Below are 72,089 nucleotides of genomic sequence, written 5' to 3'. Positions count from 1 at the left end.
TCCACCGACTTTGCTATTTGTTCGCAACGCTGGCTATGATGCATCTGACATTCACAGTTTTGTGAACGGTTAATCGGCTTCCAATACGGTGCTGACATCCGCCATCGCTTCCAACAGCATACGGCCGCAGCTAGCTGCCACGAAGATATATATTGTTTTTCGCCTCATTAAGCTCTGGCGGTTCCTAAATCCCATCCACGCTTGCCCGTGCTCGCTCGTTTGAGGAACTTCAACCCTTACGGCAATCGTTCTCCTGGGCTTTCTCAACCCAGGTATAACCTACGGCTGATAGGAACCTGCCTTGAGCTCCCTTTTTCCAATTACGATTATTCTCTCCGATTGTGGTATGACACACGGCACTGCGATACAGACAATATGCGATTAATTCTAATTAATTAACTCACTCCAATGACAATGACCTTCATTTTCAATGACTCCGATTGCCGAATTCTAAACATGGCACATTTGCAAACGGGGTGATCGCATTTTTTTTTTCCCACAACGACAAAAGCTTCCAAACGTTAAATCGCACCATGCAATCCACATTTTATTTTTTAAGTGCATCTCATTAGCCCGTACTTCACGATTCCCATGCAGCGCAGCGTGCGCGCACATCGGGCCGCAATCACACAAAGCAGACTCGCCTCTCTGGAGGCAAAGGGCTTGGCTGAGCAATTGCGCACACCGCATTAGCATATCGGACTTAGCATATCTGACCGCCCGAGCACATGAAACGCAGGTGAAGCAAGTGCGGGGCGGCGTCTTATCATTTTTTTTGTTTATAGCACAAAAGGCGTATGTGGAGCAGCGCATTCGCTTCATTTCCTGCCGCCTACAATTTTGTTTCTTTTCTTTTCTTGCTTGGCGGGATCCTCGTTTTAATTGCCCGACTCGGGGTTGGCGGCTCTGACCCGTAATCTCTGTTGTCAGCTGCCTGTGAAGTATTTTGTGGAGCAAGACAGGGACGCCATGTTTACGTGGAGACAATGAACAAACCGAGTGTGTTCATATTGCTGTCACGGGAACACAAAGGCGACACGCGGGCTGGATGTTTTTCAAAGTCTTCGGTGTTTTTTTTTTTTTTTGTATCACAATTGAAGATTTAATACCCTCATGTGGGAAGCCGCGTATGACCTCATGTTTAGCATATAAAAGCAGTAGAAAAAAAAAGGTGGTTGTATCTGGCAGCTGGAATGAGTGATGTGCAAGTTATGTGCGGCGTGAGCGATGGGCCAACAATGTGATTAGCATTTCACTGATTGAGTCTGTGGTTTATTGCATTTCATTTCACCGGAATCAAAGCATGTCTCCGCTGCATTCTGATACTCCGAGGTTATTGTGTCGACTCCGCGAGGCCACCTTTTTTTTTCCTTTTCTTTAATTCCTCACCACTATTTTCCATTCCTCCCTTGTTCCCCGTCTGCCTTTCTCTCATCTCCCGGCTCGCCGACACGCAAATAACATTTAATAGCGTGGACATTGTGCTCTGTCACGCGGGCCAACTGCATTAATTTCAGCTCATTTACGGCCTCTTCTCCTGCAAAATAAACCGCCGGCGTTGTTCGTACTGATTACCTCCAAACGAGGAGGCGATGCGTGTCACAGCCGAGCCGGTCTCCACTCCGCCGATATGAAAGAAATGTCAATGCATGCTTATGAGGGGCGGGATCAAGGACTAGCGTCACAAAAGATATACTTCAAATCCAAACTACATGTTTTTTTCGTTTAACGTGGACCAGACGATCAACCAAAAGATCCTGCGGCGTTCTCCTCGTTCACGACAGCTCAAGCGTTGAATCAACTCGCTCTTTGCGCGATCGGTTTTTAACAACTTGAAATCACCAATAAGATACAGTACCTGACATAAAAATATAACAGCGTTCAAAACAAACTACTGAAGACATTGGAAAAAAAAAATGTTCTCTCCAATTAATTTTGTCTGCAAGATACTTTGCGGACACGCAAAATGAAAGCAACATGCATCACAATAGCACCTTGGCAGGAAGATACATCGTGATCATCACTATTGAGTGTTTACGCCCCAATCTGCTTTTTATCAGCGTCACATTTCTTTTTAAACCGATTAAAATTGATCGATGTTGTTCAATACTAAAAAAGTGCTTCAAATGAAGTCCAAGCACATCACGATGATTTATGACGGTGTGCCGCCTCATTTATTTTAAATGGGGAGTAGCTTTTAGCGTACTCATGCTAGTTTGAGCTAAACATAAACTTTTGTTTTCGCTGATTTTGTTGGTGTTAAAAGCAGGATAGCTGCTCGGTACACAACAAATATGGCTGCTTACGACTTTTGACGTAAAGTTTCGCACCGTAGTGGAAAAATAGCCGCTCACGTTAGCTCCCAGTCACAAGCCAGTTGACAGCTTTCCCCTGTGAACAGTAAACATTCTAAATATCAACGCAGATACGAGTACTGCTGATTTAATCACCCAAACAAATATGTCATGACATCTTTTCATGCGAAAGGACATATTTACAAAAGCCACAGTGTCCCTGGGTCTTGTTCACCGCGGACAAAGCAATTAGCTTTGAGAGCGCGCGCCTTGAAGCGCCGCACGAGGGCCAATGGCGGCATTCATCAACGTGTGATGGCTCTCAGTGTGGCGTGGCCGGCCCATTAGCCTCAAACATTAGCATCAAAACATTAGCTAACGTATCAAAGCCTTGGGGGAGTTTGGTCACTTTGCACCCCGACGCGATTGTTCTGCCTCTGGCGGGTCCGCAACTGGTTGCTAATCAGCCGAAGTTCCCCAGCCCAAAAGCAGGCCCACTCTTGGACTGAATTCGTTTTACAAACAGATGAGAACCCAGCGTTTTTTGGTGTTAAATAAAATAGATAAACGAAATCAAATGACACATACGAGTAGGGTGTATTTTCACAATTGTGAACATTATCTAACTCAGAATTTATTTTTTTTTGTTCATCATTCCACAAAGCTATAGGAACACGTTTTAATACCATGAAAGTCAAGCTAACGCTAGCATGTTTAATTTAACACTATTTTTTTTCTTTTTCCCCTCAGTGCAAGCACAAAGTTGGTTTCGAAGGGAATCTATTTTGTGAGCAAAGATTCCCCCCGGCCCCAACATATCGAAACAGACACAATACGTAATTGTCGCTAAGCACTCGTTTTTGTTATTATCCTTCAGTACACTTCAGTCTTCACAATTACTTGCTTTACGTGTTCCTTCCCGCTACTTTCTCCTGTTTCACGCAAGTTTTGGTACTTGTTGTTGACTCGGTGTCTGTCAAATCACTTGCTGAATAATGAGCATCATGACATGACGTCTGAGACGCACCGCCACCTTGTGCCCACGCTAATTTACCAGCTAATGCGTTACCTCACTCGCAGCTCCTTGACAGCTGCCATTAGGCCATTTTATATCCATTCCATATCCTAATATACCACAGCTACATATTTAATGCCGAGTCCTTGAATGTAGCCTGTTTGCATTCGAGTTAATGTACACAGCCCGGCGGTATCATATTAACATAAAATATCGTGTATTACATCTCATGTAGCGTGCTAGAAAATAGTACCATCCGCTTGGTTACAGTGTGTACAGCCTACGGCAAATGTAGCGCACTTGAATAACAGTTAATGTTCTATACAGCTTTAATGTTAGGTGCTTTTCTTTCCATTTGCCAATCTGACGTCTGTTTTCACGACTGACCTTAATAGCCCCTCCCCACAAGCCCACTTCCTCATTTCCCAACTCCCCCACCGCCGACTCCCCAAACAGCCCGAGGGCTCGGCCGTACCTTGAACTTCTCGCACTTCGAGCCACAGTCAGACCACAAAGTCTGCTACCAAAGTCGGCATTTTCTTTCATTTCTTCCACGGCGATCCGCCCACAGCCGACCGTCACTCATGAGCTACGAGCCGCGGTTTCGACCCAGTGCCGGACGACAAGCTGACACTTGTAGGACAAGAAGCAGTTCCCATACGCAGTTCCGCAATTCTTAAAATGACACAACTCACTACGAAATTGTTTTGTGAGACCTCATAAAGCACGTGAGCGTCAACAGAATCAGACTTTGTCTCTCTTGGCAGATGCCACAGCATATCGAGGCCCGACGACAGCTTGACTGTACGAGCCAGAGGCCTCAACGGAGTACACGTTATCCGTCGTTAAAACGCCTGATTACGTTCTGGGGCCAGGGGGGGCAGCAAAGGGCTAATGAGGCGCCGCGGTTTTTTAGCACGGGCACGTACTGTACTGGAAATACCTCACAGGGCGGCCACCTGCTTCCTGCACATCCGCGCCGTGAGATCTTCCCTCTCGGGTAAAGTCCACAAAAGATTGAACCCAAGTTGTCGGAAAAGGCATGTTGAACACTGCTGACCGCTTCCCTGCGCCGTCTCGGACATCATATCAACACTCTGCAAGCTTTGTGTTGCGATTATTGCGTCATTGTTTCATCATTCCATTCCAGAAAGATTGTGGCCCGGCGCGACCTGGCACGCGGCGAATGTCGCTCATTCGTCGGCGGCGGAAGGCGCGCAACCGCTCTCCGTTTCATTTTACTCACAAGATCATTTCGCAGATTCTTCACCGGCGCTCAGGGTGAAAATACGATTATTGCCGCGTGATTAAAACGTGCTGCGGAATACCAAATCAAATATTGGATTTGGGTGGCCAAAAAATAGACGGCTGGAATGTCAATACGGTTAGCGTCCTGGGGGGGCAGTTGGCGACGTGTGGGCTTACTTTGCCGGCCGCATACAAATTCAAGCTAACGCTAAAAATAATAAATCCTTTTATCACTTTTGTTATTTTGCTCAACGGCAATCTGTTGGTGTCATGCAGATTTATTTGCGTCTTAGAGGTGGATCAAGTCCATAAAGAGCGTCGGAAGTGGGTTTACGAAGCGTCTTTAACGTCTTTATTTGTTCCATGAATGCTTGCGATGAATGCAGTCTCACACACACGCACTTTGGGTGCTGATATTTTGTTGTTGTTTTTTTTTTGCCTCCCCTTTCCAAATCCCGTTCCGCCTCCATTAGTCGCGCGGTGTGTGTGAGAGGAGCAGAGAGGGAGTCGGGCGCCCCCCCCCCCCTCCAAAATGAGCAGCACTCCGAGTCGCTAATGAAGTCGTCGCATTCGGGGATCTGTTTATCATCTGGAGAAATTTCACAGAAGGCCCCAAAGTCACAGGCGTTATACTTGGCGTTGCGTGTTGTTTATCTGAGTGGTGGCTGCTATCACTTCCTCCGCGATACGTGCCATTTGCCTCTACCAAGGAGTTGACTTTTTTTTTTTTTATTCATGATTTATTCTAGGATCACATTTCGTGATCCAAGAATAAGCATCGTCCATAACTATGAATTTGCCGAGTCCAATTTTGGATTATTTGGCCTTGGCAGAGGTCGGTGCCGAGAAGAGTGATATTGTGTTTACTGCCACCGTCAATGTACTGTCTTCGTTTCCGTGAGTCGTATAGAATGAAAGCGAATCGAATTGTAATCGGAGTGAATCGTTATCAGAATCGGAGTGAATGCGATCATATTTGAGTGAATCCCATCTTGTCGCACTTGGATTGAATCAAAACGTAACTGGACTGAATAGTGTACTGTATCTCACAGGTGTCAAACTCCAGGCCCGGGGGCCAGATTTGGCCCGCCACATCATTTTCGCCGGCCCGCGAAAGCAGATCAAACATGTCAAGTTCCATGATCCTTTCTAAAATGTCAATCAAAAATTTTTATTCTCACATGTAATAAATAAGAGAGATATTCAAAGCATTTCGTGTTACCAAAACTCTCGTGATGGTAACTTAGGAGTTGAATCAACAGTTATTCTTTACTTCTTGATCTGGTTTCAGTCATAACGGTAACTAAAATGTGGCCCGCGTCAAAAATGAGATGGTGAATTTCCTCTTGTTGGCGAGCCGCTCTTTTCGCTGTCCGATCGGCAATATTTGGAGGACTTTTCGCGAGTCAAAGTTGACACCGAAATAGAACTGGTTGGGCCTCTGAAGCGCGACGCCTCCCGTTAAGCCTTCGCGCGAACAAACGCAGCTGTCCCGAAATGGCAACTGGCCAGGCGCGAGTTGCTCTCGGATATTCATCTGGAGCCGTCTGGACAGTTTGCCGGAGGATCGTTTTTGTTTCCCGGTGGAAAAAGGTGCATACGAGGCCATACGAGGTTTTGAGTTGCTATGTCTGAAGCATCGCCGCCGCCGCCACTTGCGGGAATTGGCCAGTGAGCCGCCTCATAAAACTTTGCGCACGCGTGTGTGTTTGTTTGTGGATTCGCCAAATAAGATCACCTCGGAGACGCGGGCGTAAGCGCCGCCGCTATTAGCTTTGAGCAACGCCGGCTCGGCGTTTCAATATGTCAGCCAAACGGTAGCTTGGCGGTGGCGTCTGGGGAGGCGGATTTTCATCATGATGTTGATCGCAACAGGAAATGATCTCATCCGCTTCTCCGCGGAGGAATCTCTCCGACGCTAATAAACATTTGTTTTTTTGTTTTTTGCACCGCTGCTAAACGAAGCATTTTAAAGCCTTGCAAAGACGCGGCGCTCCCCCCGCCCCCAAAAGTATTCAGTCATCCCTTGACGCATGAGTTTAATTTTGTGGGTTTGTATTTGAGAAAAACAATAGCACTGACTCAGATAAAGAAACCCGATAAAAGAGCATGTCCAATTGAAATGAAATCTGCTGGTTTTATAAACTGGAGTAACATAGCATTCGTGCAGTAAATGGGCGTGGCCAAGCAAGAGATGTCGGGATCTGAAGCAATGTAGTCTTTTTTAAATTTTTTTCTTTTTTAACAAAGGCATCTTTTACATCATCAAAATATTCTTTTAAGAACGTTACTTTTTTAAATCAAATATGTCTTTCGTCATTAAAGTTTAACTTATCATAATAACGACTACATGTTGGAAGAATATGACCCGCCCCCTCCGACAAAATATCTTTGTTCTTACGCCGATTAAAACATTTCTCTTTCTACCAACGATATTTCACCAAAACATTTTACATAAGATCCTCAAACTCAGCTAACTTCGCATACCTTGAGACGTTTGTTTACTTTGTTCTCCAACGGAAAACAAACACGGACAGCGGAAGCCGAAGTCATGTCTTCCCTGGAGACTTCCTGTCTCGGAATAATGCAGCTGACTCATGACACCCCCCCACCAGGGAGCCGCATAATATATACATAATCAGCTGGGGATGGGGAGGGGGCGGCAGCCCCCCCCCCCGCCCCGCCTTACCATAGCTAGCGGGCGGATGTTGCTGTCACTCGTCCAGTATGTCAACAACGTCAGAAAACAAGCCTCCGGGGGTGTGTGTGTGGGGGGGGGGGGGGGGATAACTGATCATTTACCGTGAAAAATAAAGCTCAACCGTCTTCATACAAAGTTTCATCGGCGGCTGACTAAGGTTAATTAGCGCGATCCAGATGCAAGACGATGCAAAATATAATTGTCGTCCTCCAGTCATTATCTTCCCATGCTCAAAAATCAGACGATTCCATCTGTCACGTTTTTTTTTTTTCAAGATTGAAGCGATTCATTTCGGAGTCAACGAGACAATTAACGATGAATTCTCGTGTCAAGTGCTCGGCTGCTCGCCGCTGGCACAAACAATCGCGACGGCTAGACGCTGATGAAGCAAGACATCGGTGCGAGCGCTTTACCATCGCAACACACGCCGATAATAGAGACGCGCAAAAGGAGATTGTCGATTTCATCGGACGCAAAATGAATCACGCAACCGTAACTCGGGCTTGACGCCTTACTTGGAAACCCCCTGAATTTGACTTCATACGGCATTTTATAAACCTAGCCTTGTCTGAAACAGCTTGGAATCCAAATTTCAAAATTCCGAGCTTCAAACTATTCCAAGCTTGAAAGCCTGAGTCAAAGCTCTTCTCATGTCTTGAAACCCTACCTTCAAACTCTTAACCTGAAACCCTAATCGAGGCTTGTCACTCGTATTTGCTACCCGAACTCCAATCGGAAACTCGAACCCTGACTGAAAAGCCTTCATTTGACACCCTAACATTGGCTTCAAACCAAATTTCAGACCCCGTCTCGGAAACACTGCCTAGCTTGAAACCTGACTTTGAAAATCAAACACTTGTTTGAAACCCTAACTTTGGCTTGAAACGTGGATCCGGAGCCCTGTTGGAAACCATCCTTACCTCTATCCTGAAATCTGGATTTGAAGCCCTAACCCTCGCTTGAAATTCCAATTTGAAACCCTAACCTAGCTTGACGCCTTACACTGAAGCCCCAAAATTCATTTATGACGATCTGCGTCATTTGAAACCTTAACCCTGGCGCGAAAAGCTTTCTTTTTGTCACCGTCAAACAATTTACGCTGGCTGAAGGAATCCACAACGGAAATCAGACATCCGCGGTCCTATCCCAGGACTGTTTCTATGGTTACCGCAATCAGCTTTGATGACCGCACGCGTTCTCGAAACACGAAGAAGAACCGCCGGCGCCAAGACGTAAACGACATCGGCGGAGGAACAGACGAGCTCGCCGAGGTCTCGGGAGTCGCCGCGTTGCCATCCATCATCGGGACGCTCCCCGTTGTGAGGTTTCGCGGGGGGGGGGGGGGGGGGGTTCGTTTACCGCCCGCGCGTTTGAATATCAGCCCGCTCGTCTCCGGCGAGACGCGTCCCGGTTCGCCGGTGACAGGTTCGGCGCGCGGGTGCCAGGTGTGCTCGTTTTTGTTGCGGGAATAATTGAGAATTAAGAATATAATGAGGCCTTTGGGGAGACGCTGACAAGACCGAAAGACTTTGATGGGGCTTTTGCCGTCACGTCAGACGCGAACAAGAAACGTTTCTCTTCAGCAACTGTGCCCAAAATACAGCAGAGGACCTTTTTTTTTTTTTAGCAGCTCAATAACGATATATACGGTAAACCCAACTCCAAATCCTCCGCCGAACTTTCACCCTACTGATCCCCAACGCTGCTTTAGCTTGTTTGCTAAATTTTTTTTTCCAGATTTCCATTTTTCTGCAGCTGTCATAGGAAAACATTTGCTGTTGAGGAATGTGGAAAAAAAATGAGACAAAAAAGAAAAAGCCTCCGAAAAGATCCCATCAGAGCAACAGAAAAGGACTCGAACTTTTGACCCGTTTACTTTCTCGCTCGCAAGATGGCCGACGTATTTTTTTTAGAAGGCGCTCATGCGAATAAAAAAAAAAAAAAAAAAAGAAAAAGAAAAAGCTCGTCCGCATGTTTTGGAGCTAAACCACAAGTGGCAGTTTGTCCAAACAGCCAAGGCCACAAGACTGGCTGTGCGACAATAAACAACATCGGTCGAGCTGCTCACGCCTGCGGACACACTTGAAACCAGGCTTCAAAGCTTAATTTGAAAGCCCAACCTCGGCTTAACTTTGGCTTCAAATCGGAACGTCAAACTTTATTTGGTAGTTTGATACCTGACCTTGAAGCACTAACCTAAGGTTGAAAACTCAAATTAGAAACAGTAGCTCTTGAAATGACAAATCTGATTTGAAACCGTAACCCTGACTTGAGACCAAAAATGGGAAACCCGAACATTGCCTTGAAACCCTAATTTGAAATATCAACCCTGGCTTGAAACCCTAATTGTTTTTTTTAACCCTTTCATGCACCCTGGAACCTGTTCACATGATACGCTGTCCACTGTAGTAACCACTGATTGGAACCGCTAACCATAGCTTGAACCCCCGATTTAAAAATCATAGCGCCGGCTTGAAATAATCGTTTCAAACCCCAACCCTGACTTGAAACCATAACTGTTACTTTGCGACCATTGAAACAACAGATCAAACGTGACAAATAAAAATGGAAAATAAATACGAACGTGATGCTGACAAGTCCCCGTCTCACACGCACACCCCCCCAAAAAAAAGTTTTGCAGCAGTAAACAAAACTCCCAAACCTTCCAAAGTCGTCTAATGACTGCTTCGAGCTTGCATTTGAAAGGCTTTTTCTGCGTCTTTGATGTGTTTATTTCCAAATCATGTTCATGCGCTCAGGAGTCATGAACATTTATAAGATGCTGCACCGGAGCTGCGTGCCAAGCCCCCGACCTCAAACACACACACACAAAAACTCGACGTGGTTTCCCTTGGCCTAATATACAAAATTCGCGCTTACACTGAGGCTTCTGACTCCGACGGTATATCGCCACCTGCATGTCAAGCCACACTCCGATCCTTTGCGGGTGATTGACTCAATCCCCCCTTAATGTTCTGATGCCCCCCCCCCAAAAAAAATACTTTCTTCAGGCTAAATCAGCTTGACGGAAGTGGATGTGATCACACCTCTCCACTGTTCTGATTCAAAATGGCTACCCCACTGACTTTTTGGGTGGTTCTAACTACTTCCGCCACTAGGTGCGCTGCACTGCACTGTAATACAATACTTCTGCCACTAGGGGCACTGCACTGTAATACAATACTTCCACCACTAGGGGCATTGCACTGCACTGAAAAACAATCGCGGGAGGCAGAATGCAGCTTGACCATTCTGGGGCGGGCGGGGGGGGGGGGGCAGAGGACCACATATTTCCAACCAGATGTAGGACAAAATGTTTTTTTTTTAAAATAAAGACAAAGTAGGTGCTCTTAAAAATTACCATTCAAGGATGGCACAAAACTGTTGGTGGGGGCGGGAACGAAGCGCAAGAACTCATTTTGTACTTTTTGCTTTTTTACTAGATTTGCGGGGATGAAATCTTTATTTCAGGAGTGATGCGTTAATCCGCGTAAACCTCTGGCGGTGAGGGCCGCTTATCTCCCGCTTGGTTTCTCCACACACTTGGCACCCGAGCGGGGAAACTCGACAAGTGCTTTTTAATTAATTAGCGCTGGAGTTCATTTCTCAGCTAAAAAAAAAAGGAAAAAAAATGTGGTGTGTGTGCCTGTTTGCTTAATTAGCATTTACAAGCAACTATTTGCCCACAGATGAGCTTTTTTTCCACTCAAGGCTTGGAAACACACTCACACACACAAAGAAAGTCGTTTATCTCCTCCATAAATTGTGCGAGGAGAACAATGGCTTGTGTCAACAGGAAGTGATGTCGTCAGCGCCGTTTCTCGCCGGGGTCACGCCGGTGCCGTCACATCAAATAGAGCCTTAATTGCATTAAAATGGTGCGGGTAAATCACGTGGTGTGAAGGGAGTGAAGCGGATTTTTAATTTTTTTTGGTATTGACTTTTCTTTCCCCCGCAGGGAGAAAATGAAGGATTTCAGCCATTTTGTTTCCCATGGCAACTACGGCCAAGATTGATTTTCGCATAGGGAAAAACAAACTCATTTGATGATTAAATTTTGCTGAAAACGCAAACCTGCTCACACAAATGTAAAGCGACATCAGAAAGGGCCACTTGTCAGCGTCTACCTCGTTTTTTTTTTTTAAGTTGGAGAATTTTGTTTCGAGGACCCGCCTTAAAGTCGATCAACAACTGAGTATAACTACAGTGTGTCCCTCTGAATGTCATTGATGAGACTTTTTTGTTTGTTTGTTTCAATCGCAAACTGATATTTCTCGAGGGAAGAAAAGTTTCAATGTTCTGAGAAAAAAAAAAGTTGTGTTCTTTACAAGAAGAAAGATATATTTTTCCGGGGTAGGAAGTCGTAATCGTGCATGATGAAAGTCGTATTTTAGATCAAGTCCTAATATGCCATTAAAGTCAAAGTTTATGGAGGGAGGAAAGTCATATTTTAAATGTACTCTCACGGTATCTCACTTTTATTCTGTAAAAGATAGTTTTATTATCTCAGAAAAACAAAAAAAAACGTTATTTTATGCAGGCATTTCAGAATGATGCATGACAATCGTACCAGAGATTTTAATTAGCCCAGAGCGAAAAATTGGGATTCATATGTATGTTGAATTGCCTTTTTCCCCCTCACCACCACAAAGATCTCAAATTTGAAAGGACCCTCAGAGAAGGCACAATCACAGCGTTGTTTGGAAAAGAAAAAAAAAGTCAGGAGACCAAAACCAGGACGTGGGAAGCGAAAAGAAAGACGCCGGATTTAAAATATTCATCGCATGCTCGGTTCTCTTTTCTCCAGACTGTAGTCAGCTTTTGTAAGGCAAAGAAATTCAACTTTTGGCCAAATATCAACCTCGTCTCTCGACGCAATCAAACAAAAAGTCCAAACAATTTGAGGTTCTTCCACAGTCAACGTACAAAGCCGGTTGGTGGAAACGTAAACAGACTTCAACATACGACCTGGACATTATCCAATTCGACGTTCATTTGCGGCGTCAAAGTTTAACTTGTCTGCTTTCCTATTCCAACAAGGACATGAAAAACACTTCACATTTGAGACCTGACCAATTTAGGGTGCTTCATATACCGAACATGCAGTAAATTTAATTTCAGATAAGGAAGATGCTCGGATTTTAATTATTCTGCTCTACAAAACAATTATTTTCCAAACCAAGTATGTGAGCGCTACATCATAACCATTTACATAAAACAGCATAACAATGACATAAAAAATAAATCCATTCAATTTCACATAAATCCAACCAAAGTGCTTGTTGCAACTAAAACGCGTTTGGCGTGTACTGAACCGAATAAGCAGCAACAGCAACGACATCAACTGTAACCTCGCGGAGGTGTTATTTTAAGATTAGTTGTCACAGGCAACATCAAAAACAATCGTGCAGCAGACGTATATTTTTGACATCAAATAACCAGCAGTTTCAAGAACAAATCGAGTTTTGACTCACTTCAGGTTCGTGCTCGTCTGCAGCTGTCTGGAAAGCCGACGACATCCCGTCTTTTCCCGCAAAACATTTCCTTTCCTCCTCCACGTCTTCGTAACAAGAGTGTGGCCGAACGTCGTTATTCCACTTTTCTCCCAAAGACATCGGTCGCTTTCTCCGTTGTTGAATTTGTCGAACGCAGTGAAGATGCATCTTGTGAATCCGAATGCTCCCGCTTGACCGTATTGATTGACGTCGCCCAGAAACCGGAAACGGAAATACACGGTAAATCATCATCGTCATAATTATAAAAGTACGAGAAAGAGACTAAACTAACGTTTTCGGCATGTGTCGTTTTGGTCAACGAAAATTAAGAGCTTTTTTTGCATAGTTTTTATTATCGAAACATTTAGTCTGATAACGTGACCAGCATTTTCATGGGCGCTCGTCACGTTTTACCTCAGGTGATAAAAGGTTCATTGACCAAAAATATTTCGTTGGCTAAAGCCGCCCTGGACAGTTTAAAACACAAACAAAGCTAAATATTGGTTAATGTCAGAAAACTAGGACTGATGGTCAAAATTCACACCTGTTCTCATCCCCAACGCCAACCTCCAAAACTCCCGGCGGCCATTGCGCCCATGCCTTGAACAAATGCTATGCTAACAAACGCTAACCATCGGTCTTCGGGAATTGGACCTGCCAAGGCTCCAGTTAACTTTTCCAGGATCAAGAAGCAAATGTCAAGAGTATAAAAGCTGAAGCAACATAACACTCTGAGAAACAAGACTTGGAATCTAGAAAAAAAAATTCTGTCCTACAGAGTTTGAGATAAACACAGTCATGCAAATCTTTCTCAACTGGGACTTCCACCAACAATCATAGTCTTAAACGCTTTCATTAGGCCTCCGAAGTGGCTCACTATGAGGATCATTTGCTCGCCAGCTTCCGTCAGACACCAACTTTACGCTTTGCCTCCTCTACTGCCCCACGGAGCATCGTCGCCTCCATCCGTTGCAATATTCCCGTCGTAAACCCACACATGCTGTAAAAAAGGCCTCCTTAATTAACTTCAACGCCGTGGACAATACAGGAGAACTTGTCCAGCTGACAGTCCGTGTCGACGGGTGTTTAAAAGGCCGCGTGGATTAAAAAGAACAGAAGCCGACCTGATGGGATCCAGTAGAGACGGTGTAGGAAGAAGCCAAGCGTGCACTTTCTCACGTAATATCCACCCACATGGATATTGCATCTTTATTGAGCAATAAAAAATATACACAAGGAAAATATCCCTTTCATTTTTCCCCATAGCGTTGTTCGTTCTTCTGAAAATCTCATCCTTGTAGTAGTTCCACACCAAGGAGCCAGGATCAAAAAAACCAAACAAATTCTCAGTTCAGAGGGTAAAAACCATTGGACAATGGATCTTCATTTTGTCAGCAAAGATTCCAAAAGATTTTCACTCTGGTTTGGTCTGAGAAGGGGCAATGTGGCACACTTAAGTCTTCATATTCATTTCTGCCTCGGCGTAGAGTTCTGCCAGTCTCTGGAACTGAGGCCCCCAGTCGTCCAGGTAGTGGTAGTCTTTCTCCGACTGCGCTCCCGTCCCCGGAGAGTCCAAAGGACTGATGGAGCCCGTTGGCGAACCCTGGCCCTCGTAGGCGTAGGTCTGCAGCGAGTCGTACGGAGGCCCACTGGTGTCCATGTTGGCCTCGACCAGTCTCTGCTTGATGAACTCGTGCACGTCCACCTCGTCCAGTTGCAGCGAGGGGCTTCGGTGACCGCGGGGTCCACCGCCGCACAGGTGCCGGGCCTCCGGGCGTACGTCCCGCCGGAACTTGAGCTCCTCGGCGGCGGCCGGGTTGCGGAGGGCGATGATATCGAAGGCCTCGGTGTCTTCCTCGCCGCCGCCCTCGTCGTCGTAGGTGACCACGTTTTCGCGGATGTCCTCCTCCGAGATGATGAGCGGCTCCTTTTTGCTGCGCTTCAGCGTCACGAACAGAACCACGATGGCTGTGGGGGAAGGGGAAACAACAAAAACTGATGAAACGGCAAGCAGGGCTAGAGCGAGGGACCTGTTACAAGTAGTTCAGTTCATGATACTTGACTTTCGGTCAGGGTGAAAGAGAGTCGAGACAATTTTGGAGAAAGTACACCACACAGACAAGACCTTGACAGTTGGTGGAAAAAAAAAAAAGCAAAGACGTACCGGTTCTACTTCACCCGTGAAAAATCTTCAACTCTATTGCTAGAGGGCAAAAGGAGTCTCTGGTCCAATTTGTCCAGCATGAGGCGACTGTAAACCCCCCCCTCCCCCAAAGTAGCGGTGAAGGGGATGTCCTTCCCAGACTAGTATGGCTTTGGTCTTTTTGACGGATCTGCTTTCCGAAGACGAGTCAACGACCGATAAGTTTCCCATTAGCATTTTCCCTGTCAACGCAGTACTGCCTTCCCAGGCGATACAAATACAAAACGAGATATGACCCTGATAGACTCGAGTTTCTGGTCTACATAGTCGACTTCGGGAGTGGCACCACATTGTGCTCTTATTTGGAGAAGTGTCTCATCATTGCCTCAATTGCCAATTTTCTTGACAGCAAGAGAGTGAGAGCAGGTGTTAAAGAGTTCATTGTTATCGCCGTTGCCACAGTTAGCTTGCAAAAGTAACTTTCATGATTAAAAGTGACTTCATTAGTTGTGCTCAACGGATGCAACCAAATCCATTTTAGCATAAAAAAAATGACAACCGGTTTTGTCAATACTAATTGGACGTACATTTTTAACATTTAATACGTTTTAAAAAAAATAGTAAATAAAATACACAACTTTTTTGACTTTGCACGAAATGATTATTTTCATTAAAAAAAGTGTTTCTGAATTTCACTGAACGGGTACTACTTTATGTTGTTGTTGTTTTTAAATGTGATATACTGATAATGTTTTTGAAGCTCGATAACTCTTTGTCAACAGCAGAAAGTGGGCCACCTACCTTCATACTTTCATTAGCTGACGCCAACTCAAAAATACAGACGAGATTTTCATCTTGAAATCTCGGATTTTTCTCCACTGGTATTTTTCATGTGGTCAAAATGTGACGACGCATACGTGACGCCACGCTCCCGGGCCGAAATGCAAATTGTAAAGTCCCCGAATGTTTCACCACAGGCTGTAAACACCCTAGACCCCCCATTCTTATGTAACGTACAGTTGCTTGTAATCGCCGTACAGAAAGTACCTGTAATCAGATTACTTCACGGGAAAAAAAAGTAACGTTAAATTGGGCGTTACTGGAAAGAAATTGATATTTTAGAGCAAGGCTTTACTTTCAAACACTTTACCCGCATCGCTGGTTATAAATGTATCTGAAACGCATCGCCTGTGATAAATAAGTAATGGAGGATCACAGTACAGTCATGACTGACCGAAATTACATTTTTGCTCGCGGATTACTTCTTGTGCTATTTATTTCTATTTTGCAAAGTGGCAGTTGTCGGGTAAACAAGCAATGATCGCCTTCTCAGGAATGCATCACCATTTATTAGCATTACACGGTCTTACATTTTTATGCGTTTGTATTTTATGTTATTGTTTTTTCGCTCAGAGACTGTCGAGCGTGTCCTATAAATAAATTTAACACGAGTTCCGTGTTAAATTAAGCGGATGCAATCCCATTAAAGTACAACTACCGCGTTGGTCATGCTAATGCCGGCATGAAGTGGTGTGTTCATTCACCACACAAATGTGCCTCGTAAACATACGCCGATTTATTTATGTTATTTTTGTCTATATTTATCTGATTCTTCGAACGGGACAATAAAAACCAGCCGAGCGTGTCGGGGAGTCGTAAATCGATAACGCGCTTCGGCTGACGCTTCGATATGCAAGCTGTCCGCTTGACGGCCGTGCGCGTCTCGTCAGTGTCGGTGTGGCTAATTTACAACGCTTGCTGTAATAAAATGCACTAAAAATAAACATAGCAACACAATGCAACAAATATCCAGTGGCCGGAAAGAATATTTCATTAATGACGTTCGGAGGACATGAACGTGTGTCATATTTCACACAGTTCTGTTTGATTTACAGTATGTTGCTTGGAATGCGTGGAACTGCCCTTGTGGAGAAAACATTTATGACTGGGCTTTTTTTTGTCGTTTGAGTCGATTGAGAATGTCGTTCGAATGTATTGGTCAAGTTGTTGGAACACCTTGGTTGAAAAGTAGCCTGAATGCTTAAAAACAGATTTTTTTTTCCCCCCTATCATGCCACAGCATTACGCGTGTTAGCATTTAGCATATGCTTTGCTAACTCATGCGAACGGCTTTGCAGAACGTTCGAATGACGTCGCTCAGTCAAAAATATTTACTCCATATTGGCAGTTCCACTGTAATGTTGCATTATGTTATTATTGTTATTTATTGATTATTTATTTTTAAACAAACCGTGACTTTAGGTCATGTGTAATACAGTCAAATTCTGGCACAACTTGCATTGCTAATCAAAGTGTTGCGTGTAAAAATTCAGATTGACTTGTTTTGAAATAACACGCCCATAGAACGACCTTGTCAACAAATGTCACGATAGACGTTTAAGGTTACAAGGGTACGGGTCCGAATTTTGTAAATGGTAGAGAAGACATCATTTGGCAGAACAATCGGCGTTTGCCCGATGTTTGACGGGGCCATAATACACCGATTTAATCAGACGGCCGATTCATCGTTCGGGGCCCTAAAAGATAGGTTTGCTAAGCTCGTGGCACGATTTGAGGCTGTAATTGCTGCTAAAATTTGAAGAACAAAATAATAATTTTGGGTTGTGTGTAAGGTAACAAAATGGCTATTTTTCATTATCACGGTGCGTTCAGTCACATGACTCCATGTTATTCCTCCATCGGTTGTTGTTTTAGCATCCTCGGGTCTCTTGGAAAGGCGATTTCGAAATTGCGCTTCTTCTGATGTCCACCGCGTTCGCGGCACCATCTGCTCAAATAAATGGCGTCTTTTTACGGCAGCGGCGCATGTAAAAGGGACTTCATTTCACTCCATTAGCGCGCACCCAGCACAGCCGAATCCAGCTGGTCAAAATCAAAAGCCAACTCTTAAAATAGATTCCTTTTTTTTTTCCTCACTAAATGACAGATAAGAGGCGTCTCGACAATGGATAAACAACAGATTTCCTTCTAACGTGGGGATAATGCTGCGATGCGAGCGTGCTGGCTGTTGATAAGCAATGCTTGAAGATGACGACACTATTGCAGGGGGAGAAAGCGAGATAAACAGAGTCGAGTTTTCACACAGACGCGCCGCTTTTCAATTTTTATTCTAACATTTTCATTGTGTGAAATGGAACAAAATGGACTTTTTTTTAATTCTGGATTATTTTTGGGGTTCTTTTCTACAAATTGGTGAGAATATCGATAACATTAAATGTGTGATGTACATCTCACTTTTGGGAGTGTGGTTTATTTCTAGTTATGTTACGTTGCAAGGACTTTTTGGGTGTGATTACAGCACTATAAGGCGCTTAGAATAGAAGCTACAATAGTGGCTGCGGTTGCGTTATGCATCCACTAGATGGAGCTATGCTAAAGGAATACAATACAGTTTTATTTACATAAAGCTTTCACAACTGCTGCAGCTGTAACATAGCGCTTTATAGAACATTTAAAATATTACGTCCAAGAAATCAGAATATTGATCCATATACAAGGCACAATGTCGGCTTTTGAGAAAATTGAATGCTTTTAAGATGTGCCTTATAATGCGGAAAATGCAGGTATGTCTCTACATAAACGTGACTGCCACAATTTTTTGGACTCCGAAAGACTTCCAGTGATTTAGTTTATTTAGATTCTGTGTTGTGCGAGTGCCTGTTGTACGATATACTGTGTATATATATATAAAGTTTTTGGCTCTGAGGATTTCAATTGTGCATTGTGCTTATCATGAGGAAGTGCTCACTAGAAGTACTTGAATGTGACCTTGGTGAAGTCGTGACCGGCATTCATTTTCTCCTCTGATCTTTCAGCGCGGCTACATTGTCTCAACATTCGACATGCAATCTGGCAGGAAAGCCTCAGCCGCGACCCGCTGGCATCTTTCTCGATTTTTATTTTTTTTCCTGACCAAGGAAAGTCAGCGTAAATATGCATCATCTTCAAGCGCTAACACCCCCAGACAGCTGCTGGCACCACGCATTCCGTCGCCTCACGTCCGGTCCGAATGTTGCGGCGGGCCACGAGACGACCTGATGGTGGATGTTTTTCGACGGCAATTATTTCTCATAACATCATGACATTTTTGGGGGATGGGGCGGGGGGGACCTGGTACAGTTCACAAGTTTATGTCCACGTCTTCTCAGGAAGTGGGCTTCCAATACAGTTAAGGCAAAGACACGAGTGACGTGAAGGAGCAATTAATTATATCGCATGCCGTGCAAATCGCAGGGCGCATCAGAGCACTCACACAAGCACAATCAATTCCAATCAAGTTTTTCAAGGAAGTAATCTATAAAGTAACTTATTTACTTTTTCAAGGTAACCGTGGCAACACTGGTCGTAAATCCAGCAACGACTGAACGTCTACTTAGGTACAGAGTGCGGCTATTGTTGGCACCTGTGCCGAACTCACCCAACAGGATGACGATGCACAAAAGGATGGCGATGAGCGCTCCGGTGCTGAGGCCCGCCGAGGACAGGAAGGCTTCGCCTTGGCACATGCGGATCTTGCCGTGGCGCTGGCACGGGCACACGTGCAGCGTCAGTGTGCTCGTGCCGCTCAAGGACGGCTCGCCGCTGTCCCACACCACCACGGGCAGCTGGTACAGCTCCTGCATCAGGTGGGTGAAGCGCCGTCGCCGGGCTACGATGCTCGCCGTGCTGTCTGCGACATCAAAACAAGGCCGCTTAGCAAAACGCCAACTCTACTCGTCTTTATTTGGAGAGCACTTGACAAACAACCAAGGTTGCATACAAAATGCTGTACATAAAGTCTCAAAGAAAGCTCTAAGGAGGGAAGGTGGGGCGGGACCACGTCAAGATTTCAAGACAAGTCAGAGAATCATAAAATGAACTTGCAAATGTACAGGAAGCCATAAGGTTTTTGCTTTGTGGGACATAAATCTGCCTGTCATTCGCATAGCAGTGAAAGGAAATCCCTCGCTTTCTGAGGATGGAACCCTGGGGCAGCAGATATAATGAAAAGAACAGGGGCCCCAAAATTGAACCCTGTAGGATACCAGTCGACAGTGGGGCAGAGTATAATCCAGAACAACCAAGGCTTGCAAAAAGTCCTGCTGGTCAAAAAGACACGCATAATCTCCTGTGTCACTCGACTGCTATTCCAAACCAGCAAAAAGTGAGATTAAAACAATCTGAAGAGACAAAATAAAACTAAAAATCAAGGTAAATTAAACATATTTGAAAAAGAGAAGCGAGAAATCAAAACTTCTTTACTTCCTTTAATCTATGACTTTTTATGAACATCAATATTACAGTTGTAATAATTAAAAATGTTATAAAAAATTTAGGACTGTTGATCTTGTGAATGCTGAGAAGACCAGCCTAAAAAAAACTAAGCGGTCCGCGTGCAGCCTGCATGCTCTGATTTGCAATGTCAAGAGTTCCTGAATGAAAGTGTGAATGCTTGTTTGTCTCCGTGATCCGTGATTGGCTGTCACCCAATCTGAGGCGTGCCAGTGGGTATACGGATAAAATAATACGGATGGATGTACCCTGACGCCTCCTACACGCTGAGACCAGCATCCCTTACAGATCTCCCTGGAATAATCGCACTGATGGACAGTGGGAACGACAACACGGACTTCGAGCTTTATTAAGTCGGACTCGCCGTATCAGCGAATCAGCACGAAGGCGGGTTGGCAGCCGGGTGGTAAGGAGATGAAGTGGGGGGTGGAGGGGGTGTGGATGTGAGAGTGTGTGCATGCAAACAAGAACTTGGAAGATGAGAGAGTGCAGGAAGCCTTGTGGCAAAGCACATCAATGTGGACCTCGGACTATTTTTTTTTGACTCTGGGTTATTTGTAGCTGTGCAGCGTTGCAGCATATTTCAAGAATTACCCGATGTGTACAGTTGACAGTTTTGTGGGATCTTGGTGCCAATGAGTGATGTTGAAGTGAGGGGAGGAGCTTCACCGCGTTCGCCCATAGCATTGTCTCATGGAAAAAAGGGCTCTGTTGCCAGCTTGTGGCATCTATTGGCAATTATGAACATTTTTCAGGGGCGTGAATTCTGTTTTGTAGGGTGTTGAATAATTGCTGGGAATCATTGAACGCTGCATACAAATAAACTCCAGCGTTACTTTTTTTATGACTGTTTGGATTAATTACAAGCACTTTCTGAAACTATTTCTACTTATTGCAAATCAATCTGAAATTTCTTTACAAAAACGAGTGCTTAAATGTCCATCAAATTCTGAGTAACAGCCAAATTTCAGAATGTCATTCAAGTAGTTGTCAGTGCGCCCGCCAGTGGACAAAATGAGCAACAACAGTTTATTTGAGGGAAAAACAGCTGTGTTCTGGGCTCACAGGCCGCTTTGGACCTCCAGACATGGTCCGTGGGACATAGTTTTGACACTTATGGTCTTATGCAAAACAAGTACTGTGCAAAAACAAAACAAACAAACACAATCACGTCAATTATTCATCAACTGCAACTCGACTTTCACCAAATGATAGTCAAAGCCAAAAAATCTTGAGTCATTCGAGCCTTACTGTGTGTTGGACTATTTCTCAGCTGTGGATGATTTCTGGCCATACGTTGCATTTCGAATGACCTAAACGCCGTTCAAATATCCTCCTTTGAGAAGCTCGGGTTGTGATACAAGCTGTTTCCTTTGTCCTCAGCACCGCCTCGGTAGACACCTGCGCCTTTGCCTCTGTTGAGTGTTTGCATGTTTTTTTAACGGCTGCGTCTTCTCACAGACCGCAAATCGGGCAGCGCACATCAATGAGAACACACGAGGCGCAGGTGGGTGGGCGAGAGCCGCGTGCTTGTTGATTAACGCCGTGGCGTGACGGCCATCTGCAGTGTTAGGGCTGTTGTGTTGTACGTTTATGGTGTGTGTGTGTGTGTGTGTGTGTGAGAGAGACACAGGTAATCAGCCAGGAGGCAGAGCGTGTTCCGAAGAGCGACTGGAAACCTTGTTATAGCTTTTTCAGGGCGGCTGCATTGCAATTCGCTTCCTGCCGTGCATCTTGAAGCACGATGACGGCATCATCATTACGAGCCGAGGAGCATATTTGCCGTCCGCGGACGCCCAATTACCAGCTCAAGAAGACACCATCTTGTCTTTTTAACCGCATACAGCATAAGAGCATCGGTTTCTGATAACGGAAAAGCATGTGTGGCAATTTACGAGCGGGAAAACATCATAGAAGGATCTCGTGCGCCTACAAGCCAGAGAACGACATTTACTGCTGTTTACGATTTAATTCTGCAACTTTCGAAATTTTGCTTTTTAGTGAGGTTTAGTTTCTGCATGAGTGCGTGTGCAAGATTGTGATACGTTTTTGTTTCATGACACTGTGTGGATGCTACAATAAACTGACTTCTCGGGCCATATTGTTTGCTTGCTATGCCGTGAAAGTAATGATTTTCATCGACATTGACTGTAAAAATTGGATTTATTTAGAACTGATTATTTTCTAGTTGTCATTCAGATCAATTGTACAGTTATTCTTTAACTATGCAGTTAATACTTAAAACAAAAACAAAAAAATCATTTGTGGCAGAGTGACAAGGGGTGGCTTTGGCCACCCCCAGCCACCATGTAGCTCTGCCCCTGATTAGACTGAAAACGGCATTTAACTGCACACAAACAGCACATAAAACTACACAGCATAGAGAAGTAGATGCTGTCCACTGAATACCACGTTTCTCAATTTGTGAGGCACAAAACATAACATCGCATGTCCAAAATACGAGCTTTGAAACTTAAAAGCACACGTTCTTGTCTTCCGAACATCATGTATGACTCACTCTTACAAGCCAATAAAATGCATTTAACCACATTTAAAAAAAAAAAGACGACATAAAGCTACCGTACATGTAAAACCTTTGATGGGCACATCTGGCGGCCAGTACATTCACATTCGTACAGTGCATTCTCAGTACCGTCCTGGATGTTCGCATGTATCAACAGTCCTGAAAGGGCCATACATACATTTCATGGGACGAAAACATACACATGGCAAGGTATTTTAAAAAAAAAAAGAAAAAAAAGAAACACACACTATCTCTCTGGCCAGAGAAGAATGAAAAAATATAGTCCCAGGACATGTTTACCTGGGCCAGAACTCACTGAAGTGGACGGAGCACTTTTTTTTTTCCCTTCCAGGATGTGCTGAAGCGGACGTTAAAGCGCCGCAGGAACTCGACGGCCTACGCTGTGACGTGGGGGGGTCGGGGGGGGGGGGCTTTAGTTGGCCGGATAAAAATATCACATTCGCTCAGCAGAGACTAATCACATAACAGCTCTGTCCTTTACAAAGATGCGTTGAACAAATGCCTTTTTGTGAATCAGCATTACATTTACAAGTTTTTTTTTTCCTGTGGAGCTAAAACTTCAAAAAGTTATGTGTTTTTGCACTGAGAGATTAAAAACGTTACCCACCCCTCCCCATTCACCGCGAGTATGAATGACACAAAGGCTAATTAAATGCCCCGCACGTCAATGGCCATGACAGCTCTTGTGTGCGTGCCCGCTGATCAGTCGCAATGTGAGACGGCCTCTTGCGGGGACACAAAGGGATGGCTCCAGAAATCTATTGATCTATTTATGCAAGGGGGAAGGGAGGGAAGGGGGGGCGTTATTCAAAGATCATCTCCCCCTTTCGTCGCCTTCTGAAGGGAAATGTCATCACAAAATGACAGATAAAAAGAACAAAGTAGAGCTTTGGCGGAAACTGGAACGCAACACAGTGAGCTGTGGTTTGACGAAATGAAAGTTCAAATCGTTTTTTTTTTTTTAAAATTGCAGACGAGTACAATGTTGACTTGTTGTTGTGAGCGAATTGAACATTTTTGTTTGTTCAGTGAGTATTCTGCAAGTTAAAATTGAAAACTCTTTGCCCCCCCAAAATGGGAATCGTATACAATGGCAGTTTGCATTCTAGTTTACTCTTCGCACTTAAGCACATATAGGTGACTGTGAGTTTCTTTTCCTTCAGTAAAGAAGTTGAAAATGTCAAAAGTTTTCTTTGAGTATTTTTTTTCTTTTTACATAATATATTTTTGAGCTAGTTAGTCACTAAGCGCTTAGCTTTAATGGCAGACGATTTGCTGCCAGCGCTTGACCCGCTTTCGCCGACGTTCTGTCAGCGCAACGTTGACATTTAAGAGAATCGCACGCCGTCACTAATGACTCCTCTTAAAAGTCAACTTTCCTAAAGTGACTGAAATGAACTGGAGTCAGATATAATAATCGCAACGCTGCTTAAACGCAAATATATATGGCGACTACCTTTTATTCTGCATGACGCTGGAAAATACATCACCGTTAGGCTGTATGAATTTTTTTTCTTTTGTCTTTCTATATAGATTTTTTTGTTGCAGTTTCCGTGGTTCAAAGCGTGTCCCTGCTGACATTTAGCGCTTAATCAACTTCATTTTATTTCTGCGGTCAAAAAGTTGTCCATGTTGCCAACAATTAGCAGCAATCAATGTGGTTGCGAAATTTTGTACTTTTCTGACCCCTTCAGTGACTATTTTTCAATTAAGCTACAACAGTGGTTTAGCATAAGCAGAAGCATTTTCACATTGTTTTTATATGACTATAATATGCTTATATATCTAGCTAGCTTGCGAGATAAATAGATAGATAAGCTAGCTAGCTAGACAGCTAGCTAGATAGACAGATAGCTAGCTAGCTAGCAAGCTAGATAGATAGATGCTCATGTCTATGATTTAGCTAGATAGATATATGCTCATGTATATGATTTTATTCTGAATTCCGTTCCAGCTGGCAAAAATAAGAGCTCACTTTTGATTCTAAGCACATCATCTTTTTTATGTGCCTTTCTCTTGCATACTCTGTCCATCATCAGTATCGTCCTTATGCCGGTAGAAGATTACATCTGCAGGCAACAAGCTACAACACCATTCGGCATACCCCCCCCCCCCCCCCCCCCCATGCGCGTCACACAGCTGCAAGCAAATATTGTGACCCACCCGGCAGTGTTAAAAACCCTTCCCGCGTCTATCTCGTCCTTGGCTCTTGCTCCCACTTGAATTGAATTCACCCCATTGGTCCGCACGCATAATCCCGCTGACAGTCGCGCAAACAAGCGCAAAGGAAAGAAAACTCAAAACACCTCGTCTGAGTCTCACTAAGCAGAAAGGAGGTCATGAGAGATTTAGTGGTGTGAATGACTGTGAGGGATTTTTATTTTTTTTTCTTCCAGTCGCACAACAACAGAGGCTTTTTTTTTTATTAGGGGCTGCCACTAAGCAGCCAGCCGCTGTTGCTCGGCCGCCACATAAAAGATGGCAAGGAAGCCGCTCGCAGTGTGAGAGGAGCTTACTTTAATTACGAGACGCCAGTCGTCGACGACGTGCCTCATTGTGTCGCTTGGGCCGACACGGCAAAAGGACTTCTAATCCACGGGGGCGGCAGTGGCGGACCACTTTAGGGCTGAAATCAAACGACCTCTTTTTAGTGCCACTGCGGATGCGGTCTGCGGAGTTGGCTCGGCGCAGCTGAAGTGGCTTAACGCGAAGAACGCAGCTGGTGTTCGACATCTTTGGACAAACTCGACTGGACTCAGAAAGCGCAAAGACAGGCCTCAAAGAACTTTTTGGACTTGGAATGATGGCTTCTCTGGCGTAGCTTGGATCTGAACTAACTCAAAGCCGGGAGAGATGATAGTGGACTTCCTTGCACATCCCTCACATGATCAAACAGCCTCATGTCAACTGTGGAGAGACATCAAAACTCTTGGGATCACGATTTCCCAAGACTTGATTTGGGAAATGGTGAACCGCATCTTGCAAAAAAAAAAAAAAAACCTACAAAGCAGAGATCACTACATAACTGTTGATTAAGGTCTGGTCCCTACACTTGACGACTTCAAACCGGTTGGAGAAATCCTTGACTGACAATTGATCTCACCCTGGGAACAACTTCTTCTAATGTCTTTCCTAACTGTGGCAGATTCTTCCCGAGAGGCAAGAGTGAACGCTTTTGATGGCCGGGGCTTACGTCAAACGATTTTCACCGTCTCGGACTCAAACCTGAGCGTCAGAAGGAAGTTTTGGAGTTTTTTACGAGAGAATCAGGGCGCGCTCGCGTCATCTCAACTGTTTTAGTTTCGCTCAATATTTCCACAATGTGACCCCTCTTCTTGCTGGATGTGACTAAAAACTCGAGAACTCGTCTTTAAACGTGAGCAGGTGTGAGATAATAGTTTCGCAAGTGTCTTTGCCGCCCGATGGTATCATACTGCTTTTATTAGCGCTCAAATAGCTGCGGTGACTGCGGCCTCTTTATCGTTTGCGGGGTGAGGACAAACTGGCACGTTATCATCCAGCCCTTCCGATCTGACGCCGTCGACGTCCCGACCCGCTCATCTTTTGATTTGATTTAGCTTGGAGGGAATCGCAAAGTCATCAGAGCTATTTCTGTCGCCTCCCCCCCGCCCCCCTCCCCCGCATCATACGAGTAATACGTCCGCGGAGGACAGCGGGGGCGACACTTTAATGTCACCTGAAACTAAAGCAGAGAGAGACTTTTGTCTTGATGTTCTCGAGAGCAACATTTGGCCCGTCAAGTGCGGGTGCATTTGAGAATCCGCTTATTTACATGTTATTTTTTCTTTTGAATTGTTTTCTAAAAATAAAAAAATAAAATAAAATAAAGCACGACATCAAATTTGTTGATAACTTGTCTTCCAAAACTACGCAAATGATCCGAAAATTAAATGTACATGAATTTGAATAAATGTGACACTCAAATAAGAAAAAAAATGACAGAAAATTATTGATATTAATGTAAATATTTAATGTATTTTTGAATAATATATAAAAATATGAATAAAATATTATTAAAAAAACAAAAAAACAGACCTGCGTGAAGTTATGTGGCTGTAAGTGGGAATGGTACTCAAAATAATTCTAAATTAAAGGTATGCAAATTTGAATAAATATATTTATGAAATAAGGAAAATAAAAGAAATGTGAAAAGTGCAACTTTTATGGAAATAATTGTATCGGAATACTAATATTAACTACTGGTAATATATTTTTATTTGACTGTATACGACTGAAAAAAATTAAACTATCTGCACCTTTTTTTTTTTGTTGTTGTCACCAAAACATTCTTGTCTGTAGGTTGGTGAATTTTAGACTTAAAAATGTCAACAAATTAAAAAATAGACGAATCAAATTGCTGAATAAACGACACCAGTGTCATCAAACGTACACATACGTAAAATACACAACGTTAAAGCAAAGCGCCAACTCCTCAAACGGCGTAAGCTTTCGAATCGCCGCAGTCCCATCTAAAGCAAGGTGTTTGCCACAGATGGTCGCCATGGTAACACCTTCCGTCGGCTGCGCACAAATGTCGCCGCTCGGGGTAGAGTCGCAGTGCGATAACGCCTCTAATCCATTCGACAGCCGCACGCGCGCACACTCCGGCGTCCAACAACCAAGCCGCCATGTTGTTGTTTTTTTTGCAGTTGGTATCCTGACTACTTGGACTTGTCATTCACAATTTTTTCCAAACGCTGCGGACGCAACAAACGACATGATTTTGCTTCATTGGCAGACACGGCCTCCAGATGTCAAGCCAACATCAACCGTCCCCCCCGACGGAAGCCGGTGGTAGGAAGCCAGAAGAAATGCAAACATAGGCGACAGCGCGGCTCAATTACCTTCGTTGTCCTTCAGGGTGAAGTTGGGATTAACCGGCATTTGGCTCGGCAGGGCGAAGGAGAAGCGCTGTCCGTTGGCAAAGTCGTCCTTGTCCACGGCGCTGATCGTCTGGATGGGCTGACGTTGGGCACACGGGACAAGATCATTAGCTGAAACAATACGGAAAATGGCGACGGGTGTCGGCCAGCCCGAAGGACTGACTTGAGTTCCTTTTTAATTGGCGACAGTAGGGGACTGCTGACAGGCGCCTCGGGAGAAACACGAGCTGCCAGCAGAGTTTTTCTCTTCAAGTGAGAGCTTGGTTTTGTTCCTCTTGAGCTTTATCTTTCAAAACCCCCCCCCACAGTACACTACGTCCAATTGCGAGTTTTACAAAATGCGATTTACAGGCCGACGTGGAAAACAGTCTCGTTGGTGGAAAAAAATGATGAGTTAATGGAGGGACCCTTCATTTTAAAAAAAGAGGAGATCGTAGTTTTTTTGTTTTGTTTTTGTGCAGTTGTAGTGATTCAAGTGACTCAAGACTGCCCCCGCTGGGCTCAACCATGTGGTGCACTCCCATTTTTTCCTTCGGATCCCCACATTGATTTAAAAAATATATATATGTGTAGCTCACCTCTGCTCTAGTTTAGTTTGTCCTGTCGCCAAAATGGCGATGCTAGCATTGGGCTTTTTTTTTTTTTTTTTTCCCGCCAAGCACTTTTCGAGTGTTGACTTAATATATCCGTCCAAATAAAATGAGCTTGAGCTGCAGCCTGTGAAGAATTGATGCCAGCTATCTTCTTAATGAACCCAGGGGAGCGTTCCACACTGCGTGACAGCAAACATACAAACCGCTTGCTTTCTTGAACGTGTGCAGTCGAGCTTTGAACACAATGTCATTGCTCACGCTTAATCCGCAGGAAAGCCGCGGCGTCATTTAGCGCAAACGTTAATTCAAACTTCTCCCCAACTAGCTTCAAATGATTAGAAACGAGGTTTTCTTTTTTTAGTCTTTCTATTCCGGCAGCGAGTCGGCCTTCGCAGCCATTTTCGTGTGACTGATTGCTCCCTATCTCCGGAAAAGAAGAGGGGAGAAAAAAAAAAGTACTGCTTAATTCAAAATGACTAACAGCAGTGAGAGTAAATTGCGAGCTGCTTCAATTGTGAGAATTTGTCATTTGTTCTTTCCATTTTGAATGGCAATTGTAAAACAAACAAGTGGCTCATTCGTTTTTTTTTTTTAAGCTAACACACAGAAAAAAACACCCAAAAGATGTCAGCTTTTGAAAATGAATAAAACAAAGAGAGGATTTTCATGCAAATGCAAAAAAATAAATAAAAATACCCTGACTGCTCTGCCGCATCAACAAGACGGGAGGCCTGCACCACCACCCACCTGTCCAGCCCTCGTGCTCTCGCACACGATGACCTCCTCGTCGGCGGCGGCCACTTGCGGCGCGTTGTCGTTGACGTCCAGCACCTGCACGGTGACCGGGATGTAACTGAGGAGGCCGGGGTTGTCTGGCGAGACACACGCGTAGACAAATATCAAAGCCTTAAAAAAAGGTCAGCCGTGTAATTCTTAGTGCGCTCTCGGCTTTTCCTGTCCGGCTGCCTGAAGACCTCACACGCTGACTTTCGCTCTTTATAAACCTTTCATAATGTTTGTCAACAATAGGCGGCCATGACATTTCTGGGTGGCGGGAAGGTAAACCGACCGAATTGGACAATCTTGGGAACTGAACATCCATTCAGCGGGCGAGTTGCAGGCAATTTCTCGAAGGTACGGCATGTCTAAAATTGTTTGGCTTGTGTTTCATTGGGCTAATTTAGCAAAAGCTAATGGCTAGCCTGCTTGTAGCCTCCGGGAAAGCTAATTAACCGGTCCTTCAATGATCACCTTTACTATGTCTGACTTTCCGGCACATCTATTTTGGAATCAGATGATCACGATCCAGCTCCATTCCAAGCAATTTACACCCCCCCCCCCCCACCCCTTCCCCGAGTGCTTTTTCGAACCCGAAATGGGATTCTTCATGTTTAATGTTTCTATCTACTAATCCCACTCAGTCACAAAACAATTTCCTTATGACAGATTGAATATAATCTCCCGGGATTAAATCAAACGGGATGGCAATCAAATGTAGATTAAACGCGGGTTGACATTTCTGCTTTTGACGCCGCTTAAAAAAAAAAATTCTTCACGTCTGCTTTTCAAAAAAAATATCAAGCCATTCTAAAGGGTGAGATAAAGTATGAAAGCTTTGCCGACACGCAACATGAGTTGGAAATGGCCAAGTAGGTTCTTTTCGTCATATTCAATTCTGACAATGGCTTGGCTTTGAGATTGGATCGACATTCAGGAGAATACGCAATGTGAAGGCCAAAGCGAAGAAAACGGCTTCTTTCTAAAACATCACTCACTTTTTCACCGGAGTGTTGGTCGCGGTGCAACTTGAAGTTTTTCTTTTTAATTAACCCAAGCACTCTGTAACCTGATAAATCCACTGTCCTAATCACAAAAACAAAACAAAACCAAAAAAAAAAAGCTCACACAGCCGCTGTTATATTTGTATTAGTGCCTGCAAGAGGTTTGCACCTGAGGGTTGTATGACACATTTTTCTTGATTTTTCACTCAGTCGTTTCTTTGCCTGCCGGTCTTTTATGCGTGACTGCGGGCGTCCTTGCCCACTCAAAGCCTTGCTTTTATTGAATAGGAGGCGCTTGGCCGCATGCAAATGAGAGACGGCCCAGATAATGGCGCATTAGCATGCGGTAGCGCTGTTGCTTGGCAGGGGATTTGCCTAATTGTGATTACAAAGTTACCTGATGGCTAAAGTTAGCGGGGGCCTGCTTTAATTTCATTAATTGTTCCTGTATGAAAGGACATTGAACAATTGGGACTAATGTGATTTTGCTAGTCAATTATAAGGAGGAGTGCACCGGATCTGATTTGAATACGCCCGATTCAAAATGTAAATGATCCGACCTTATCCCTAGGAAATGCAAGTGTAAATATCACGCTGAAAGCACCTCATATTGGCAACATTTACCCACTTGCGTGATTGTGATCAGTATGTGCGTCAACACTCGGAAACCCGACAGAAAAAGAACCAGAGCGGTTTCATTTGTGGGAGTTTAGAAAAGAGGGGGGGGGGGGCTACGTTTTACTCGCCGGGTACCTACCAACCTCCGAGGCCATCACGGTGATGTTATGCCAGGCAGTGTCCTCACGGTCCAGCGGCTGCGTCGTCCTGATCACGCCACTGATCTCGTCAATGCGAAAGTAGATATGGTCCGACTCCTTTTTTTCCATGTAGTACCTGAACACAACATTCGGTCAGCAATGGCGCGCGCGAGAACTAGCCTAGCATTCCAGTTTGGATGGTGGCAAACAAAACTCAAGACCGTTCCACTTGGTGTCACAAGTCACAGCAATAGATGTTGACAAAATCAACATGGAGGACCACAACAAAGACCCAAAGGCGTCTATTGTTCATAAAAAAAATAATAATTGAAAAAAAGCAAGAACTCGGTCAGCAATGGCGTGCGCGAGAACTAGCCTAGCATTCCAGTTTGGAAGGTGGCAAACAAAACTCAGAACGTTCCAATTGGTGTCACAAATCACAGCAATAGATGTTGACAAAATCAACATGGCGGACCGCAACAAAGACCCAAAGTCGTCTATTGTTCAGCAAGAAGCTGCGAAGTGTGATCCAATTGTCGACGGGTAGCGGCAAGAGCGGCGCGTCGTCTCATTAGCGGCTTCGCGTCATCGCTCGATCGCTGCGGGCGCCGCGCCAATACGAGTGTCACGGAACGAGATACCTGTGCGCGGTGAAAACCTCGGATTAGTCCACCGCCTCGGGGCCGCGATCTGTCTTTCCCCATTTGCGCCGCCTCACAAACTGGAGTTTAGAGCGCATACAAATGTGCTAAGCAGTTGTACCGCCCGCGGTTCTTTCGACCGGGAAACAAAGAAATCATTCATGGGAATATTCACGGAGGGTGGGGGGGTGGGGGGGGGGGGGGCGTCTTGAACCGCGAGCCTTGCGGCCTGACATGCCACATGGGTGACGGTTCGAGACTAGTCAGTTTTTATTCATTTATTATTTTTTTAAACTCTGTTGAGATAGCGAACTTTACAAGGATTGGGAACGCTACCGTAGCTATCACCGCATTCGTAACACATGCTGTATTAAGTCTTACCTGACGGGGCTGTTCCTGCTGTCGGGGTCACGAGCCGTGACGGCGCCCACTTCCGTGCCGCCGGGCGAGTTCTCGTACACGTCCATGATATAATAATCCAAAAAGAAGACAGGTGCTTCGTCCACGTCGCCAACAGTGATTTTTAGCATGGCCGTGTCCTTAAAGGAGCCCAGGTAGGAAAAACGAGGATCCGAGTGCGTGTTGGTGCCCTCGATGTGGAGTGTGTATGTCTTCTTCCTCTCGTAGTTTAGTGGCTGTTGGGACCAGAGGGAAGATTTTAAGGCCCCGTTCCAAACAAGCGTTTCAAATTTTGCTAGCTTGTGTGACCTTACTTGGCACACCTGCCCTGACTCGACTAAGATGCACTTGATTTTCAAAATAAAACTTCTTTCAGACTCTGATGACCCATAAAATATTCTGTCTTGAAAACTGTAATCGGCGCATTGGAAGTTTACCTTTCTGAGGGTGATGATTCCCTCTTTGGTGTCTTTGTCGGTGGCTATCGAAAACATGTTGGTCCCTTCCGAGTTAATGATGCTGTACTTGATGTCCGCGTTGACGCCCAAGTCCTCGTCGTTGGCTTTAATCTTCCCCACCGGTTTACCGACTTGAGCAGACTCCGGGACGTACTGCTGGTAATTTTCTATGGATGCAATTTTGGATGTGACAACAAGAACTTCCCTTCAGACCCGCCCGTTTTGAAACACGTACTTTGCGGGAACTTTGGCGGGTTGTCGTTGACGTCGGTCAACGTGACGTTGATGACGGTGGATCCGGAGAGGCCCCCGACTTGGCCTGCCATGTCTTTGGCTTGGATGACCACGATGTAATGTTCCCGGGCTTCCCGGTCCATGTTCGCTAAGGCAGTTCTGATGGTCCCTGCAACGAAAGACGAGTTCCTTCATTGTCGAGGCTTCGCTCATGTTTCGAGACGTTCAATGATGGCTCAGCCTTGAATGACGGATTTTTTTATTTTTATTTTTTTTACCTCTGGCTCATATTCAAATGTAAACGAATGTGCACGGCTTGGGAAAAAAAAAAAGGACTGCAACTTCTTCCAAGCAGCACCAAGAGGCAGAACCCGCCTTGATTTACTGCATGCAATAAGTGCACTTCCCGTGTTCTCATTGCGTCGAGTCGCAATGAAAGCCTTAATTCACCGGCACCAGATGTAATAACGTCCTCACGCTCGCGTCCGCCGTCCCCCGAGCGCTTAAATCGGACCGTTCCCCTTCCCACGTGCTTGCGCCTATCCGGCAGCCTTCAAACTCGCGTTTATTTGATTTTTTTTTTTGGGAGGGGTGAACTTGTGAAACCCCCCTGCAATAATACGCTTGACCGAGAACTGCGAGATCTGCCCGGGAGCAAACGCCGTGGTGTTGCCCTCGCCTCCCTGCTGACACCGGTGATTGTTTGACAGGATCCGATGGACTTCCAGAGGGCTTGGCGGCAAATTAAAGCACACAATCTTATGTAACCGCGAATTTGGTCGACAAGACAGGGACATGGCTCTCTGCCAATAGCGAAAACAAAACAAAACAAAAATTATTCACACCCTCCCTCCCCTCAAATGTCCATTTCAGACTTGGAAATAAATGTCTTCTCGATAAAAGTTCACATTTGGACATCTCACATAAAGCTTCTATGGCACGTGTCAATTTACTGCCCGCTCAAAATAACTCAAAACTCGCAACCGTTCATGTCGAAACAGCAGCTGGCAACAAAAGTGAGACCACCACCTCGTGAAAATGTCAACAAACTTCCCTGACGCCAAGCGACTGCACTTCTTTTCTGTTTTTAGCGCACCCCTAACGGTTGCCTAGCAGCGTTCGGGGCACGTTAGCCTCGGTCGGCCGCTGACGTAACCACAGGCCAGGTCATTAGGTACACGTGTTCAATGCAAGAAGTGGAACACGAACCACATTGTAAACCACCCCCGCTAGATTATCATTCAATATCACGGACAAAGAATGGTTCTTTTTGTAACTGTTCTATCATAAAATGAGGACACCGAGCCCACTTGAAGCCGTTCCGGGTTTCATTCATGCTATTCATATCAATACAAGTCTGGACAAGCCCCTTTTAATTTCCCCTTTACAAAAGCGACGGAATGAAAGGTCACTTCAACCTCACTTGCTGAGTCGCGGCCGCCGCCGATGGAAAGTAACCCTCTCGCATCCCGGCCAGGCGGTTGCGGAGTCATTAAAAGCGAAGTGAGCTCGCCCTGCGTATCGCCTGTTAAGGCCCCGCCCCGTTTGGTCGCGCTCAAATACGTGATTGACATGTCTTGACATTGATTCATTTCATTTATGCTTTCTGCCGCACTCACGCCTGATGTTGAAAAATATGGGAAAAAAAAACTTTTTTAACTCATTCATTCCCAAAGACGTTTTTAAACGTCTTTTCAGACTTGGTCCAGAATTGGCTGGTACTGAATGAGTTAAGATAAGATATCCTTTATTTGTCCCACACTGGGAAAATTTACAAAGTTAATTGTTAAGGATTGTTTCGGTTTTCTTTGACACGGTTTTCGTCTTGCGGACTTGCGACTGTCCACCCTTGCTGCCGTCAAACTTGAATTTCTATAGCAGATGATAGAAGTCGATTTTCTATTTTATCCTTCCGTTCATCCGTTGTCAGCTGGAGTCTTTCCTCGCTGAAATTGGCGCGAGAGGCCGGACAACCTTTCAAATCATCACTGAGGGGGGAAAACTGCGCCCACGCTTCCCTGGACCAAAGTCAGGCAGATTGCGCAACGGCAACAACAACGACTTAGTCTTTTCAGTTCGATTTAATAGATTTTTTTTTTTGATACCAGAAAAATTCTAATGTCATCCTGCGTATATTCAACAAGCTCGATGGATTCCTCTAGTGCACTTTGCAGTTTATCTTAACTCGCTAAAAGCCTGAAATGGCAATATCGGTGAGATCAGAGCGTTCTTGCTTCTCTTTTGAGGTTGTTGTTTTTTTTTAACCGCATTCGCGAATGTATTCTGTGCTCCGTCTTTCTGAAGAGCACGTCATTTTTCCACATTACGGCCTTCAAAAAGAACAGCCATTACGTGGCGTTCAAAAGACCCTCATTCCCTTTTTCTCTCTTTGATTTATTCCACTCTTCACCAACATTATCACTATCGCGCGGCTATCGTGCGGCTGTGCACTCCGGAAGTCTCCCAGGCCTAATTAACTGTAAGCCGAGTGACCCGTGAGCGCCACGTTTTCTGCCGCGTCGCCAAGTCGGCAGGGGCTCGGAACGCTCAACAAACGAAAACAAAAACGCACTCGCCGTTTGGAACAAAACCGCGCATGAAAGAGGCAAGCGCACCTTTTGCGAATACATTTTTTCATCCATCTCAAGATGATATTAAATAAATCAATCTCAGCCTTGTTTTTAACCCTTTCATGCACCCCGTAACCTGATAACATGATAAGCTGTCCACTGTAGTGACCGCTGTCCCTGAAAGGCACAGGTGTCAAAGTCAAGGCCCGGGGGCCAGATTCGGCCCGCCATGTCATTTTATGTGGCCCACGGGAGCAAATCATGTGCATCAACTTTCACGGTCCTTGCTGAAATCTGTACCGAAATGTCAAATTGTCACGGGTAATAAATAAGATTGAGATTTTGCATCGGCCCTCCGAGGGAAGCCGTAATTCCGAGGTGGCCCGCGACAAAAAATGAGTTTGACACCCCTGCTGAAAGGGGTTAATGTTGGTCAATATGATCATAATTGGAGAACCAACAATTTTTTGGGGGGGTACTGGGGGCGACTTGAGATGCGGTAAACACGAGAACGTCCAACGCCACCAAAACCAACAGCTGCGGTCAAATGCAAGGTTGGGCACGTGAGACCGTTTGCGGCAGCAACAAATGAAGCTTCACTTGAGCTGCCTTGCTTCTTTTTAATCAAACACTTAAAACAGAAAAAAAGCGCATTTCAAAGCGCTTGGTAGCCTTTTCCGGCCACCAAAGTACAAAGCAAAACCTTCAATTAAAGCGTCAAGGAAAAGTTTTGATGTGCTCACTTCTCAAAAATGGAAATGCCAAGAAACAGCATGAGCGCCCGTTTGTGCGGTTCAGGGTGCTAAAAGCCTGTTATTAACTAAAGCAGCGGCAAAGCGGCCGTGGCGTCAATCCCTTGTTTCCGCAGTTCACTCTCTGCCACGACACACTCGTCCGCTGTTGTGGGTGGCTGCAAAAAAAAAAATAAATAAAAAAATAAAATTAAAAAAAGGGGGAAGTGTGAGCTTTGCACCCCTGAACTCGCAGTCGGAGCACAATGCCGCCCACAAAGTCTTCCGCCGACTCTCTGCCGAGGGCCGCAGGTTAATTTAAAAAAATAATTGCGAAGGAGTCGACTTCCTTGAATCGGGGCCAATTTGACACGGGCGAAGTTGGTTAGCCTTTTACCCAACCTCCCTGCTCTATTAACGCTGATACCATCACGCGATCCACCTCTTTGTCGGGCTGCAAACTTCTAAAGGAGGACAATCTCCTGGGTGAACAAAAAAGGATTATGGGAGATTACCGACGCGCCCTTCAATCTCCGTCTTCGGGAAATCCTGGCCCGTCCAATTCTGTGTTATCCCCCGAGTGTTGCGCCCTCACAGCTAAAGCTAGATGGCAATCGAAGTTCTCTTTTTGGCTTTCCCAATCAAGAGCGAGCATGGTTTGGCATCCCGGAAGAAAAAAAATGGGTTAGTTTGACATTTTGGGGAAAAAAAAAAATTGTCTGATTGATGACATGACAGCTTGAGGCTTTAGGCAAAGTACAGCAGCCTCCATCTGTGTCAGATCCTTCAGTAAACTTGAACGCTGGCAAATCCCAGATCAGCAGAGAAATTAGCCTATTTAGGATGTGGAAGGCCTTGGGGGGGGGGGGGGGGAGGGGGGACACGGGGGGGGGGCTGTAGTGGTTCTCCGAGAGACGAGGTTGAACACGGTCGATGCGCTTCTGACATGTAGCCCGCCAAAAGTGCTGTGCCCGCAACCTGATGACCAGCGGCTCGGTTCGGACTCCGCCCCATTCCACAACCGCGTCCGCCGATTGAAGTTCTGCTCAAACTAAATCAAGATCGAGGTGCGCTCTCAAGCAACTAAAATGCTACGGAGAAACCACATCACGCGCGCTAAGCCTCGACAAAGTGACACGCGAGCTCCACTTCCTCCTCCGCATATCCTTCCGTAGTTCCGTGCTTGCTAATTTGAGGGATGAGGGTGGATGGCCAGTGGCGAAAACAACAGACTACTTGTGTAACGCACTGTGTGTGTGTGTGTGTGTGTGTGTGTGTGTGTGTGTGTGTGTGTGTGTGTGTGTGTGCGATGTGCAGCTGGCCTTCCATCGCGTGCCCAGCCTCTCGCACGCCCCGAGCAAGAAGAACGGTGCGGACTAGTCGCTGAGTCGGCACATGCAAACGAGTCATGCAACATGAGAGGTGAGTTCCGGAGTGCAGTCAAGTCAGGTAGATTTGGATAACCGCCACTTGTTTCTTTTCTTTGTTTTTTTTTCTCCCACTCGCCAATTGCTCTCGAATCGTCATCAATTGTGTTTCATTTTAGCAACGGGGTGAATGTGCTTGTGAAGCAATGTCATCAATCATGAAGACGTTTGGGAAGGGTCATGCTTCAAGTTTCAATCTATATCTATATATACAGTTTATATACGTTTCTTTTTTTTTTTATTTTTTACACAAACATCTCTACTTGAGGTATAGTGCACCTGTTTTGGGGTCCACGGAGAAATATGGCTGTCCTTGTAGGATGCTATAGACGATGCGGGCGCTGTTTCCGTACGTGGGGTCGTCGGCGTCGGTGGCCGTGACTTGCAGCACCGATGTCCCTAAAAAAAACAAAAAACAAAGTTTAAAAAAAGTTAATTTTAAATGTGTGCTTTCATGATATGACTCGATACAAAAATATCGATAAAAACAAAAAGTCACATTTATGAAGCCGGTGTGTCACCATGAACTGTCAAAACGAATTACTGAAGTCAAAGCTAGCTGCACTGAATATGTGACACAACAAATCAGTCATAAATTGTCTTCCGCTACACTTCCAGGGGCGATGACTCGATTGGCAGGTCAAGAACTCGATTTGGAATCTTTATTCTGCCTTTTTGTGTGTCTGCCATCATTCAAAATCACGCTGGAATCAGAAAGCGCCCGAGCCCAAAATGTCTCTGAAAGTCACAATTTGTCATGATTGCGCCCCAGGCAAAGTGACAACACCTTTGCTAGCTTTGCCACTGTGAAGTGACTAACCCCCCACCCCCCCAAAAAAAGGAGCTGAAAAAGTACACCTTCCAGAGAAATTGTTAGCAGCAATGCATTCGCCACGAAACATTCTTGTAGTCGACAACATCAAACATTTCTGTGAAATAAAGGCCATGGATGGGGAATATCTTGCTTTTCCAAATCTGCTGCATCATCGTGAGAGCTCTCTTTTCACGACCCTCCATGTGACTTTCTTTTTTTCCTGTCTCATAACGTTCTCCGGAGCTCAAGCAATCAAAACATTCCAACTGTTGATCGACTTGACCGCTCTTGACCGAGGCTTCAAAGCAGACACGGTGAAGCGTCATTTTGCTGTGATGCCGCGCATAAGTGGAATGCTTTTAACTCCAAACTGGATCCTTTTTCCACGTTACGTATTTGTACTTGGTTCATTTTTGCCACTGGTGCCCCCCACCCCCCACTCCGCCTCCCCCTTCCAGGGCATTAACAGTCATTGAAGCAATGGAGCTCTCATTATTTTGTTCTTTGTCTCCCTTCCAAAGACAACGAACGATGGCTGCCTGCTGGTGGTTTTATTTACAGTCATTGCGCGGTGTGCCTGCAAGTCACTGTGCACCAATTTAACACTCGGACTGCATCTCGGGGAGCATTACAGGCTCCATTAATCCATCGGCGTATAATTACATGGGGCGAGGATCACGTGACACCGTTCAGAGCGCGACGCCGTTCCCGAAATGTGCCGATACCAGTGTTTGGTTTTGCCTGCAGTGTTTGTATTTATTTATTTTTTTTGTGATGGTCATATTTATTCATGACTTCATATTTTATCTTCTACATTAAGAAGACAGGACCCCGCAAGCAAAGCGCAGCCTTTCATTTGTGGAAATATGAACTCCTAAATATGTACACAAGGCGCCATCGCGAATGAGAGGGAAGCACGTTTGAATCTCAGTTTTTTTTGGGGGGGGGGGGCGTTGTACTTCCAACGCTACATGAACGCTTCTGTTAGCTTCTTTGAAGACTAAAGTGAGATACCCAAATCAAGACGTGTATTGTACTTGAAAGTTAAATCCAACTGTCACTCATCAATCTTCCCTGAGTTGTTTTCCCGCCCAGAGTGATTTAAGCATCTTCACCCGGGCTTTCATTTAGCTAAGCGCTAAAAGCTCCCCATTCCCTGCGTTTTGTATCCCGGCCGAAAGGGGCCATTTTCTAACGACCCAAGCACGCTCACGTGAGGGCAACGCCAGTACATCGACATCTTCCGACAACTGCTTGAGAGGCATTTGAGACGCACGATTAAGAAGCAGCTACTTTCATGGAGATTAGCATTGGGCGGGAAGAAGGAGCTAATTATCTTCCCCCTCCCTTCACGGCCTTTTGATTTCCTCCCTTGTGTCATCATCAGGCTGCCTTCGCTTCAGTTACTGTACCTCGCGTGAACTGTCTAGCCTCTTCTCACGGCACCGGGAAGTCAACAGAAATCGAACGAGAAGCTCAAAAAGAAGCGGAACGAAATGAAGACGCAAAGAGAACGTGAACAGGAAGTAACCAAGCGCTAAATAGGTTGTCAACAAGATGTTTACAGGAGGGAATATAAATGTCTGTTTTATGACTTCGTAGCCCTGGCGTAAGGTTACTGCGCAATGCAAGCCTTGAATTGTTATTTTGTTCCTCTCCTCTAGCGGATCTCTGGTGGGAGGCGCAAATGTCAAGGGGGGGGAGCGAGGATCAAGGACAGAGCGGGTGGCCAAACAGAGAAATGAGATTTCTCTTTCTCTTTGCACAACTTAACGGATCCGTTATTGACGTATAAATTGCGGTTTGTTTGTCGATGTCAGGAAACGGATTTCACGTGAAAACAGCCATCGTAGCATAAAAAAAAAAAAAAAAAACATAAAAATTGCACTGAGTTTACACGGGAGTTGCTGTCGCCCGTGCGCTCCTTGCCGATGTATACATGCATACACATGAGAGCGAGCTGGCACGTATCGACTGTAAATTAAGAGGGCGCCTGCGGCTATGGTGATGTTTGCATAATTAACGGACATTCGCTCCGCACGGCTTTATTTTTACCGTGCAACTTGGAGCGGGAAGATAGTCGCCGACCCCGCCGTTAGGTACCTCGGTGCATTTGAATACGGTGATCCCCCGATTGAGTTATTTGGGGCTGGGGGGGAAAGGTGTGCCTCAAGGTTATGTCCTCTGCCAACAATTCTTCAATACAATCATTCCATTTGCAGAACATTGAAGTTACTGTGGTCTTCGTGTAACAAAATGACAATAAACTGTATTGCTGTCATCAAAAAGGCCCCACAAGGACTTTCCTTTAAAATACACTTCAACAGAACGGCCGTCAGAGTGCTTCAAGGACATTTTATCTATTTTTTTTTTTTTTTAAGCATGTGGCTGCATTGAGAGCACAACAACTTGCTATGCCGCGGAGAGGGAGAGGAGGAGGATTTAGAGGGTCATCGACACACAACAACAAAATAAAAAATAAAAATATGTCTCGTCTGGAGGATGCATTCACAGGATGCCGCCGACGCACAACTGAAATACTTATTCATTAAAAAAAAAACGCAAAAAAAACAACAGACTGGTTCATGTTACCGCCTCCATTATTCAATTCCTTCTCTCTACAGAGACATTCAAAAATATTGTTCTACTTTGGTTAAAAAAACAAAACAAAACTGTGCAATGTTGCTAGTGGCCAGTGTAGCGTGCATCCCATTTCACTTGTCACAAATCTGTTGCGACATTGACGGATGGACGATTGGCGCATTCCCTGCCGCATATTTCGAGGCTGCTTTTGTCAAGTGATGAAGCCGCTGGACCGAGAAGAGGACCTCTTTTGTCGGTCGCCTCGAAAGAACAAAAGAAGTCTAAAAAATTGATGCGCTTGCCACACGATGCATGCAAGGTGCAGGGAAGCTTTTCTTGGACTTCCTTTGCTTCGGGTAGAGTGCTTCCCAAAGGCCCTCCCCGTAAGAGAAAAGCCGTAAGAGTGAAAGGAGCGGCCGGCTAATTACATCCCACATCAGCTTTGGGCTGGGTGAATGATTTCACCCGAGTCGGACTCGCTCCGAGTTGCCGGTTTCAAGACTCGGGACTTGCTTGGCTAAAACGTGGGTGTTCATGAGACAACATACAACCCAAGAGTTTCCGTTGACTTACCCACGTCAGACATTTCGGGCACGGTAGCGACAAAGGGTCCGTTGGGAAACTGCGGCGCGTTGTCGTTGATGTCCTGGACTTTGATGATGAATTCCGACTTTGGTTCCAGCGCCTCCTCCGTGTGGCGGTCCAAGGCCTGCGCGTGCAGCACGTAGTGCGACTTCTTCTCCCGGTCGAGGCTCCTGGTGGCATGGATATCCCCCGTGACCTCGTTGATCAGGAAGATGGTCCCGGCGCCCTCGCCGCTCAGAATGTAGCGCACCGTTCCATCGCCTTTGTCCGAGTTGGAGTGAAGCTGCAAGGGGAAACGATACAAACAAAGAAGGGATGAATTTTCCGACCGGGTTTGAAACTTTTTCACGCACCACTTTCGTACTGACTGCTAAGACCCCATGTTCATTTATTTATTTATTTTGTTTTAATCGACACTAGATTCGACACAAGTTGAGCAAAACCAATTGACGTGACAGTCACATGATACGAAGAGAAAAAAAGCACCAAAAAGTCAATTTCAGTTTTGCGCACGGCCATCTTGGAAGTACAAACCCGTCGTCGGCATGTCCTTAACTCATTCAGTACCAGCCAATTCTAGACCAAGTCTGAAAAGACGTTTAAAAACGTCTTTGGGAGTGAATGAGTTAAATGGGCAACGTGAGGACATTCGCTTATCAAACTGAGCAGCAGCTGTCGCGGGGCTTACAATTGACAAGATGGATTTAGGGAAGACGGGTGTGAAAAAAAAAATGCAACTTAAAAATCCGACGTGAATTTTTCTTGAGGAAGTACATGTTTCCGAACAACATTTTTGATCAAGAAAGACAAACGTGAAGGATTAAGATTATGTTGCTGGAGATTTTGTTCATCCCGAAAGGAATCGTCAGGTGAATGTCGGGTTTTCTTTTCAAAGAATTGAGAACCCCGATTTGACAGTAACGTACCACTTTTCAAGTCAAGACCACACTGCGTCAAACACCAAGTCAAAAAGGTAAGCAGAGCTGCATTGTTGTTTTTTGTTTGTTTTGCGGGAGATTAGCTGCACAAGCTTGATTTCTCTATTCAGTTGTTGATGTTCACACACCTGGAAACTCTTAAATTGTGAGGGGGGGGAAAAATAAATCCATAACACATCTTCAAAACATTAAAATAGAGCCGGTGTGAAATTGTGTTAAGTTGCGTGGGTCCCTTTCGTTTATTGTTTCCATGTCGTCAAGTTGGCAGCACCCCGCAGTGCCTTTTCCGCTGGATTATTCTGCTGACGAGCTCAGACGACACGCCGCTTCCTACTCGACTGTCTCTCGTGCACGCAGAAAGTCCTCGGGGAGTTGCGCTAGGGGACTTTTTAATGAGAAGTTGTGCTCTAATTGATACCAAGAGGCTTAACGCATTTATTCTCTAAACAGTTTTCAACAGGGGTGGGGGAAAATACGGCCGGAGGGACCATCTGCTACCCACTCCGTTCTTTATTCCGGCCCACTGAGAACTTTCATGGTCAAGAGTCCAATAATAATTTATTTTAAACACTAATCACATGGTTTAAATGTTTTTATAGCTTGTGATTAATTGTATGTCTCAATATTGCAGACAAAATAAATCTAATGCTAACATTAAAATGTTATTAAATAATTTATAAGGAAATAAAAAATCCTAAAAAGAAAATTGAGAATAAATGGTTCTAAAAATAAATACATTAATAAATGAAATCATGATAAAACAAATATCTTAAACATTTCACATAGAGTTTTTTTTTAACCTGGCCTATCAGTTTAAAAAAATAAAAAATAAACAAGGCCCCTGAGCAGAAAAGTTTCCCCGCCGCTGCTCTACACTTTGGCATGAAATATGTCTCTTTTCAAACACGGTGATTCATTTCTCTTCCTGGTGGCGTTTTTGGCTCCTCTCCATGCACCTCCGTCTCATCCCTAACGAGCTTCACGCAAGTCTTTGGAGGGCCCAGAAGATAAACATTGGCGCGGCTGCATACATTATTCATGCGGCGAAGATCAAACTTGAGGCTTCCTCACTCTTTGAAAGGCACTTAGAGGCGGAAAGAGGGAAGGGCGAGCAAAAAACAGCAAGATGGCGTGACGGAGGGCCAGATGAGAGCGTAATTACCACTTTGGCTGCTGGGCACGTTCATTTTCGAGCGTTCGAGGTGCAACCAAGGCGGGCCCCCTCCAGGGCTCAGTCACCTGCGCACCACTGCGGTGTGTTGAGAGAAAATAAACAGATTAGAAGTGCTCAGGGCCTAGATCTGTGAGGTGCCTTGAGGCTAACAGGCTGCGCTTCCATTAAATCGACTGTTCAAAGAATTCTGTGTGCTGGTGTTGACAGAGTGTGAGAGAAGTCTGATTTCAAATGACGCTGTGTATGTCAAGTAAAAGTATGCGGTGGTCAGGCTTGGTGGTTAAAGCTAAGCCATTGTACAATAAAGCACTTCAGTCACGTTAGCTGCCTAACGCTAAAATTATGTTTCTGACAAATATGCAAATTGAGGGTGAAGCATGGTTCTGGTTGTCGCTGACCAATGCTAATTGTATGTAAAATGCTCAAGTGCTAGCTGGCTAAAGCTAATTACGTACTACGGCACACTATGGTTTTGTTAGCAGGCAAAAGCTAACTCTGTATGATGCCGTGTTTGCTGCCTAGCGTTGCCTGTTCGCTGTTTTTACTCTTCTCGACTTGAAGTGTTTAAAACTTGATTTTCTGTTCAAATTGGGAACACCGGCCTGCTGAGACTCCCACGCCCCCCGGCCCCCCAATCAGTTATTTAACAAGAACGGATGCCTGAACAGTAGCACTAATCATTAGCATTAGTCATTACGGCTAGTCATTAGCGGCGGTGATCATGATCATGAGCGGCAGCGCGCTGCGTCGTCAACAATTCCCCAAAAGCGCAGTTATGAGCCTGACCTCGCTGTGCTTATTTACGCCCTTAATCACAGCCGAAACCAAAACGGACTGGCGGCTAACTTTATGTCGCATTATTTCGCATATAAATCCCGCCGATCATTCGCCTGCGGTGGGGAGCCTGACACGTGGGTGATTAATTTTGCCCATGCAGAAAATTTCACCAGTGCCCATCAGAATGCTATTAGCTCTAAATGGGGAAATAAACTCCATGTGGAGAAACAGGAGGAGATAAAAGGGGGAACAATGGAGCGCTTTTGATGGTGGTGGTCTCCATCCTTCATTTAGTATCGATACATTTGCTGACAGTAACTACTTTGGATGTTCTTAGGTGATAAAATACGATGACTGTCTGGGGGGGGGGGGGGGGGGTGCACCATCAGACGTGTTCCAAAGGTTTTGGATTTCCTTAAAAAAAAAAAAAAATCAAAATGGTCAACGTGCGATGTCATAACAAGGTCTACAGAGATTTATGATGCCCCCTGCCCCCGCCTCCACTCCCTAAATCCAACCAAAACAAGGCACTGTGTTGATGTGTGCCTCTGCGTGCAACTCCATCAAAACCCTGCCGGAGGACACAAGTGGCGCGCGGCAGCTGGCGGCCGGCATGTGAAGCGTTTCAGGGGAGGGGGTGGGGGGTTGAAAGAGATCAGCCGAGTCTCCGCGCCGCGATCATTGCAAGGAAAAGCCGCTTCATAATTTTATCACGAGCTCAAGGGAGCAACCTGACGGCGGAGAGGCGATGCCGAGAGGCGATGCCGAGAGACAATGCGCTTTTTCTCTGTTGAGAGCATGCGACGAGTTGGCGGGGGGTAATTGCAAAGCGCAGGCTCAGGCGGAGCGGGATTCAAATGGGGCTCGGGGGAAGAGGTTAGGGTTTCAAATGAGTTTTGACACGCGTTGAAAATTAGATTTTTATTGAAGACAGGGTTCGAGTTTGGGTTTGAAGCCGGCGTTAGCGTTTCAAAGTAGCTTTCGAGACATGATAAGGATTTCAATTGAGGGTTTAAAGGCACTGTTTGGGTTTCACTTTATTCTTTTTTTTTTTAATCTGGATTTGCCAAATTAGAGTTTAAACAATGGTTAGAGTTTCCATTTAAGGTTTGAAATGAGAGTTAGGGTTTCAAACAAGAGTTAGGCGTCCTAGTTGGGGTCTAAAGCCTTGGTTATAAAACTTTACTAGGGTCTACAAGTGAGGGTTCAACTAAGGATTAGGGGTTCAAAATGCAGTCGAGTCAGGTTTTGAATTTCAAGGCAGAGGTAGGACTTCAGGTGTCAAGCCTGAGTTTCAAATTAGGGTTTCTAAACATGATCAGGATTTTTAACAATGGTTTTAAGGTTAGGGATTTCACACCAGATTTTCAAAATAAGGTTTAGTCTTTTAGTCTAATTAGTCTTTCTAATTAGGATTTTAAACAAGGTTTAGAGGTTTTCAAAATTGGGGATTCCAGTATAGTAATTTAAGTGCCACTATTAGCCTTTCCTAGTCGGGTTTGAAAACATTACTCTGTACGTGATTGAACTTCTACAATCTTTTTTTTTTTTTTTTTTTTTTTTGTGGTTGTATAAAAATTAAAAAAAAGCTTGTGTGTGTGAAAAGGACAGCGGCTGTCACTGTTCAAATCACTCATCTCACTCCTTTGAAGCTTCACTGTGACCTTCATTCATCCGCCTTCCTTTGCGCCCTAACTTGCCACGCTGCTAAATATCCAGCTGAGGCGCTTCACCGTCTGATTTGTGCCGTCCGTCTCATCAATGTGATCTATTCGCTGTAGCTCGACTCGCCGCTTTCCGCTGTTATGTCCTCTCGTAAAGAGGCATCATCTCCAGCGCCGCAGTCACAAAAAGCGATCAGTATGTCGTAAAAAAATGGCTGATGCACTCTTACGACTCCGACGCCAAATCTCAACTCGACAAACTGGATTGCTGGACAACAACATCAGATTTGATAGAATTGCAAAGCACTTGGATGCAAGGAGACGGTTGACGATGCGACATTTAAGACCGGCCGTTCACTGAATGTGACCACTGGGATCACAGTTGGATATTGTGGATTATTTCCAGCAGAGATCATTCAATAGCTGCCAACTACATTTTTTATTATTATTATTTTTTTTTAATGGCCAAAGGTGGTGAAAAGGTTTTGGCCAACTGTTTGCAAAATTGGATCTCTCTTGGAGGAGCTAAATGTGTGTCACGGCAATGTCTAAAACATGGTCGACCTTTGGAAATTCAACCGTTACAATCTGTGATTGTCACATTAAATCTAGTACAAAGTGTCACAAAAGAGAGGCAAGATGACAGGTTATGGAAATTTAGTAGTCGAAGTGATGTGGTAAAACACACACCCACACACAAGCGCACGTGCATGGCGCGCATGCACGCACACACACTACTAACTACTACTACTACTACTAAATAGTGCGCAAGTACTTTGCAAAGTTTGTCAAATGTAAAATTGTTACACTGGCGATTCAGTTTAAATACATCATTTTCCCATCCAAAGGACATATTCATTGTTGTTGGCATTTTATAGATGAAAAGGACTGCTCAGATGTTCGGGGTATCACGAAAGCAAAAATCAGGGGCATCAACTTCCATTTTTTTTTTTGATGAAAGAAGAGAGTCTAAAAAGGAAAGCAAATATACTGGAAAAATCTACTTGTATACAGTAATGTAGTAGGGGTGTTTGGTTACTTCTGAATTTCGGGGTCTGGAGTAAGTGTGAAGCGAACGATCAGGCAAGCTGTTGATGCACGCGCTGGCTTTACATTTGCAATTTGCGGCAGAGGTTTCTCTTTTGATTAATTCCAGTTTCTCCACCTCACTCAAGAGGATTTAATCACTTTCTTTTCCACGTCGATTGTCTGATCGCCGCCTCCCAATCAGCTCGCCGGCACGCCCGTCGCCGGCTCGCAATCGATTCGCCGCCGTCACGCAAAAAGCCCGGCCGCTAATTGAGCGTCCGTCGGCAGGGTCACGGAAAGGACGGACGAGCGCGACCGATCGCCACGCTCCGCCCCGAATAGTCGAACGAAATGGGCCATTGTGCTGCAGTCATGACGTTGTTGCACAAATCATGACGACAAATGATTCACTTTTCCAAACTGTCCAAGACACATTTAAAAAAAAAAAAAAAACGACAGAGGGAGACAGAATTGGAAGCCTCATGGCTTACCAGATGACACCTCGATTTTCTTAGATGTAAAAGAAAAATATGCAGAAGGGGGAGTGGAAAAACAAGCCCTAAACTATCCTCCTACAAGGGAGGGGCCAAGTATGGTTCTGGGGGAAAAAAAACAAAAACAAAACCTCAGCAAACAGAAAAAAAAAAAAGATCTCCATGTCTTGCACGGGTGGGAGGAAGGGGCTATCAGGTGGGGGCATACATAACATACTTGTACATATTAACACGGTATATTAATAGAACTGCACCCATGTCACTTTTATCAGACCCATTGCATGTACAATCGTTCGAGAAAAAAAAGCTTCAAGCTGTTTCATGCCACTCCCAGTTGAAGTTTACTGTCAAACCAAACAAAGAGAATTACAGCCACATAACTTTCTCTTTTTTTCCGGGGGCGCCGTCGTAAAAGGGGCACAGAGAGAATAGATGAAGAAGTTGTGCGGAGGGATGCTGTTTTACAAGGAGCTCGATGGATGCCATGTTGGCTCTATGTGCTGAGCTGCAAAGGAAGTGAACGAAAAAAAAAAAGAAATCGGGATTGGCACGAGCGTATTAGTCAGCAGAGGAAAAGAAGTAGCGATTTTGACACTTTTTTTTTTTTTATAGGTTAAATATGGTTTGGTTAAATTCACCCAGATGCAAAAAAAGTGTGGGTATAACTTTGAAAATGTTGGGCGCACTTTATTAGCATCGCTCACTGGGCCCGTCACCAAGGAGTGACTGCTGGGAAAGGAGCGAAGCGGTCATTCTGTCAAGAACATTTTTAATCCCCACGAGGTGTCCCGTAATCCCCCACTGACACCTTCCCGGGAGGAGGCTGATGCATTTGGGAAATGACAGCTCCGCCGCGAAGCCGGCGAGCCTCGGTGCCAAGCGGATGAATGATCCAGGAAGACGATTGGGCTAGGCCCCAGAAACAAAAATCTGAACATGATGACATGTCTCAAATCGAGCTGGTTCTCGCAAGTGAAACATTCTTGCACAGAATCTGCCTGGGAAGATGAAATATCTTGACGGGAAAAAGAACGGAGCAGATTTCCTTTCATCTTGTATCGAGTTTAGCTTGTAGCTTGTCGCTAGTCTTGGTTGATTGAATGAGAATGGGTGGGGTGGAGGGGTTGGGGGGGGGGGGGGTGGGCGAGGGGTGCATCGGCCTGCATCTTGTCTTGTGCTCCTTGGCGGAGAACTTCACAGAGGAGGTGACTACGATGTTTTATTCATATGACGTAAAACGTGTTGCTCTGTGACAGAATTAGGCAACTGTCATGTTGCGGCGCGTGCAAAGGAGGCGGGGGGGGGACGCAGCCGCCCGGAAGACAACACAAGAAGAAGCGGGGGCGGCGGGGGGGGGGGGGGAGTACCCCTGTTTGGCTGCGCATATCTAAATGTCAGGAGGAGATGGAGGGGGTGGCGCTTGTTCCTTGTCAAAAAGCTCAGTTGGGCGCCGGTACCAGCCAATCTTTTTCAACCTCTAATTTCGCCAAGCTGCTTTTCATTTCTGTCCCTTTGCATTTAAATGTTCTTAAATGGCTGTTTTTGGACTGCCCACGCTGTCACCAACGTACATTCTTTAAATAGTTTTAGCGATGCTTTTTTTTAAAATAACCCTAATGTACTGTATATACAGTGATCCCTCGCTATTTCGTGGTTCATTTATCGCAGCTTCAGTGCATCAGGATTTTTTCAAACATATTCATATTTAAAAAAAAAAAAAAAAAAAATATATATATATATATATATATAGTTTTTTTTCATATACATGGAGTACAGTACTGTATATGTTGCTCTATGTGACTCGCTGTTGTTTTGTAGCTTTTCGTGGACCGTTTGCGGACTTAAAAAAAATAAATAAATACAATGATGTGTATTGGTCGCTACTTCGCGGATTTTCGTTTATCGCTGGTGGTTTTGGTCCCCATCAACCGCGATAAACGAAGGATTACTGTACAGTACCTCTAATGTAGCACATCGCCGAGCTCGAATGTAGCGGATTGAATTCCTACCCAGCCGAAACGTCCCCTATTTATAGCCTAGACTGCTAATGCGCCGTCGTTACAGCATCTCTGATTTGACTCTCAACGTAATTAGTCCTGGTCCAATTGGGAATCGGTCTCTCCTTTAGCCCGCAGGCGCAACCCTCTCCCGCAATGTCGCGCACCGATGACTCAAGCCGTAAGTCGACAAAACCAAAGCAGCAGCGACGAACCCCCCCCCCCCCCCCCAAAAAAAACAACCCACCAGTTCCTTGACAGAGCTTTCAAAACAAATACGAAGAAGCTACGCTTTGTGCTGAAACGAATCGTTTGCTAATTGAGGGTCCTCCTGCCCCGCTGGCCACTTAAGGAGCGAGCGCATCAGCCTCGGCTCACGTAATTAAAATGTTTTTTTTTTTTCTGCAACACCCACCCCCCCCACCCCCCTCTTTTTATTTGCGCGAACCATCTGGAGGCCTCGCCTATGTAAACACGCGTGTCAAATTGATTCCTTAATAATGTTTGTGCTCCTGACTGCCGCTTTATCCTCGCCCAGGATTAGCAGTTTCTTTTTTCCGCTTCCATTAACTGCACACCACAAACGAGTGTCCCAAAAAATATATATTAATACTGTAAAACAGTATTAACATATGTATACTTTTACTCTCTAAATAACAGCGATTTATTACTTGATTGTATTTGATTCCATTAAATGTTATTTTCTTAATCATCATCTGTATCCTAAGACCACAAATGATGATTTTTCACAACTAATAACCAAAAGTCTCACACGCACCGACACACACATCAGCGGCTTTTCCTCACACACGCGGTTGAGGACGGTTCACGTTTATCAGCTGTCGGCGTCAGATCCTCGGACGTGTCTGCGCTTATCGCCAAGCACGCCCGGGGAGTTGCAATGACGACGCTTCGCTAGAGTGACTCCGTCAAACCGCATTTCGCATGTCAAACTGTCGGCGATATCGATGGGAACTTCCTCGTTGGGGGGGGGGGGTCTTCCGAAAACAACGACAACCTCGAAACAAAGTTGTTGTTGTTTACGGAACTGAAGTTTAGAATCGGAAAGCGCGCGCAAGACGATAAGGAATCTCGTAGCTGAACTGTTGAATCGCCGTTTGAGTCCATTTTGTAAAACGAGGCTAGCTTGCTAGCTGACGTCAACGCTACAAGGCTCAATCCATCTCCCTGTCCAAAGAAAATATCCTTGGCATTAATCCCAGCGACAGGAAAGCCAATTCATTAGCCAGTCCATCAATAATCATGTTAACTAGGTCTGAATATTCACCTCGTCTATTTTTTTTAAACCCAACTTCACATGCTGAAATAAGGAATCATGGTCAGTCTCCTTTGAGACAATGCTAATCATTTAGCCATTTTCTCAATCGCTCTGCCTTTGTGAAACAACACAAAATGGTTTGTTTGTTTGTTTTTTTGTCGGTGCCATTGGAGAAAGTGCTGTCAGAGTGAAAAAGGGAGACAGATTCCATTACTCACACAAAATACAGCCCGCTTCCCTTCTTTTGGGTTGTGCACCATCGACTCTCAGTGGTGCGATTGCAGAGCGTAGGTGTTTTGGGAAGCCGCAGTCTGGATTTAGTCACCGAGCTGCAGACCGCGTAGTGAGTTGCAGAGCGATCCCCCGCCCCCAAAAAATAAAAGTGTCCAGTGCTCTGCTGACTCAGTAACTGCACAACTCCAAAACCTTGCAAGCCTTACATCAGCGAGTGCAATGCAATGCAAAATAAAAAAATACTGGGATGGAGCTCGGACTCCCACCCAAAATCTCTACTCGCTATTTTGTGTCAACGTTAGCAAATGACAATCGATTCTTTTCTCTATTCCAAACTAATGACAACATCCAATTTCCTCACAATGTTAAATAAAAGGAGTGCATTTATTTAGCGCTTTATCCATATACGAACCCATATTTACTTTGTCACAATCAAATTTATCGGCTTGGAGCCGACACGTGGCACGTTGGCACAGGTTTTCCTTTTTAATTTAAAACGACTTACTTTAATTTTCAGGTTCCCTGACCGACGGCAGAAACCAGGATGTCGTTTTTTCTTTGCTCCCATTTTAAATGGCTGACGCTTGTGTTGCCGACACCTCGTCCTAGCTAGCGCTACGGTACCCCATCCGTCAGGCAAGGCACTGATACACTGCCGACCTGGGCTTTATTGACGAACTGCTTAACAATTGAATTGAATGCTTCGCCGGCTAAATGTTTCCCATACACTCGATTCCGAAAATTCTGACTTGGCATTCACTTTCAGGGGCCGATTCGCAGCTCAATACGATGCAGCCAAAAGTCATTTCCTGGATGCGGGCTCTGGCAAGGCACAGAAGGACAAATGTGTTTAAAACTGCAGAATGTTTTTGAGTGTGCAACGTCATTCCAATCTGGGACCGATTAGAAAGACCTGGCTTGAAAACCGATTCTTTTGGCGGCAGAGCACCAGGACAATTTGACCGAGCACATCTCGCAGGCGGCGCCTTTGTACTCAAGACGAGATGCTGACTGAATTTTGTCCGTTTTGGGTGCGTTGGCGCTTCATATGGCGTTTGCAAAAATACGCTTCGACCTTCCTTTGCGGCTTTACCCGACTTTTGAGGCGGAAAGTGATATTTGCAGTTGTTGCCTTTTCCAATGCACATCACCCCCCCCCCCCCCCCCCTGCCCCACTCCCCACTCCACGGGTCCAAAGCATGCCGGAATACAGACATATGTGCCGTCGCTATGCTGTCTCGCTGGCTCCGGCAGCGCAGTTGAGGGGATTAGCCTGCGCCTGAGTGCTTCGAATAATGATCAGCGCAGCGGAGAAACACATTTTCACATTTGGGGAGATAAGGGCGGGCAATCTGCAAAGCAAGAGGACTTAAGCGACTCCCCCGTGGCTCGCGGCGGCGCCGACGCAAGTCACGACCGGTCACGTGGAGAACAACACCCCGCCAGTGTCTTTCGAGCACAGCGAGGGACAACTTTTAAATGACATTGCACAGAACGCAGCCTGCTGGTGTCCTCTGCCGCCGTGCTTCATTTCCCAGCGAGAGATCAAATCGGGCTTGGTTTCCCGCCGACAGCCCGGATTCTAATCACTCAGTTTAAGGATGCTCCACGTGGAGGGCTACTCTGCCTGGCGGAGTGGCGTCCTCATTAATCACACGGAATAAAACATGGCTGACGTTATTCTGCCAGGTGTCCTAATGACAGCACAACAAACACCGAGCACACCCGCATTTCCATATCACAAGACAAGAAGGCGGCGGAACGCTGACGTTGCGAGCGACCTGAGCACAGCATGTGGGCCACCTCCACAAAAACAAAGGTGTCAGCAAATCGGAAGTCTTTTTGCCCAGTAAACCTGCGGAAACATTATCTCACGATGTGCTAGCTGGAACTGATGCAGGAGAGACGTGTTATGATGGACATGATTCCTGCACAAAGACTTGGTGATGGCGAGAACTGAAATATAGACCAGGAAGTGCCGGCAAATGACTCTGCAAGTCAGAACCACGGGGAACAATGCATGCCGACTTCAAGTCGCACACACGAGGCCATTCCATTTGCGTGCAGCATCACAGCTAAATGCGGATTCACCGTGTTTACTTTGAATTCTGAACACATTCTGAAAACATATTCTACAGCTCACTGGGAGCCAGTGTGAAGCCTTTAGGACTGCACTGATGTATTCTGATCTTAGCTGCGGCGCTCTGAATATGAGCTGCAGCTGTTTGATGCTCTTTGGAGGGAGTCCAGTTAGAAGTCAGTGACAATATTCAAGTCTACTCGAGATAAAAGCATGCATCGGGTTTCTCTTGGTTTGATTGGACTATGCGACCCTTCAGAAAGTTTCTGTGACTGAGTTGATATGACTGCTGAAATTGATGTTTCGTCCTCAACTCATGTTTTCTATTTTACACTAATATTTGGAATCATATGAACACAACCAAACATGTCAAATATCGATCCGAGACGTCTCCTTACCTTTCCCACGTACTGCTCCTCTGTCCCCATGTGTTCTTCTAAAACAAAGAATTGGTTCCAGATCCAGCCCCGTTTGGGCCTGTGGTGCACCTCCGTCTCCCCATTGGCCAGCTTGCTCTGGTTCCTGCCGGGATTCCGGGCCAGCACCCTGGCGGGCAGGTGGTGGCTCGCCCCGTGGGCCCTCTGGATGAAGCAGAGGCAGACCAAGACGGGGCAGAGCCCGCCCGTGCCGGGTATCCTCATGGTGGTGTCTCGTAAGATTATCCCAGCGCTCCAAGACCGGAACTTCCTCGCAGCCGCCACCGCTGCCGACCACCCCCAAGGCAAAACTTTAAATCCCAATGAGGAGAAGAGCGGTCCCAGTACATCCAGGAGAGGTCATGGTCCAAAAAATAAAAATAAACGAGGCTCCTTTTTACATTATGGAATTTCCCAACAGAGCCGCTGACGTCAAGGCGCGGACGATTCTATTCGTGGAGGAGGTTAATCCCACATGCCATCATGGATATCCTGTGGAAAAGCGCAGAGCAAACACGGGGTTATTATTCGGGTATCATTCAAAAGCGAATGAACGCTTTCAGGCACCCTGTGACCTGATAACATGAGAAGATTTCCACTGTAGTAACCGCTGTCCCTCAAAGGGTTAAAAAGACCAACCGTGTCTTCAAAGCCTAATTTGAAACCTTACTCCAAGATCAAAACTATAAAATGAAGCTCTATCCTTGTCTTGAAACCCTAATTCAGATCTTTAACTCTCGTATTTACATCATTTAAAAAAAAAAAAAAACTAACAAAATAAATAAATAAAAACCGAACTTGAAATTTTTCATCATGTTCAAAAATGTCATTTGTCACCCTAACCCGGGTTTTAAACACACATTTAAAAGTCGAACCCCATCATCAAACCTTAATCTAAAATCATAAATGTCACTAGGACTCATAAATTGGAAACCCTAATTTGACCGTGTTTGAAAGCAGAACTTTGTTATCCCACCCTAATTTACAACCCTAACCCCCGGATTAAAGTGACGGACAAGAGAGGCTAAACGTCCTCTAATTCCCGCCAATCCCCCAATAAGCACGTGCGCTCCTCCAACAACCCGCTCGCCATCAAAGGGCCGAGGGGGCCGTCTCAGCCCCGGTGCGGCGGTTTGTTGTGAAGACGTTACGGCGCTGAGAAGGTCGCGGCGGGCGCATGCTAACGGACACCTCGCACCCGAGGTCGGCGTCATTCATCAAATGCTTCCCTGACTCAACTTTATTCAAAGGTAGCCGCCATGGCTTTTGATTCCCGAAGTGTGCATTCGAGAAGAAGAGAGTAGGGAGTTGAGCAGATCATCAAAAGTTAGGCGCCAGCTTGTTGAAGGCCCGAGACATTTTGAAGGATTGTTCTCCTTTTCATGTTTTCGCAGCCCCTTAATCTTAGGAGGGTCCCCGAGGGACAGAAGGCTGCAGCTAATCCCTGAGGCGGGGTACACCCTGGACCCGTCGCGAGTCACAGACGCTTTCGCTACAAGCAAGCCTTTCATCTTCAGTGTACTCGACGTGCCTTTGCAAACTAAGACGATTATTTGCAGTCTTGTTTCAGTTCAGAAGCAATTGCAGTACATGACACTTATTTTTCAAACATTGTTTGAAACCCTAATTTGAAACCTTAACCCGAGTTTGAAACTCTCGCCAAGGTTCAAACCTCCAAAATGAAACACTAAGCGAAGCTTCACACTGAAATTGAAACGCCCAACCACCTGAAGAACACTAATTTTAAAACCCTTGTTTGAACACCTAATTCTAGGCCCTTAGCCAAAATTTGAAATCCTAACCCAGGCTAAAAATGTAAATGGAAACCTCTAAATTGTGTTTCAAACTCCAATTTGAAACTTCAACGCTTAAATGAAATGCTAACTCGAAACCACAGCTCTGGTCTTAAACGCTAATTTGGAACCCTAATCCTTGTTGGAAATCCAATTTTGAATCCCTGTGAATGTAGTTTTGGTCTGCCATTTTGCGTGACTCAATTATTCTTTTCACGACATATATATATATTTTTTACATTTTTGGGGCAGCTCCCCCGAGATGTAAAGTTTTAAACCGCCTCCAACTAAGTCTTAGTTGCTGATTTGTGTGTGTTGCCGTCCAGAAAAAAAAAATCGATTCTATTATTCCATTGTATTGTATAATCTCCAAAAGGCTCCAGTTCGCCTTAGACAGCTTCCAGCCTCGCTGCATCGTGTGCCTTGTTAAGTTAGCGCCCGTGTGACGTTCGCTCAATTAATTACAGTGCGGTTTTATTCCAAACTTTATTTATTTTATTCAAAAAAAAGTAACACGGGGAATTCTACGCTTTTGATTTGTTGCGAATTGAATGCCGGAGGTTCTGAAGTCAGAAGACAAAAAATAAATAAAATGGATGTCGGCAAATAATTCTGCTGACAAGCTCCACTCTACAAGTGTGACTGTCATCCAGACACAAAGTGAAAAGAAACCTTTCTTTTTTCAGTCTGGTAAAAAAACAATATATATATACAGTATATATATAAAAATAATAATAAAAATAGTCTGTGCAAAGTGCTTATTAAATTCGGTGGCACAATGGCAGAAATGTAAAAAAAAAAAAAAGGCTATGTGACTGCTGGAAACACTGGAAAAAACAAGGCGGGAAAGGGGACTGTGAATGCACCACACCTGCTCGATTGCGCAGTGACATCATCAAACGGCGACGCGACTTCGCACAGACTGACCGAAAGTTTCTTCGATTATGAAGGCAAAGCGAAACCCAAATTACAAAAGACCACATGACTGAAGTTTTACGAATTGATGGCGATTCCGAATATCTTTATTTCAAGAATATTTCTTCAATTTCAACGGGGATTTGTGTACCGTATATTCGTTTTGTCACGGCAGACGAAATTTGACTGCTGCCGCCGCATCATTTGTTGACTGCCGCGACAGCGATAATGGCTGAATTATTCCCATCGCGTTCATAAATAATTCATACGCGTTGATTAGATTTTCTTTTTGTCGAGACGGCGCGGCTAATCCCGCACGACACTTGTTTGCGGCGCTAAAGAACCGCTTGTCGACGGACGATTTCCCCGCCGACAGCTGCGGCCCGACGGAAGGCGCATCGTGTCGGGGATAAACGCTTGACGACAACACGTGTAATCTGCATCCAGATTGTCATGTGCAGAAAGGTAGAGCAACACCCAAATCCTGATTTTTAAGAATTGATTTTACTTTTTTGCCGGCTAATCGCTAGTCGCGCTTCCACTGGAATGTGCTACAGCGATTGAGTCAGCATGCGTGGGGTAAACTACGACCATCTTATTCCAATTATTGTTCGTGTCGGAATAGCAGCGATGACATCACGTGACCCGTTTGTGTGAATCAAACCCCCTCGGCAAAACCCGAGGTCAGTAAAGTTAGTTGTGGAACAGAACAAATGGGAGCAGAGGTCAAAAACTTGTTTTCACAGTCGGAATCCGAGTTGGAACATCAACAACGCGGTTTTGCTATTTTGGGGCTTGTCGAAGTGCACCTGCGGAGAGCGCGCGTCTCCTCGCTCCGCGGCAACCTTCGGCAGTCGATACACACGAGATGAGATCAAGACGACGCGTTCAATATTTTAACTTTACAATAACAACTTGTGTATTTGTGCCTCGGAGAATCCCCGAAGGCGTCATCTTTTATGCCCGCCGGCCGTGCAAACCGGAATTTATTCGTTTTTATTGTTTGTTTTGCCCAGTCCAAATCGTGGCGGCGTCCACCGTCACTGTCAGACGCCCCCCTCCACAAAAAAATGTGTTTCTGGTCTGTCTACCTTCTGTTTTATTCATGCAAACAGGAATTTAAAATCAAGCGCTCATGTAAACAACCTGCCTAAACCTGAGCTAAGGGCTTCGGCTAACAGTCCTTTGCACGTCGGCCGGCAGCCTCTGAGGGCGCCGCGGGATTCCCGACCACCTGCGAAAGAGAATAAAAGACCGAGAGATGTCTGTAAGACGGAGAGATGTTCGGTCCCGCTTGGAAGCTGGTGGTGGTGGGGGGGGGGGGGGGGGCATGCCTCCCGTCGTTGCCGCTAACGGCTAATGCTCGACCGCACGCCGCGCCACCCGCTGATGCCAAACAACAAGCAACCCACGGCCAGCCGAACATGTCAGCGAGCGAGAGGGGCCACCGCAGCGAAGAGAGACGCGCTCAAGTGTTGGCGGTAGATGAACGGTCGAGACACTTAAAAGCCCCCCCCGCAGGTGGGCGATCCCACTCGAAGAATCGAACGTAGTCCCGGCACACTCCCGGACTGGGAGTGTATTTCCAACAGCGCGTTTGAACCAGAAAATGACTACATAAATACTCCAAGATGAATCCAACGATATATTTCTGGCAACTTGGGCACGCCTACCCAAAAGTCGGACGGATGAAAATGTCGCCCTTCGCCAGCGCGCGCCTTGTTCGAATCATCGTCTTATCCTCGATGACTGGCTTAGTTGTCGTTTTTTTTTGTTGTTGTGATGTTTATCTGCATTTAATAGTTTTTTTAACGACGTCTGAAAAAATAAATAAAATGGAAAAAAAAATGCTGGATTTGTTCGAGGCTCTGTTCCAGTCTGACAAGGAGCAGCGGGGTTTTTTTAAACACAGATTGGCGCCAAAGCTAATGAGCTCGTATGACTCCCACCCGGGGAGTGACGAGGTGTGGCGTGTCACTTGTTGCCGCCAAAATCAACGGCCGCACGACCCCCCCCCCCCCAAAAAAATGCCATCTGTTCACTCTGCCCGTCACTGAGCTCTTGAAACTGACAAACTGTTTGAAAATCTCTTTCGGAAATACTCATCGACCACCACCTAAAACCCTACTTTGCAAACCCAACCGTGGCCTGAAACGGCTCATTTTAGATCCGAACGTGAAATCCTAATCCTGGTTTGAAACCCTTATTTTAAAATCCCAGATCCTAATTTGAAGTCTGTGTCTCGGCCTAATTTGAAACCTTAACATTGGTATCGTTCAATAATTTGGGAACCCTAATTTTAACTCCCTACCCCGGAGTTACCCGGTTTAAAAGTGTCATTTTCATTTTATTCGATCCCAACATTTAAAACCGCTTCCCTTATCTTGAAACCCTAAACTTGGCTTCAAATAGTGACATGAAACCCTAATTTCACGCTTTACGCTTTCAAATTTTGAACGTGATGCCACACGAGTCTGAATTTGACTTGGTGCCCTACTTTCAGGGCTCCGATGACATGAGGGAATTAAAAGTGTTTCAGAGTTTCGGCTGAATACAAAATGCAAAATGAGCGAGCATGAAGTGCCAGATCAACTTTGTGCAAGTTGTCAACGAGTCTCATTTGCGAGCAAAGAAATGCAAACCCTATCTGCGCTCGCTGATGAGCATTTTTTTTTTTTTTTACTCTCGCTTTCTTTTTTGGTGTGCACACAAGTTATTTAAATGTGTGTGTGTGTGTGGTGGGGGGGGGGGGGGGGGGGTTAGGGGGGTGACCCAGTTGCCAACTTAGAAAACGCATCCGCTCGCTCTCGGGAGGTTGCGGCACAACAAACCTTCGGGAGCCAAATGTCACAGCTGCCTCCGTTTTGCATCTTCGCTAATTGCAAAGGGAAACAACAAATTGTTGCACACCAAACTCGAGTAAGAAAACCTAAACTTGCTTCGAAACCCTACTTGGAACTTTAACCCTGCCTGGAAATTCCATTTTAAAACCTTAACCCATTTATGACTGATTGAAACTCTAATTTAAAACTCAACCCCTGACTTCAAACCTTAACTTGAAACCTATTTGAATTGATATGCAATTTGAAACCCTATCCCTGTCTAAAGACCCTTTTTTTGAATAGAAACCCAACTTTCTAACCCTACCTTCAGGTAGAAAAAATATATACTTCAGAACCATAACACTCTCATTTCAAACCTTGCCTTGAAACCCTGACAATGTCTAAAAACCCTGACTGGGGCTTCAAAACCTAACTTGAAACTTGAGGTCTCATTTGAAACCCTAACTTAGCCTGAGGCCATTATTTGAAGGCCTGACCTTAGCCTCAAACCATCATTTGAAAACCCCGGTCTTATCATGAAAACCCTCATTTGAAACCTTACTCTCCAAGTCTGCATGAAGTACTTGAACATCAAACTATCCAACAAGCGCGAAATGGAAATATTTCAACATAACGGCTATTTTCCTCCACGTTCGCTATTGCCTTGCCGACGTTAACCCTTGACGAGCCCATTTTTTTCCGAGCACTCGCGGGGTTTGAGCGATCCCGCGCCAAAGCGGCACAAAGAGCAGAGGAGACGCGACTGCGACCATCCCGAATGGAAATGTATTCATTTTGCTCACGGCGTCGTGACACCTCAGCCATCATGCGGGCTTTAGCACATGCGGGCGCAGTCTGGACGAGCAGGTGGGCTTCGCAAAGAGGGAGGCGGGGCCGCGGCGGCCGGCTCTTTTTTTGCATTAGCATTTCACAGCCGGAGAAGTCGCCACCGGGTACATTCATTTGCGAGAGTGCAAATTGGAGGGGCTTCATACTCCACTCTTAGGGTGAGTGCGTGTGCACAGTAGGGTGTGCATTTATGTTTTCCAAGCCACTTCATTCGCGCAGTCTAATTGCAACGTCAATTCACCAGAACGTCCAAAAAAATCCTAATGTGGGAAAGGGCTCGTGTTTGGTAGGGTTTCAAGACACAGCGTTTCAACATTGGATTAGGGTTCCAAATTAGGGGTAGGGTTTCAAACCTGGCGACGGTTTTGAGCATGAGCAAATGAGCAATCTCAGTTTTTTTTTTTTTTTTGTTCTTCTTCCACAAATAGACTCCACTGGCACCCGCTGAGCAGCGTCGCAGAATCAGCACCATTGAAAATGCATGAGTAGATTTTTTTTTTTTTTAAATAAATGATCATTTCCTTCCTCAAGTAATTTGTTGATAATTTTCCGCCTTTGCCGCGTGGGGGACGACACCACCAAATCATCCAATTTAGTCCTGCTTTTAACGAGGAAATTAAAGGTGTAAATCACGAAAATCAGGAGTTTATGTAATCGTCCTCCAGTAGTGGAGGAGTTGGTGAAGCTGACAAAACCTGCACGCGCACACACACTCTCTCACGCACACACACACTCGCCGTCCTGACACGTTTTCATGCCCCAGAATGCCGAGCAGCAATGTGCTGCGATTACATAATGTCGGCGGATCCTTTAAGAGCCATTTAAAAAGCCGGCAAACGCAATGAGTAGGAGAGACCCTCCCCCCCCCCCAAAAATTAATAATAAATACAAGACTCACCTAATAGCACATCAAATATTCATGCGGCACGCTGGGCCATGACTCACTATGCATGTTTGGAAAAGTCACACTTCAAACTTTAAAAAAAATAAAAAAATAAAAAAGTGTGGGGCAACAATGCAGAGAGAAATGGAGACGAGCTTCTCATCAGCGTTGCTCTGGAGGCGAGAATCAACGCCAGCGTAGTTACGCTTTGTTTACCCTCTCAAGGCGCCCGTCATGCAACATTTCCGTGATAATAAGAATCCCACGTTAAAATGGACCCGTCATAATTTATATTATGCTTTCATGATGTCAAGGTGCGAGAGTGACACACCGGCAGTTCTAAGACCCGCCCCCCTTCCACCCTCCCCGAAATCGAGCGCCGTGATTGGCCAATGTGTGACAAGGCGTTGGTTCTCGTCAATTCGCTCGCAACTCTCGCGTACAATGACGAGGAAGAAGTGAGAAATTCCGACTGCCATTTTGCTTTGACGTGACCGAGATCCCAACTGACGAGAAAAAAATAAATAAATCCCTGCATCGTTTATATCGCATTCGAAGGGTAGAGATTATTCAACTTGTCGCATTGGGGGATTTGCCAGATTGCACCGGTGACACCGCTGATCAACACCCGCCTCACTTTTCTGAGCGGCCCCGACGACTCGCCCCCTAAAATGAATAAGCGGTACTGAAATAAGATTGCGGCTGAATGCGCCCGAGGTGCGATCCGTCTCGTCAATGAGCCGTTCGACGTATTGGCGGAGAAGCTTTCTTCTTCTCCGGGCCTCATAGAGAACTTAATGGCAGTCTCTTTTTTTTTTTTTTTTTTGTCAAGATGACGGCCAGAGTTGCACGTCTGCATCACGCAAGCACACCTGGACGCGTGTACGCATCACATTCGAACTGGGCACTTCCCTTCTGATCGTTTCGAAGTGGCGATTCCCTGAGCGTGAACCCCACAAATGAAATTCCAAGAGATGAAGAAGAAAAAAAAAAAAAAGAATTCTGAGACATTCCTGCAATGCCTGGAAATCCCCAGACGGCGTGCTAACATGCCCCACCCCCACCCCACCCCTCCCTTGATTGAAGACATGAAAGCCATCTACTTGGACAAGCGCTGTGATGTTTCCATTGATGCCTTCATAGTTTTTTACGCCATGATTCAAACCTTCTGATCTCATTGAGGGGAAAATGGGAACTGATAACAGCTGCATGCTTTGAATTTCAGATTTTTCAATTTTAGGCATCACTCATCCGGCATCTGCTTTTTAAAAAACAAGGCAAAGATTCTCCGTCATTTTTAGATGACGACACAGGCTAAATTTGAACTCCGGCCTTTGGTTGCCCCGAAATTTTACATTTTGGCGTCGAAGCAAAGCTAACAGGATGAAGCATTGCCGCGCCACAAGCGTAGCATTTCACCTCCCACACGGCGCGCCGCGCGCTCTGCCGGTGTCGCCGGCGACGTGTGAACGCGCCTTCGCTCTCAAAGTCCTTCCTCTGCCCGGCCCTCTGTCACCGTTAAGACTAACAGGGCCCTAATTAGCTCGCTGGCCTTTGCCAGACAAGGGAACCTTCGCGGGTGATTATATCAGCACAGTGTCTCCCCCCTCCCCCCGCCACCCATCTCAACGAGCAGGCGGGACATCATCAGAGCAGTGAATCCGAGTCAAAAGGCTGACAATGCGTGCGGCAAAGACCGCCCTCAAAGAGCGTCAGGTGTGCTTGTGTCAAAGCGAGAGCTCTTCTTCAGATCTATTGTGGCAATAGAATGGCAGATAATGATGAGAAATCATTTGGGGGGGGGGGGCAATGGGGGGGCACCTGCTGATTGACATCTTAGCAAGTTGAAGATATTGTGCAAGTATGCCCTCTATTGGTAGTGAGCGGGATATTGCTACCACCTTTGGCCCGACAGGGTGTCCAAATAAATGAGTTGAAGTGAATGGAGGAGCTCCATTAAGTTTTTTGGCCGTCATCTTGCGACATATTAAGGCAATAATAAACATTTTGCGACGGGACGACAATTACGCGCCGATTTTCGCTATTTGGGGATATTTTCGGGTGATGACGTTGGTTTCTGTATGCGCGCTATAGCAAATTGTCAAACATTTCTGGACATCTGGCGGTCTTAAAAGTCGAGAAAATGAGAGCCAGTGGAAAATTCTGCCAAGTTAATTCTGATCCGACTGCACGACTTTGCATGGAAGTTTCCAACTTGATTTCTTATCGCCAAACATGCTCAAATTTCCCAAATAATCCACACATCGGTCTCTGCGATGATGAGGAAGAAGCAGAAGGTCGAAAATCTGTTGAATGAAGGAACATTTTGGTACATTGCACAACTAAGAAAACAAAATTAGCAGTGACGCTAATGCTAGCTAACACGGTAGCCCGATTTGTGCACAAGGTAGCGATGCAAATGTTTCTGACCATGACATCCGACCACTTCCCAACCTCCATTTTGACTCGAAACCGCAGATTCACCAAATTTGCCAACTTTAAGGCCAAAACACCAAACACTTCCATTTTTTTTTTAATGCGACCGTTTCAAATACGTTCCCTGTCGACGTGATTGTTTTTGTTGAGAGACGTTTCTTCAAATGGTATGTTTCTCATCTATAAAATGACAAATGTTCCCATAATTTCTGGTGCAATGGGCCTACAATCACGCATGATTCCGTGTTCCCATGACAATAGTAAACATAGCCTACATAATACTTTTTCGGTAAGTGATACCTCGGTAATTTTGTCAATCCTCTTGCTGTCTTGATATTTTTTTTTCCCCCTTTCATTTTAATCTGGTTTTCAAACCGTTATTTCTTTGCCTCGTGGTGTGAATGGAAGCCCTCTACGAATAAGCCCCCCTCCCTTTTCTTGGCAAAGGCAGAATTGGGCGATCTCCTGAACTGATGCAAGTGTACCAAATCAAGTGTCCAGTGCGCGTGCGCATGACCGTCCACATTTCGCCAAAGTCGTTAACTCCTCTGCGCGCTGCGCTGAGACGCACACAACCAAGAGGAAGCTAATCAACGTGAAATTAACGGCGGTTGAGCGCGCGCGCGCGCACACACACACACACACACACACACACACACACACACACACACACACACACACACACACACCGAGGCGTGCTCTCCTTTGCAGTGTCGGCTGCAGCATTCATTCACTCACTCACTCACTCTTTTTCTTCTTGGGTTCCATGCAGCAATTACGAGTCAATTTTAGGTACGTGGCGTGGGACGTCCTCCAACTCCCGGCGTGCACGCGCAAAAGCAACCAAGCGGTCACCCAACCAGCGCACCTCCATTCGCTGCGTTTCGGACATACGAGCGCGCGCGCGCAGAGGATGAAGAAGGGGAGCGCGTTTGCCTTCCTCTTCATGGTGAGGTAGGAAAAGAGCGCACTGTCCTCCTTCCTCATCCTCATCTTCATCCTCAAGTTGTCCCCTCGTCACATCTTCCGTTTCATTCCCACGCATGCATTAAAACTTGCAGCTTTTAAATGTTGAAGAGCCCGGGAAATAATAAAGATCAATATTTTCTCACCTGGCCGAGCTCCCGCCTAAAAAGACACAAAATGCCCCCCCGGGGTTTTGCCCATCACTTTCATGTTGGTGGTGGTCCTACGCCTGCGTGCGCGCTCGCTTCCCCCGCGTGTGTGCGCGCGGACGGCGGCTGCGGGACGAGCGAGTCCAACCGGAGGCTTCCCCGGCTCCTCATTGGCTGCCTTCCGCGTCAATCGGCGTTAAAGCCCCGCCTTCCTCTCTCTTTTTATCTCTCTCTCACTTCTCTGTCTCACCTCCTCCTCTTCGCCCCCCCCCCCCTTACCTCTCCCGTTATCTCGTCCATCTCCTGGTCGCTTTCTGTGTTAACACATGATTACATAAGATAGTCATCAGGAAGCGATATGTTATCCCAACTCTAATTTTCCGCACGCACTCACACAAAACCCCATTTCAGCGTTCCGACTTTTAGGGGAAATGCTCTGAAATGAACTTTTTTACGTCAAGGATCACCTCAAAAAATTGCTTTGCTCTCAAAGTTACCACCGTTATGCCCGCCATTAAAATACACTCGTGTCGTGTGTTCAAGTGTTCATCCAAAATGAAAATGAAAAAGATATGAAGACCACGGTTTTCGAACGTCTCGGTTCCCGACCAATTCGGTTTTCTCGACCAAATATTTCGAGTTTTTTATGCCTCGGATGACGAACAAATTTCGGTTCTCGAACAAACTGAGCGCACTTGAATGTACCATTTGACTCCTCTCGCCTTCCTTACACGAGGAAGTGACGCTTCCTCGTGTTGCTTTCCATTGTGAGCAGATGTGTTCAATAAACAAACCGAGGTTTGACTGCATACTTAATGTAAATAAGCCACTTCACATGAACACTGCACTTAAATATTGAGGGGTGGGGGTCTGCAATTCCTTACATATCATTAGAGTGAGCCAAACTTTGATATTCACAACTCTAAAAGGAAATATACAATACATAAAAACAAAACTCACTGAAAGTTGACTTTTGAGCAGTTTCGTCTCCCTTAACTCATTCACTCCCAAAGACGTTTTTAAACGTCTTTTCAGACTTGGTCCAGAATTGGCTGGTACTGAATGAGTTAAGATGACGTGCGATTTGAAACAGGGACACAATGTCGTCCAATGGAGGAGTGGCGGTTATCTTAGCTTAGCTTAAATTCTATTTCTTCTTCTACTACTTCCTGGCAGTGTGCATGCCCTGTGCTGCCACCCACAGTTCAGTTTTGGTACTACGACAGATACAGAGAACGGTTGTTTGTGCTGAATGGCAGTAAACTGCTCACTAGAAAAGCAGTCAGTACATTCATAAAATAAAAAATAAAAAACGAACAAACTAAAAATATTGGTATGCCTGTAGCCGGCTTTAAATGTTCAGCTCCTAATTAGTCCAGTGCGTTTTCAGCATTTTGGCCTCGGTGGTTGTACAGGAAGTTTGCTGTTGAGATTTATGACATCAAATTTGCTGCGTTAGCCACAACTACAAAGAGATGTTCGTTTCCTTGTGCGGCGCTTGGATGTTTTGTTCATCCTGCTAAATAAGATTCCATCCCACCAACGTGTCTATTTACGTGTTTGCCGATCTGCCGGGAAGAAAAATAACCGGCTCTGACAGATACGCTGACAATTCAACGGTGAGAAGATTAAAAAACAAAAACAAAAAATCCAATCGTCATGTCCGTTCGCATACAGACGCGGCTGCCTACAGAGCTTCTGCTCACAGGAAGCGTAAACAGCATTTGAACCTCACGCATCGCACTCCGCGCTGATTTTCAAAAACGCCTCAGCCGCTGACAAAAACACTTCCCTCCTCGAGTGTCAACACATTTGGTGACAATGACAGGCTGCGGCGACCCGCGGGGGCCTTGCCGTGGCGTCGTCTGCTGCGCGGCCATCATCTTAGCTGTCGTTGAATGCGACGACGTCGTCGTTCCGCGCAAAGAGTCACCATCGAAATAAACAACCCGAAAGTGTGACAGTTTTTAGTATTTGGATGGGGGAATGTATATAAGACCGTCTTAATCTTTTAAAGTGACAATTCACGTCAACCCCAATAAATTCACAAAATTGAAAACAGATCAGAGCCGTACACTATCAAAAATCTCTAAAAGGCCACCAAATGAAAACGCAAGAGCCGCATTGGTTAAAATAAGCCCTGTAAAGTTTCAAATAAGATTGATGTAAAATCCTGAAAAGGTGTGCTGGTATCAGACTACTGAAAATCCCCCCCCCCCCCACCCCCCAAAAGCTGTGCAGGTTTAAGAAAGAACAAATCCTCCCCAGAAATTCTACAGATCGAAATACAACAATTTGAAATCCCTGAAAAGTTCGGCAGGTTCAGGTGACACGACTGTTAAAAAAAAATGTGTTACCGTAAATCCCTTAAAAGCTGATCCTATGAAACCAAAAATAGTTAAAAAACGTTAAAAAAAAAAAAAAGACTGCCAGAGGCAACGCACTTGAAAACAATTATGACCGAATCAAATTCGCACAGTTGTCACACTACCGTAATGCCACCAAACTTCTAAGTTCAAGAAGACGACTGCAAATCAAGCCCAAAATTGCGCAGGTTCAAATCCCCCTACCGTAAATCCACCAAAATGAAAGCCTAAAAGCACTTAAATCTTAAATTGGATCTTGTCCAACACCGCCCCCGCACCCCGGGCCTCCTCGGTAATGACTCCTCGCTCCTAACCCCGCCCCCATCCTCTTCGCCTTCCATGACGCATGGCTTCTCCGTCCTGTTGATTTCTCCTCTGTGGTCTAATTGATGAGGGAACGCTAACAAGTTGCCCTCCCCTCCCTGCTCTCCATCATGCAGTTTCTCCTCAAGGACCTCTCTCCCTCCCTCCCTCCCTCCCTCCCTCTCTCCCTTCCACGGAGGCGTTCATTATTCATGGAGTTAGTCTTTGGCTCCAGCGAGGGAGAGCAAAGCAGCTGGCCTAAGGCGACGCAGGCGGAGGCGGGTCGGACATGACTGATTGACTAATTGATTGACAGCAACCAGTCAGACGAGGAACATGCGGCGGAACACGAGCGGCCGCGTTTCCTACGTGGCCTAATTGGACTTTCAAAGAGGGATGCGGGAAAATCGAATTTTTGTTCATTTTTTTTTTTTTAATCCTCGAGGGTTTTTCTCAGGGAAATGCGAGTGCATATTTTCATGTTTACCATTTTGCTGATTGCTGTTTGAATCCATTGTGTCCGTCCTCAGCGTTCCACTGCGTAGCCCCTCCCCCTGTTCTGTTTTTGGTTGCCTTTCCCTAAATTCGGTATCACCTACACACTTGCCAGTCTTCACCACGTCCGCATAAAAGCCCAGTCTGAAGAGCCACCCTGTTGCTAATTCGAGTTCATCGCGTCTGTCTGTGGGGTCCTGTGCTTTGTTTTAAACTAAGCTGAACAATTGCGACAGTTCATCTGGGGCGGGGGTGAGTTTAGTATGTCAGCGTATTGTTGCTCTAGAAACACCGCACAAATTCACACAATGCTCAGGCCAAAGCCATGTCTAATCTAAAAATTGTGCTTTGGTATGCTAACGTGAAGGAGGAGCTTCAATGAGTCAGGGCGTGGCCTCGTCTGATTGTTACAAAAGTGACAACGCCATCTTGCAGATCGAAAAGCAATTACAAACTTGAGGTAGGCATCGATTATGTCGTGATTGTCTTCAACGACAATTTCTTTTTCCGGCTTCACAGAGCCCCAGGATCCTTTTTTTTTTTTTTTTTAATAACCTGGGCAACTTTGTGAATTTTTACAGCAGTCCGACTGCAATGTGCACCATTTTTGGATTTACGGTAATCTAAAATTTTGCACAACTTTTGTGGGTATTTACAGTAGCCCCGATGACCCCTTTCACACTGCTCATCAGAGTCCGCCTCCAAGGTAAAGGCGAGTCCTCGGCCTCTGTCATTTCATCCAGCACTGGTCCCAAAATTGAGCAATCCATATCCCCCCTCCCCCAAACCCCTCTCCCTCCAATCCTTCTAATCCTTCCTGCACTTTCTTTTGTGGTGTCACCGACAGCTCATTTGCAGTCTGACATCTTGTGCGGTTTCAGCTCTTGTTGCCATTTTCCCTAACACCGGGCTGTCAACAATCACCCGAGCAAGCATCGCCCGTGTTCCTTATCTCAGCAAGCCGAGTATTGAGGAGACGGAAAAGAGAAGGAGGAGCAGTAGGGACTCGGAAGACTCCGCATTAAAAGAGCTGAAAGTACAAAAGCTCTTGAATAAAGCCCGGCGGAAGGCTCCTGTGGGAGGCGGGAAAGTAGTATTAAAACAGTGGTAAACAGCCTATAAAGCTGGATGACGGTAGTAAACACGCATGGATCCCGCAGATGATTTATTAATGCTCGTCAGGACATCTTGCTCATTGAAGCGTTAATCTCCGCTAACGCTAACGGCTTCTTCTCCTTGACAACAACAACAACAACGAGCCGCCGCGCCGGAAAGGTTACTGGACTATCGATCGCAGGGTCGTCCCTGCGACGGTTTCCCTGATGACTTTTTAATGACAGCTCTGTAAATCACAGCCAAGGGGAGGAGGCGGGGGGGGGGGGGGGGGGAGCTAATTGCCACCGTTTATGCCGAGTGGCCGCAGGGGTTTTCCAAATGAAAATGTGCGATCAATACTAGTAATGATAATGCATTTATTTTATTTTATTTTTTTACCTTCAGGTGTGCCTGAACCGTACGTCTACCGATAAACTAGACCGTAGACCGTGGTTCTCCACTGTTATCACATTGGGGACTCGTATTTTCCTACGGAACTGAATTGATATCTTCATCGGTCTGAGGGGTTGCGATTTCTGCCAATGCCATTAATACAAACTGGAAAAACAAAACAAACAAACCCAAAATGTATTCTTGACATCCTTGAAAGGTCTGCGAGCGGCCAGATGAGACCAGTCCGCTGCCGGCGAAGCATCTAACTTACAATGCCGGGCTCGGGTGTTTTCCGACCGTTAAAAATCCATAAAGTACTTGACTACGGGGAGCGCGGCGTGTACGTCCGTAAAACAAAGGCCGACATGAATTATTCCTGCGCCGGAGCCCTCATGTTTGTTCCGCCGCCCGCCCGCCAAACATATCGTTTCCTCGTTAGAATGGATGAATCGTCGCGCCTCTGTCGATTGCGCGCCGCGGTGTGAGACAGCTAGCCACCGTGGGTCTTTCAAAATGAGGACTGCGCAAGTGCACGCGGGAGGACGGAGCGGGTGCGGGGGCGCGGAGGCGGCGCGGAGGCGGTGGGTATTGGCTGTGGAGGATCCCCGCGGCGTTGCCAGAGGCGGGAGAAAGCAGCAGCGGCAGCGGGAATTCCAACATTTCCCACCATTACGTGTATGCTTTGTGAGAGTTTTTGTGATCCGCTTGCGCTGAAAATACGGTCCACTTGAAAGTCCTCATGTGGACCAACGTGACTATTTGATGCCGCCAAGTGTTCTTCATGACTCGACTGCGCTTTTGACACAGAGGCGCCCATGGGGAAGATTGGAAGGGTTCCGACGGGTACGTACGTTGCTCAGGGTGGGGATTGAATTAGAGTTGCAAATCCGGGCTGGGTTAGGTAAAAACGTAGCACCCGAGGGGGGGGGGGGGTATAAATAGAGTTTGCGGGTGCAGGAAGTTTGGTCTGTAAATTTTCACTCATTCACTCCCAAAGACGTTTTTAAACGTCTTTTCAGACTTGGCTGGTACTGAATGAGTTAATAGCTTTAAAAAGAGCCAAATGAAAATTATCCGTGATTTGGCGATCGCGATGTCGACAGTTAGCCCTTTGAGGCACAGCGGTTACTATTGTCGGCGACCGATCGTCCAAACCGACGGCCGCCTGCGTGCCGTCCCTCCTTTTGAATCATTGATGCGCTCGATATTGTCTTCTTGCAGCCACACAGCATGAAATCCAAGTCGCCGCCTTTGACGTTCCGACCGGGCGAAATGACCGCAAGGCACCGAGCGGTCCACAAGAAGAGCTCGACATTCGATACACTGGAGGCAGGAAGAAACGGGATTGACTTGATGAATTTCATATTTCGGGGGCAAACGCGGACTGAACGAGGGGAGGTCGATCTCAGAGGTCGAGCTGCTCCTTTGCAACTTTTCACTTTTCAACCTTGTCGGCTGTGTGAAATGGGAACGTGCTATGCTTGATTTGCGCCTTTTAAGGCAAGCCGCATTCCGACCGCGCGATGTATCGGCCGTGGGAAAAGTAAAGAGATATTTATGGATTGAACATTATGGAAAGTCACGGGTCAAAAGGTTTCACTTCCTGGCAGATGGCGTTTGCTGCCGGCGGCGTCTGTGGCTCAACCTTGGCAACGTTCTCCTGACCTTTTCACACTCGTTAAATCTGGCTTTACGGAAAAAAAAAAGATATTACAGTCATTAAATGGCCGACAAAAAAACGGATGACCCTACTTATTGTCATGACATACGACCATTAAACTTACGCTTGAATACAACAATACTTTTGGTGGTGGCGCGGGCACCTGCAGCGGCTCCTCTCTCCCCTGTGGTTGAGAGGAATGAAATATAATCTGTGCTGTATGTTGCACATGTAGCACATTTGACACTAAAGTTGACTTGAACATGTCTGAGGAATTCGGGATCGGGGCTGAGCGTTCAGTTGTTTTCTGCATCCCTAAGTCGGTAATGTACCAACTCGTAATATTGACAGACTTGTTCGAAATATTAGATTTTTACTGACAGCGGCAGCAATAAAAGATGCATCGCGACGGTAGTTCCGGATGAACATCTCGGCAATTAACACAACTTTATGAGCAAAATACGGCCGCTTTTTAATGACCGACAAACGATTGGTGGTCGCAACGATTGGCTTCAACGGTTCAGTTCAGGTTTTAAGGTCTGGGTGAGAGTGAAGAACCCTTTCGGGGACAACGGCCACTACAGTGGGCAGCTTATGTTATCAGGTTACAGGGTGCATTCAGGGATTTTTGGTTGAGGTTTTAGAGGATGGGGTTGGGTTTTAAGAGTTTTTGGCATTTGGTTCGGGTTGCGGTCATTCGTGTCAAAGTTAAGCCTTTAAGGGTGAAGACTTTAGGGTGCATGTTCCGGTGGGGGGTGGGTTAAGGTTTTGGGTTTTGAATTTGATGGGTTAGGGTTGAGGTTTGGGAGTTAGGGGTTGGGGTTTAGCATTTAGGGGTAAGGGGTTTTGGGGTCTGGAGGCAGCGTTTAGGGATTTGAGATTTTTAGGTATGGGTTAAAGGTTTATGGTTTTGATTTGAGTTAGGGGTTAGCGTTATGGATTTGGGCTAATGATCAGTTTTTTAAAAATATTCTTTTATCCAGATCCCTAAGATGTAAAACCTTAACGGCGAATCGTGGACATTTTCTTGACCGATGACAGCTCCGATGAAAAGACTCATTAACATTATGAAGAGGACTCTCGTGGCTACGGCTCACCTGGAGCCGGCTATTTTGCAACCTTTTCACACTCGATAAACAGAACTTGATGAACAAAATATGACTGCTTTGTAATGGGATTTAAAAAAAAAAAAGAAAAAAAAAAGAAAGAAAATGACCCTACTTACTGTCATGACAAACGGCTGTTTAAAAGCTATTCTCTCTTCCCAAAGAAGCCCTTTGTGGGTATTTTGTTCAGCACAAAAGAACAAAAGAAAAACTCCTTTTTAGTCATCTGCGAAACCATTTTTTTTTATTACTTTTTTGTTTCCTGCATGCATTGCGAGGGACCAATTAAACTAATGGAACTTTTAATGCTGAACTCTGCATAAGCCAGCCCTTGTTTTGGTCCCACACGCACCGTGAACTCCAAACGCGCCCGAGGAGGAAGTGCACTATTTAACACAAAGTGAGTCAAGAGGAAGCCCCCGCGCCGAGGTAAAAACCACGAGTTGTTGGGGAGGTGGGTGGGTGGGGTGGGGGGCAACGCTAGATGAAACGCGAGGCGACAGGTGCGCGTTTTTTTTTTTCCCGGTGAACGGAATTTGCGAGCGATGAGACGACGCCGCAAAAG

The 72,089-nt window shown here is 45.6% G+C and overlaps 1 protein-coding gene across 1 annotated transcript; it reads right to left on the bottom strand.

Annotated features, from left to right (window-relative positions):
• Positions 1–13,921: 13,921 nt before the first annotated feature.
• LOC147187009 (cadherin-18) lies at positions 13,922–64,234 on the bottom strand. The gene is made up of 12 exons (XM_086102060.1): positions 64,104–64,234; positions 53,276–53,785; positions 41,200–41,494; positions 37,509–37,628; positions 32,503–32,670; positions 32,247–32,434; positions 31,792–32,045; positions 30,769–30,905; positions 28,978–29,102; positions 27,599–27,716; positions 19,335–19,586; positions 13,922–14,721 (listed from the first exon to the last, which is right to left on the bottom strand). The coding sequence occupies exons 2-12, from the start codon at positions 53,516–53,518 to the stop codon at positions 14,207–14,209; spliced, it is 2,415 nt and encodes an 804-aa protein (XP_085958186.1). The 5' UTR covers positions 53,519–53,785; positions 64,104–64,234; the 3' UTR covers positions 13,922–14,206.
• Between the last annotated feature and the right edge of the window lie 7,855 nt (positions 64,235–72,089).

This window comes from Hippocampus guttulatus, chromosome 21 (assembly GCF_054856545.1).
Source record: "Hippocampus guttulatus isolate MCC_2025c chromosome 21, RoL_Hgut_1.0, whole genome shotgun sequence".
In the NCBI taxonomy this organism is placed as follows: domain Eukaryota; kingdom Metazoa; phylum Chordata; class Actinopteri; order Syngnathiformes; family Syngnathidae; genus Hippocampus; species Hippocampus guttulatus.
The sequence above is the reverse complement of the archived record's forward strand: the minus strand, read 5'-3'. Positions and strand labels throughout refer to the sequence as shown.

Excerpts from the sequence above, each read along its gene's own strand:
- LOC147187009 (XM_086102060.1), bottom strand. The coding sequence starts at position 53,518 with ATGAGGATACCCGGCACGGGCGGGCTCTGCCCCGTCTTGGTCTGCCTC. Across the intron at positions 27,717-28,977 it reads AGAGCACGAGGGCTGGACAG|CCCATCCAGACGATCAGCGC; the intron begins GTGGGTGGTGGT and ends GCCCAACGTCAG. Across the intron at positions 14,722-19,334 it reads GTGCATCGTCATCCTGTTGG|CCATCGTGGTTCTGTTCGTG; the intron begins GTGAGTTCGGCA and ends CTTCCCCCACAG.